The following is a 71,575-nucleotide window of genomic DNA, read 5'->3' as shown; positions in this document are numbered from 1 at the left end:
TAAATCAAGTAACTAGCAAATTTTCTTTAAATTTACCTTTTAATTCGAAAAAAAAATCTGGGTCCTAATAGAAACTTGTTGAGAGTAATTGAAAACGACTAAATCATTGATCAGTAACTGCAAAAAGCTTTTCAGCGGGTGGAAAGTGGTGTAGTGTTCTAGTGTTACCACTTGTGAAACATCACAAGGCTGGCAGTGAGAAAACGGGAATTATAAGTAGGGTGTGTATTTTCCGGTTTTAACCGAAAAACACCGATAATCATCCGTCGGTGACGAAAATATAAAATCGGTTAAAACCGAAAAACACCGGTGGTTGGATTTTTTCGTTCTGGTTAAAACCGAAAAACACCGGTGGTTGGATTTTTTCGTTCTGGTTAAAACCGAAAAATACCGGTCGTGGCATGATTCCTACCTAGCGAAACCTTTCCCCCGTAGAGGTTCGTCAAACGTGTTATCTCGTGGATCCTGCATCCTTCCAGTGTTCATACATGGCTTGCACATGGCGTCAGTCCGCCCTCCTTTCTGGGGGTCAAAAGCGTTTAGTGAACGCAGTGGAAGCTAACCTCTCACACGCCTTTCCCCTATTGTGTCTCCCATGGCCCCCTTTTGTGGAACAATTAACGCGGTGGAGGGTAGGCTCTCTCGTGCCCTTTCCCCATAGTGTCTGGCCAAGTGATGTCGGTGCAAGCCATGTATTCAGAGGTTGCTGTGGTTCCTGGAAGACACTGCCAACGTCCGTGTCATACAGGAGCGTGCGTTTTCATAATGGACCTCTTGGCGAATATGTGCTGCCACCTAGACACGCGACTGGAGTCGAGGCTAAGTGGCGAGAAAACAACGCACGCGCGAGGCCTCTCCCACCCGTTGCACACCCAAAACGTCAGCGACATCCTGTTCACCCATTGAGGCGCTGTGACCTAGATACGGCTCCCCAAACTCGCCTTTGTCCCCATCATGCGTAATCTTCCTCCCCGAAGTCGACACAACGAAGCCATCTTTCCTCTCTGCTCGGCCAGAAGGAAGAGAGAGAGGGTACTGGAAGCAGCTACTCTCGAACCGATGTTTGTGAAAAAGGTCCATTGTGGGTTGTGAACCGCAAGGAACCTGCTGCCATGACGGATGCAAGCCTCTCAAAGTATGCTTGCATCTACTATAATAACCAAGTGTGAGAAATAGATTCTTTTAAAAAAAGAAGTGTGTGAAATATGTGAATAAAATTGGAACTCTCTGTCTGTGGTCAATCGCATTCTTCTCCACCGATAGTCACCGATTTTAGCCTTGTCGTGAGACGTTCCACCGAAATACGCCGGTGTTTTGAAAATAAATAAACCCCGAAAAACATCCACCGATTTTTCTCACAAATAAACACCGGAAAGTACACACCCTAATTATAAGAGATCGAAAAACCGCGCGGGAGCGTTAACCAACAATAGTTTTTTTTCGGCTGCGCGATTAGTAAATTCAACGGTCCATCGTGGTTCTTACATGCTCGAAATCATCAAACAGTGACTCATTTGGTGGTTTTGATGACACTGCAAAAATTTCAAAATGAAAACATACATTTACTTCTTATTTTTCAAATAAGAATTGTATCGCAGTTAACTAACCAATTTATGACGACGATTAGTCCGCTATATTATGTCCCCTAGTCGTATAACTGAACTGAACCTACCGCATTAGTGTATGTTTTACTTTTTTTTAGCAAACCAGTAAAGCATAAAGGAACACACTCTTTTAGTTTTACGCCTTGATTCAGGTATGTTTGGCACATCGGTAGCTTAGCCACATACTGCTTTAGAAAAAAAGCTAGTTCAAATTCCAAGTTAACAGCTGCTTTCCGTATAAGTCTCGTAAAAATATGATGCTCCAGCGGAAATCAACCATCTGCGTTAAAAAAAACACTAAAATGAAAAGAAAAAAAAATTAAAGAACATTATTGGGGGACATTGTTTTTTTTTTTCTATCACGAAAAAAAAAATGGTGCACTATTTTCGCCTTTAGACGCAATTTATGTGGAGTTCACGGCCCGTTCTAAGCTCTGCCTACGCATTACTGTCTACTGGATTGGCTTGGCTGCTCGGTCGAACACACTCGGAAGCCTATTGTCCCCGTTTCGCGACATCCCGTGCGTCCAGTCTGGAAGCAACGTTACTAGAACCACTCAGTGGGGAAACTGCCTTAGAGCCTGCTCTAAAAAAAGTGGCACCGATCCGTACTCGAGAGCCGAGCTAATGTCGATCGCAACGCCGAAATTTCTCCCGCAGCGGCTACTCGGAGATTTCCACGGATGATTGTATTCGTTCAGGAGTATCACATTCGACAGCATCTGCTGTGACCCCTCTCTTTTGGCTTTTATCGGCAATTTTGGCGCCTAAACATATACGGTAGAAGGAGTTTCAGGGAAGCCAACCCCCGACTCCCAGGCGGACGCACCGCGAGTTACCAGCAAGGTTAGGACGCGCCGAGGTCGTGACGCGCTACCTGAAATCACCGGTGACACATATGATTGTATAAAAACTCATTACAATAGCTAATGTACTATCACGATCAATATGAGTGCGAACACCGCTCCGCGTGGCCCGCCTAAAGCCCCTTGATAAAAGCGTTTTTCACAAGTACCGCCAACCATTGTTGTGGAAGCGCGCGAGACACGTGCCATGAGCGGGTGCTCCGCCGCCATTCGCTTCCAAGGCCCGCTCATTTCAGAGCTGCGCCGCCATTTGCTTCCAAGGGCCGCTCGAGACATGGGCCTCGTGCACTCGCGCATTTGACGCTACTTGCAAGACAAACGCAAACACATCGAGGGGCTTTAGGCCCGCCGTTCTATCAGTGCCCCCTGTCGATTGCTCTTTGAAATACATGTGCACCTTGGTTTCGAGACATATCGTCTCTAGCAATTGCCGCATCATTCTGAGCTTCCGGATCGTCTGCTAGCGAAAAATGGTCGGCGAAACCGCAAAACTGTTCACCAATGACGAAGAAAATTTTTCGCTAGCAATGTGCGCCAGAAAAATAACTTTTAAAGATATCTTTAGGGTCATCCTTTTGATTAGGAAGTTTTAGTAGAATATTCCCCTGACTCCGATAACAACACCCGATACTTCGCCGACGCCTTCAAGCACGCATCATATTGTTATCTGAGGTTTCATAACAATCAACTAAGCTTGGTAAAAGCTTGGTCTCCTGGTCAAGTTGATAATTGACATTCATATTAAAAATATCGCAAGAAAGACTGGACAAAAAAGACGAAGAAGCGCTTGTCCTGTGTGCAGCTTCGTCTTTGTGTCCCGTCTTTTTTGCGCTATTTCTAAAATCAATAAAGAATGTTTACTATTTACTACACGTGAGTTTTGCGATAACAAAGGTCCACCAATACGCACAGGCAAGAAGTTAGCGCGGTGCGAGCGTGGGTGATATCCTTCATCATCGAAAACAGCGCCAAACAAACGACGATGACGTAGAAGAAAGAAACGGGATATCCTCATTGCTTTTTCGCGCTGTTTTACTATGATGAAGGACATCACCCACGCTCGCATCCCGCTAACTTCTTGCCTGTGCGTATTGGTGGACCTTTGCTATCGGAAAACTCACGCGAAGTAAATAATAGGCAGTCTTAGTTGACGGTACAAAAAGACAAAGTAGCATACAGGACAAGCGCCTCTTCGTCTTTTTGTTGCTTTTTTTTTTGCTATATTTTTCATATGAATGTCAATTACCAACTTGCAAAGCAGACCAAGCTTTTACCAAGCTTAGTTGATTGTTATAAAACCTCCGATAACACTATCATGCACGCTCGAAGGCGTTGGGGTAGTATCGGGTGTTGCTATCGGAGTCAGCCCAGGTAGCACACTCGCTTGGTTTAGCTGGGGCCAGGATTGGAACTTAGCTGTGATAGCTTGGCCACGACTGCCCAGACATTTACGTCTGTATGCCAGCCTGGCGTTTCACAGTCTTTCCTTGCCCCAGAAAGCCACGGAACTACCAGGGAACGTCTTTCCTGGTTGACCAATCAATTTCCTTGGTTATTGATGGCCAGGGTAAACAGGCCGCTGCCAGTATTTTATGTAGCCTGGCTGTCTATTGATTTTCCTTGGTCAGAGATGGCCAAGGTACCAATGCCTCTGCCAAGCTTTGAGGTTCCATGGCGGTTCATAGGAATTTCCTGGTCCACTCAATACAAGCAACAGCCAGTGTTCGGGCATGTTGGCAGATCGAAGATAGGGTGAGACAAGGAATGGCAGGGAATTGCCGCTATGCAATGTTCCTTGGCTCAAGCTCGTATTTCATTGGACCCAGAATTACCGTTGAAAGACACTGTTACTCTATAGTTCATTCAACTTTTTTACTTTTTAAAAAAAAATTCGTATGTGCGTTCTGTTAACATATTTTTGGTGCTTTGTGGCACGAGCCCTCGCACTAGAAAGCGACGTTTCAGTGCAAGAAGTCTGTTTTAGCTAGCGACATTAAAAAGAACATGTCTACCCCATTAAAAAAAAAAAAAAAACTATTTGAAAACAGTTTGGACATGAACAGGCCAAACCCGAAATGAACTGGTTGGAGTGGAATTGCACCGAACAAATTGGAAATCAAACTGTCGAAATTGGTCGAACTTGAACTCTATAACTTCCCCGCTTTTTACCGCGGCCTTTATCTACCCTGGCTTGCACAAGTGCCCGAGGCGGGGAGCCTCCCACGTGATGTTCGAAAAGCGCGGGAAAACTCCCGCACCCCCAGATGAATCAAGCGCCTGGAATGCGCCAGTGCCCCAGCACCGGAGATGATGCACTGTCTCCGCGCGCAGCGCGGATGTCTCGAAAGAGGAGACCTGCTCACGTGCCAGGAGAGGGAGCACGCGGGCCAATCAGCGCGGCCTTCGCGTCCGCTCGAAGCGCCAGTTTTCAGTCGGCGGCGGCGCGATTCCAAACCCCCCCCCCCCCCCCCCCAAAAAAAAAAAGAAAAAGAAAAAAAAAAGGGATCTGGCGTTGGTGGCGCGAATTTGAATCTTTCTTCGCGCTGGGCTGTTCTGCTTGGGGAAGTTACAAGTTGCTGTGTTTGTATAAGATAGTTTGCCGGTGCATTGAGTGTGGCCTCTGCCGATGGTTCCTGTGGCTGGTTTGCGTCCTCCGCCTGAGTTCGACTCGCTCGTGGGCGAAATGGCTGCATCCCAGAACGGCCTGTTCGGAATTCGCTCCGTCCTTATTGCAGCGCGGGCAATGGCTGTCACTGTCTCTGCGCCAGCGAGCCAGGTAAGCAGGCTCGACCATTTGGATTCACTTTCACAATCAGGTGCATGTGAAACTGAACTTTTTAGTACAACCGCCAGTATATACATTCAGCTTGAGAAATCCTCTGCCACAGTGGTTAGCCACTGTGGTGGAGGATCCTGCTGTTGTTACCCCCTTCCTGCCTTCCCAGTCTGTCGTCCGCTATGCAACTCGCAATTGCGAGTAAACATAGCGGACGACAGACTGGAGAGGCAGGAAGGGGGTAAAACAGCAGGATCGTTTCATTCCTAGGAGTTGCTTTGGGTAAAGGCTGAACCGCATGTAAGCGACTAAGCGAGCGACGAGAGTCGGCGACGAGCGGCGGAGATTTCCACGGTCGCTTGTCGCGCAGCTCGGTTTTTGGATTTCTAGAAATCGTCGCTCATCGCCTTGGTCGCTTGCTCCCGTCGTTTTAATACGGTTTGCCGCGTCGCGCGAGTGACCGAACGACAGTGAAGCGGATCGTCCTCGCTCGTCTCTTCGCTCGTCAAATCGCTTGCATGCGGTTTATACGCCGCGAGACTGGCACCACATGTACGATTGGCACACGCTTCCATATTCCCTCTCATTCTGTTTATGATGGTGCATATTTTTTTATTCGTGGCATTAGTTACATACCGTTTTAGAACAAACCGGTGCAAATAAATCTGCCATGCTTCTAATTACTGATGTTTATTCTTATTTCAGATGCCCCGGGGTACTATGTTAGCCACCACCGGAACCCCGACACTCCAGAAGATGTGGAGAATCTCGCCGATCGCCTGGGACACATGAACAATATCATGGCAATTTTTTTTGTATTGTACATATGTTTTTTTGTTTATTTTTGCGGGCTGCAGTATTTCTTTCTTTCTGAAAATAAATTGAATTTTATTAATTTACAACGTGTGTTTTCATTATAACCATTTAAACTGCTTTAACTGCATGGTGGATTTCTATTGTCTAGCCAAGCTTGGCTGACCACCCGGCCACTAACCTGGCCCATGCTGTATATACAATAAAGAGCCAAGCTTGGGGTACCACTGAGCTTCCCGCCTGGCCCATGCCATAATTCCAGCGGTGAGCTAGTCCATGGCTACACAGGGAACTGCCGGTGGTCGCCAGACTGGCATACCAGGATGGGGCTGCCTAGCGCCGTGGGGCAAAACAATCTAGGCCCAGTGAAACTTCCCCGGCTACCCAGTCTGGCTCAAGCTTGAGCCGGTCGTAATGTGCGGCTTGGGAGGGGAGTAATTTCCTAAAACTTCCTAATCAAAAAGATGACGCTAAGGATATTTATACAAGTTATTTTTTCTGGTGCACATTGCTAGCAAAAAATGCTCTTCGTCACTGGTGAACAGTTTCGCGGTTTCGCCGACCGTTTTTTGCTACCAGATGACCCAGAAGTGCAGATTGGTGCGGCGATCGCTAGAGACCATATGTCTCCAAACCAAGGTGCACGTGTATTTCAAAGAGCAATCGGCAGGGGCCACTGATAGTACCGCGGGCCATGCGGAGCGGTGTTCGCACTCATATTGATCGTGATAATACGTGTTACTAACCACAACAAAAAAATCGTTTTTTGTTTTGTTGTACTGCAAAACTTTAGTGTTTTCTTTTTTAGGCCTTTAATACACATTTTAGCTATTTAATAGGTTACATCGCACCATTATCAAGTCCCTGGTAAAATTTGTTGCTGTCTGTTCGACTAAAGTGTGCTGTACGTCGAACTGAAGTTTTGGGGTGGATTATATGGGACAAAACGGTGTAAGACGATACCCGTTTTTTTTCTTAGAGTGCTGTAACGCCGAATTAAAGCGGAGCTCTTGAGGAGCAGGAGAGGGCGTACGGTGGAAAGGGTAAGCCCCTCCTCCTTCTCCCCTATCTCCTCTTCTCCTGCATCCCTCCCATTTAGCGGAAAAAGTTATCTACATTTTTGCCGCTAAATTTAGCGGATAAAAATCCCCGCTTATATTATCAGGAACATTCCCCACTAGATTTAGCGCGTAAACTTTTTCGCTAACTTTTGCGGAAAAAAATCCTCGCTAAATTTAGCGGAAAAGCTTCCCCACTAAATTTAGCGGGGAAATGTTTCCGCTAGATGTAGCCGGGAAATTTTTTCGTCAAAGTTTGCGGGGAATTTTTTTGCTAAATTTAGCGGGGAAAATTTTCTGCTAATTTTAGCGGGAAAATTTTCCGCTAAATTTTGCTGGGAAGGTTTTTCCCTAAATTTAGCGGGGAAATTTTTCCGCTAAAATTTGGCGGGCGATTTTTCCTGCAAAGCTTAGCGGGGAAATGTTTCCGATGTGTTTTGTTTTCGGCTAAATTTAGCGAAACAAAATTTCCTCCTTCTCGTTCTCCCTCGTGGCCCTCGTGACGTCACGCGTGACGTCGTTAGGGGAAACGTCCCATAATGCAACGCGCCGTTACGCCGACGGCGGCAGCGACGACGACACCGCTCAAGCCGGAAACGGGCGCGTAAGAGCTGCGGTCTAAAACGGGAATGAGCCACTATCTTGGCATCTCGAGCCTAGAAGTTTCCGTACTCTGGGAAAATTCAGTAACTATAGCAGTAGCCATATAAAGCAACTTTCATGGTTGAACTCGTCGGTAAAGCGTGGCGCTATTATCTTATTTAGCTCGGTCTCGGTGGACGCCAGCGGCCCAGGTGTCAAGGGTGAGTTTTCGAATTCAGTATTTTAATAACGTTCTCTTGAAGTCTGACACCGCTTGCTAGTGGTGTGAGCAGACGTGCGGCAGCCTCCGGCATCGTCTTCTATTTTACCACCGTCTATCGCTTTCTGCAATCCCCAGACGCGGGCATCACATCTGCTTTCCGGCGTTCGTTTTTGCCTTTGTCCGTCTGCTATTCCATCCCCGTATAAGAACTACTGCAACGCTTGCAAAACGCGACGATGAAAGCGGCGTTAGAGCCTACCATCATGTACGAGCCGCGGTACAATACATGCGTCTGTCAGCGTCCGTTGATGTACGGTAAAAGTGACCGAAATGACTGAAAAACCTCGACAAAACAAATATGGAGTTATTCTTGCTCTTCTTTTCTTGTTATGTTTACGCAAGGCATCTGCGAGCAAGGTGGACGAGCGTCATGACGCACAATCGAAACGCGACCTAAAAATATCTATATTGGCGGGCGAGGTGCAATGTAAAACTAGAGAACTACTTTTCTTTAGAAGCGAAATGACAGAAAGAAACCTGCACGAACTTGACGCGAGCCGAACGCCTGATTCCCTAGAGCCAAATCGCTCGCGAATTGTTATTTTTGTATGTATCTTCTCGGCATTGAAACCATGGTTGCAATCACAACACTCGCACAATTCACAGAGCAGGGGGCCGCTTTTACAGGAACCAGCATCTTTATTCAGCATCAATACGCGCAAATACGCAATTCAAGCCGGATCAATCAACATAACTCAAGTGGGATGCTAGGATTAGGCCAGTCCCGCTACGAACATGACAACCAACACAGCGCATCCCAAGGCGCGTACTTGCGACAGTTGCTTGCTGCAAAATAGTTCGGTCGAGGAGATCTTCTTCTAAACACCTAGGTGAACGAAAAACGACTCGCACTCTTAAAAATAGACGAGCTCGACAAGTTGCGCTGGTTGATCACTCAGCAGACACCTGCAGCAATGTTTGCTATCACTTCAAAACCGAACCGGAAAAGCAATCCCAGAATATAAAAAAAGAAATAATAATAATAATGACGGTACTTAGAATATTTGATTCTCTCTCATAAAAATATTTTAGACTAAAATTTTATTACAGCACGGAGATAGAATTTTACACCCAACATTTCACACGTCAATCATCTCTCCAACCATAGCGAGCGCAGAAAATGTGCTTAATTTTGTATGCTGTGGGCAGGGCCTACAGCAGGGTGACCGCCACCTAAATAGCGTCTAAGGGCGTAAATAATGTCACGGATAAAAGCAAACTTGGTTAATAAAACTTATAATGAACGTTTAATGCGGTGAACTTGTATTGAAGAACATGAAGTAACAAATAACGTACATACTTTGACGACGACGGAAGGACGACTGACACAAGCAGCCATGCGAAGCTCCTTTTTAAGCTCCTGGGTATCTAGAAGTTTCCGAGCTCGAGCCAACAACACGATTCTAGAGTCATCTGGAACATTCCAGTCATGCGAACAAAAAAACATGAATATGCAAACCCCAGCCAGCGGCGTTGGAGTCGAGCATGCCACTGACTCAGCTATTCGTCCTCGGCATTACTCCCCTATTAAAAATGCGATACGTCCCGATGAAACACAATATGAGATCGGGAACATCAAACAAGAAAAGCCCTAACCAGAGAGTCACTTGAAACACATTTTTACAGTCGTACCGAGCATAGTTCAGTTGGAATCAGACAAGGCGAATCGTCTTCGGGTTGCAAAGGGCGCATTGACAATGTTCATGTCCTGTCGGGACAGGCCTGCAGTTTAGGTCCCTCAGGTAGCGAATTACCTTGCGGCCGAAGCACCACTTTAGCAGTTCCACGCTGCGCCGACGAATTGGTGTTCAGACGCACACTTGGTAGCCGGGATACAACTGGGCGTCTTGGAGACAAAAATTGTACCAACCATTACCAGCAAGTTGCACTGCTTGAATGGAAATGCGGCTGAACTGGCGGACTTTTTCGCTTTTTGAGTGATAAACCGAGCGTTGTCGTCCTGTTTGTCTTCGTGGTCAACATCATACTCGTCGTCGGTACTGTCCTCGGTGTTGTCATCAAGGTCGTCATCAAGGTAGTTGTCGGGGTTGTCGTTGAAGTCATCGCCCGGGTCGTCTTTGGGTCGCCGTCAATGTCGGCGTCTGCGTTGCCGTCATATTCATAGCTGGGATTGTCGTCCACGCAGTCGTTCGAGTCGTTGCCTGTGTAAAGGCCCGTTCACACAGTTGCGTTCGGAGCGACCACTACGCTTACAAACGAATGCAACCGGTTGGAACGACGAGTTACCATAGCAACGAAGCGCCAAACGGTCGTTTCGTTCGTGTTCGTTCGCAACGCAAGGAGTTGAGCCGGGCTAAACTTTTTCGTTACGTTCGGGAACGGCGGGAGCGACAGACCAATCACAGGTCGAGGAGCTCGGTCGCGCGCGTTGCATGCCGGTCATGCCAGGCTCCTTCTATTTGCAAACATGGCGTCGGTGGTGATCGTCGACATGAACGGCGTGGTGGACGCTGATCGTTCCCCGTAAAAGCGCTATCCTTGACTGTGAATTTTCGTCGTGTGTCGTTGTGATAACCCAGCAAGTACTAGAAGGGAAGATCCACCTACTCGTGCGGCGATCTCGTGGCGGCACTCTCAAGACAGCCGAAAACGCCCGTGCCGTCGTGTTTGTTTACTTCGACTACGGTGCTTTCTTAGCGTTTGTGTCCTCGAACATCATCCGGATTTCATTTTTGGCGCATTCCTTGCGTGTGCTCAAGTTCAAGGTATTACTGGTGCGTACCGTATAAAGGATGCGAATTTTCACGCGTTTTCATCGCCCGAAAAAGGTGATTAGTGTTAGCAATCCTGAACGTTCGCATCGTCAGTCAAATTATAGTTCTACGTTGCTATATCGTTGCTAAGATTACATCGTCTTTTATAATCGTAGAAAAGGCGTGTGGCGAGATTTGTACTGTTGGCAAAGTCGTGTATTAAAGTCGTGATCGTGCAAGACGGCGTAGTGCTTCTTTTTTCTTTTTTTTTAATGCACTACCCTGCAAGCGTATCCTGAAAAAAAGAGTAATAAAGCTTGAGGTCATAGAAGACGGTCTGTCTATTTTCTGTTATGCAAGTGAGTGGCAGCGCGCCCCTTCTTTTTAGAGGTACCGCTGAAACAGCTGACGGCAACGGAGAGGCGGTCGCCGTGCTGCCGACCCGCTGCGCTTGTTGCAGTGGTAGCAGGAGTGTACGCGCGGCGCAGAGCGGTCGTTCCGGTCCCAACGGACGCAGTCGCGGATAACGGGTTCGTTTTAGATGTCTGAACCAGCTTTTACAAAGCTATTGTAGGGCACAGCAGATCTTCGTCACGGTACGCCGTAGCCGAAACCTCGGGCTGCTCCCGTGAGGACCCCGCTACCCCGCGTCGGGCACGAAACCGTCCGCCATGTTTGCAAGCGTAGCTGGGTTTTATTGGCTGTTGATTCGTGTCGTTGCATGCGGTTGCATGTGTGTGTACACGTCGCGCACAGTTGTCATTGAAGTCGCAGCGGTTGAATTCGTTCGTAAGCATAGTGGTCGCTCCGAACGCAACTGTGTGAACGGGCCTATAGTCAATGTCGTCGTCAGGCGCGTCGTTAAGGTCGAAGACACTGTGTGTCATCGAAGTCATAGTCGGGTTGGTTGTTGACGTCGTAACCGGAGTTTGTGTTTGCAATCATCCGTTTCATCGTCGGCGCCGTCGAAGTCGTGATCATGTTATCTTCGATGTCGTAGCCATAGGCTTTGTCGAATTTATAGTCCGGGTCATTTTCGAGTCCTTACTACTGCTCGTCGTTGATGTCACGGTTCATACGCCCCGTTGTTCAATATTGCGTTAACCCGCGCCTCAAACAAAATGTCACGAATAAAAACATAAACCTAATTATTAAAACTTAAAATGAACGTTTAATGCCGCGAACTTGTGCCGAGAAACATCAAGTGACAAAGACCGCACTGTCTTTGACAGCGACGGAAGGACGACTGACTCAAGCAGCCATGCGAAGCTCTTCTTGTAAGGGTGGGGGTATCTAGGAGTTTCCGAGCTCGAACGAACAACAAGATCCTCGAGTCATCTGGAAACTTCCAGTCGTGCAAGCAGCCTGGGGCGTGCGAGTCGAGCACGCTGCTGCCTCAGATATTTGCAAACAGCAATATTGCTCCAAAATTATATTTTTTCAATAAAAAAAATGGTGTCCCATCAAGGTTCTTTAAAATAAACTTTTCTTTTTCTTCAATGTTTCTTTAAGTCCTTGTATTTAACATTTTATGTTTAAGCTTTGCTCATTAAAAAGCTCGGCGGAAGATCCCAAACACGAACGTGGGTTTCTATGCTAAATGGCGGGACGAAGAAACCGGGGCAAATCTGTCTGGGGCAATTGGCTAGGGCCACGCCGTTGACCAATCGAAGCAGACGGATTGGTGCGGGTCCCTTAGTCCCACCGTGTAACATAGGGCCCAGATCTTACCACAGCACCGTCCCCTTCCGCGCAATGAAATCCGTCTGCTGTATTCACCGTCATCATGGCAAACAAGTGTCTCTTGAATAGACCTATCCGAGAACCCAGACGCTGAAGCCAGCAATAGCTGACGCCACTCGCGGAATATCGTCTGCTAAAGCAAACGTGGCGACGCTAGCCAACGCCAGACGCACAGGCCTGAGGCAACTTTGAAAGTCGAAAGCGGTCGCTGACAAACCCTTCGCGGTTTCAACGAGGCTTGGTGCAAACCTCGTTAAAGAGTTTAGTAATTGTATAACAATACAATATTACTAATAAAAAGGTCATAATAATTCACTCTAAGTTCAGCCTTTCCTGATATTATAATACTTTTTTTTTCTCGAGCGGAGCAAAGCGAGAGGTTATTGCGTGTAGCGCAGTCTCTTTGAAAGCTTATCTTGAAACATTCAAAGATTCTCCGTCGACCTGCGACTCCGTCGTAGGTTATTAGAAGGCAATCGGTTTTTCTTCCACCAGAAAAATCAACCCTGGCTTAAAATTCCAAGAAAGCGTTTTTTCCCTCTCTATCTGCCCTGCCCGTGGTTTTGACAGCACTGCCAGTCACTAGAAATATAGATTACAGTCGCGTGTCTCGTTCCAACGAGCTAATTGGCTCATTGCGACCCTAGCCTTCATCGTTTGCCGAGTTACGGAGAGCCGGAGTATGGTGAGGGCGTTTCGATATATTTCAAACTCTGTTCTTGTTTGAAAATAATGATGTATTTTCAGGCTTTTCTTTATTACGCGTGAGCATTAGTAAACCACGAACAATTCGGAAATTCGACCCGGAGCAACACAGGCGCAGGCAAATATGCGCTGCTTCCGCGGAGCTCAATATTTTCTCGTCCTTCGTTAAAAACGAGGCACACTTCTGACCACTGCGAACAATCGGGGCTTCGCGATGACACTCGCCGTTAACGAGTTTCAAAGGCAGTGAGTGTCACCGCTCACCTTGCTTCCTTTATCATCGCCGCAGTGCGTTGGAAAAATGGCCGGAGGCCTTTGCGCTAACGAGGACACTTGTTTTTGAAAAGGCGGTGCGGGTGAGTGTTGTAGCGATATTTATATCGTTTCTTGTTGGTTAAGAAGCGCCTGTTTGAATGGGGAAGTGTGTAATCAGTCTCTCCAATATCATGCCGAATTTATTTCATGTCCGTCTGTGTTGGGAAAGGAATATGCATTTAGGGATATGTGTCCACATCTCTTTTTCTGTAGATCGCGCCATTTATTGACGAGACACAGACATCGACCTATAACGAAAACATAGAGCTCACAAAGACACTGAGCATGGCGCGAAATGCTAACTTAAATTGTGAAGATTGACCGTTTAGGTCAAACAGTTTTCTTAATTTTATTACTTGCTGTAATCGGAATTAATGTATGTTGAATGCACGTTTTACTATTTGCTTTCCAAAACAAAAGAAAAAAAGATAGATGCAGCTATGTTTTTGGATGTCTTGGAGAGAGCACCATGCCGACATATAAATTGAATGACAACCTCATTGCATACAATATTTATCTTTTAGGTATTATAGTTTTAAGGCAGAGATATTTGCACAAATGCGTGCTGCGCAGGTGAGTTGTACGGCCAGTTGGACAGTATAGGGGGCTAATCGTTACTGCTAGTCGAATAATAATTTAAAATAGGCTCGCTACCTTCCTAAGTTGCGAGAGTAAACATCTGGTTCCATCTAGAGGCTCGGTTAGCGTTTTCAAAAACATCTAAATAAGTGACTTTAAAAAAATTTGAAACGTGTGGGAAGCGCAGACGTGCACTAAATTTAGCACTTGCGCAACAGGCACGAAATGTGGGTTGCAAAACGCGGATATAAGACAAAAAAAAATTTTCTGCTGGCTTTTTTCTCACCTCTAGCCTTGGGCCTGCTGCAAGCATGATAACCTTAGAGGACCACCGCACTCTCTACGTGCACCAAACCTTTTCTTTAAATTTACTTACTCAGTGGTTTTGATAGAGCTCAGAAAATTTGTAATTGCCTGCACGTAGCAATCTAAACTTTTCGTGAAAGGTGTATTTCACAGGTCATTTTTTTCTTGTAAATTTACAACGCGTAGTTCTCTTTCTGTGGAAATTAAGGCCAAGAAACTTACCAAGGTCTACGGCGGGCAGCGGCGCAGACGACAGGGGTTCAGCGGCAGGGTGTGTTTGGCGTTCATATTGATAGATGACACTACCATCTTATTGCGACGGCTCGCGACCACCGTGGTTTATTAAACGGACGAAAAAAGCGGGCAACACACGAAAACGTCTCAAACTGAATTTGTTCATAGGTGACGTGACACGAAGTCATGTGACGTTTTTTACCCCGCTTAATTTGGAGACCGAACTGGTGTTGAGGTCACGTGACGACAATTTTTCGTTATATTTAGCAGGGAACTAAATTGCTGTTGAGGTCACGTGACGTCAAATTTCCCTCTAAATTTAGCGTGGTTACACCGACGCTGATGGCAACCCCGCGAAACCAGGAAAGGGCACCTAATGGCGCGTTCACACTGGAAGCGGATCCGCGTTCGCGAAGCGGATCCGCGCGTTCTCAACCGCAAAGCGGCTGAGATCGAGCGGTTGGGGCGCGTTTTTGCCAACCGCTTCGAGACCGATTTCTCCCAACCGCTTTCCCGCACCGCAAAGCGGCAACCAATCACAACGCGACACTGAGGCTGACGTCACGTCAGCATCTCGGGATCTCATTCCAACATGGCTCCCGTCGCGAGTACCGTCGCCAAATCGGCTAAGCCTAACGCAAAAAAAAAGTCGACGAATGTGAGGACTGATGTTCTTCTGGATGTAATCAAACAATACCCCGTCTTGTACGACAAGAGACATCCACAATTTAAGGATATCAAGTATAAAGATGAAGTGTGGACGATGCTCGGCGAGAGCCTGGGAGGGATACCTGGTACGTACCATTTTCATTTCACGTAAGCTACGCGCGTCAAAGTGAAGGACAACTTTTTCCGAATATATGATTCAACTGAACGACCCGATCGTACTCGCTTGTATACGCCGAGCGCGATCTGGGCTTCTGGGCCTGCTTGCTAGAATCAGCATGGCTGTTTGAAGAAAGCTTGCCAAGCGTTTGCGACTCGGCCTCACGTGCCACTCGGCTCGTGCGCTAGCTTTGGCGGTGCTTTCTTGAGACGCTGATTATAGCAACTGGGACGGCGTGCTTGAATCGGCGTCTCGGCCGAGTGAAGAAAGCCTGCTGAAGCCTGGGGCGCGCGAGCGCTTGAGACACGACTGGCCACTCCGCTCGTGAGCTAGCTCTGGCGGTGCTTTCTTGTGACGCGGATTACAAGTTGGTCCTGGTCGTGCCCCGAAAACCGCTCACGTTCCATTAGAAGTCTCAAATAAGTAAACACATGTTCTTGAATTGTGAATTCTGAACATCCCTTATTCTAGTGCGACGCTAATATGTCAGTATTCAGCTGTTCGAGGGCCTTCGCCCAGATATATTTTCTTATGAGAACGTGTTCGACCGGACATTTGCTTACTTCAGGCAATACTCGCGCTGCCAACCCAGGTTAACGCTTTCAGCCTGCAAAAATAAATAGAACATGGCCTCACCCATTATTCAATCATTTTTTTTACAGCCAGTCACGGTTTGCTGTTAGCAATTAATGAATGACCGTTTCATTTCTGCAGGTGTGGACCTCGTCAACAAGTTTAAAAACGCTAAAGACACGTACCAAAAACACAACAACAAGATAATATGCTCCATGAAAAGTAGAGCGGGAGCAGCCCAGGTGGGCAAAATAACATGGCCTCACTTTATGCAGATGATGGAGATCATGGAACCAGTCTCCCCCAATCCAATGTATGTAGCCATGCCTCTTTTGAAATCAATGTTAATTTTATAACTGAAGTTCTATATTATTACTCCCCATGCAATTTCAGACTTCACACAAACCTGCAGTTTGATGAAGAGGAAAGGTTAGTCACACAAATGTTTTAAATAGATAAAATTAAAAGGAAATTCAAGAAACACTTTTAACGAAGCGAGACATCTTGCATTGTCCCTTTGTTGAAAAAGTTTTTCTTGAATATTCATACCACAACAAGAAGTAACCAAAAAGATGAACGAAGTAGTCATGTTTCACATGTGTTTGTTGTCATTCAACGATTTATTATTGTGGTGCTCAAAACAGCAGTGGCGCCACCAACAGTGGTGCCAGCACCAGCGGTGCCACTAGCAGCGGTGAACATCTGGGGTGTGGAAGGTGGGTCCCAAGTGTTTCAGTGCTCTGCTGAAAGCTACAGTTGATATAGTTTGATGGCCGAATACCTTTTTTCTTCAAGAAATACTCGGCACGATGACAGCGAGATGGAGTCGTGAGTTGACATTAGGATCATTTTATTAAAGCCGCACGACCTTGCATCAAAGCTTCATTGCATTTACTCTTTGGCAGGCCTGCTGACAGCAATCTGCCAAACCTTGCGGAGCAAGACGGCCCAGTGTAAGCCTCACTTTTCTAATCTAAGTTTGTTCTGCCTGCCAAAGGTTTGGCCTAATCTTGAATTTCATAATTTTCATAGGAAGTTAAAACTAAAGTCACAAGCCATTACAGAACATTAACACAGGGGATATATACATATGGGAAATAAAACGAGCTGCTGTTCTGTCCTCTTCACTCAAACAAATGCAGGCAACAAGAGGAGCCAAGAGACCAGCAGCAACTGATCAACAAAGCAAGGTGAACGATCTCTAGTTATTATAAAACTGTCTTACACTATTTCGTTCCATCAGGCCACATTCAAGCGGATCCAACATGCAGGACCCTGTTGGCACCTGCGTAAATCTTTTGGAGGAGATACGGGAGAGGCGTGCGAGGAAGGCAGGTGGCCCCGAAGGTCCAGTTCATCACTTCTGTGCGTCCTTTGCCGGGCGATTAAGAACCCTTCACGAGACAAAACAAATTGAGATAATGCATGATATTGAGGACCTGATTTACAAAGCTCAGCGGGAGCACTTCTACGGCCCAGACTACTGAGTGCCAAACTAATAAAGTGTGAAAGAGAGACTTCTTGTTCTAAGTCAGTTGTCACAAGGCCCCATGACCATCTTGTTTTGCCAGGGGACAGCACCTCCAGTCACAAAATGGTGGGCAAGCTTGTCCCGCATCTCGTATGCCTCCCTGCAAATAAAACAACCTCAAATATCAAATCAAGGAAATGATTGGAGATGTTTCAAATAGACTGAAACAAGACGTAACGCTGACGCCATTCTGGCAAAATGGCGGCCCTTCCCGCGGGAGCCAATCAGCCGGCGGTGCAAGGCGTGAGCGCATGTGCAAGAACTCCCGGCTGCTTCCTAGCTGAGTGGGACGACGCGTAGCCTGAACAATGCTCTTCGCCTACAAGTGTTGCGTCAAAATGGTGGTCGTCTCCTCTTTGCTCCCTTCTTTCTCTCTCACTCCTTCGGCACTCTCCTCCTTTCCCTTCACTTTTCTCCTCTTCGGTACCTTCGTCGCCATACCCAATGGCCAGGCTCTCCCCATATACGGCTCTGGCTGTGGAGGAGTGTGTACTGCGGCGAAGCAAGACGCAAAATCGCGATGCCAACTTTATCAATGCTATTAATGCAAAGGTGCAGGCGAGGTGGACAAAATAAACTATAATAATCCATTCTCCAGGGATTATTATCGTTCATGAGTACTACACGCTTTTCGCTTCTCTGCAGTACACCAGTGCCTGGTGAAAAGCGCACTCAAAGAGACTAATCGACCCTCCAGCAGTACGGACGATGAACATGGTAATTCGTGCGAAACTTCCGAGTACTGTTAGTCTTTCGTAAGAAATGCAATGAAATAGTATGTCATTTGAGTCGACAAAGAAAACATTTTGAAAACTCGCATAGCATATTGTATCGCTTCGATTGAGCGGTGAGGCCCGAGTTATTTGACTTTCAGTAATATTAAGGTGAAATAAAGTTTAGGCGCAACGTGGCGCAGATTCCCCCAGTTTCGGCAAAATGTAGCAGGGTAAGCGGCGCAGTTTGGCACAAATGGTGCAGCAATCACATCGCTGATATTGATGTGGCCCATTTCCAATGACTCGCATCATTTTCTTAGCCACTGAAAACTGCTTCATTGCCTCTACTAGCCTGACACAAATAAACACAACTATAGTAACATACCGAGTAAAATTAAACATACTTGGCTGAATTGTAGCCTCTTCTGGGGATGCCTCTCAGTCCAGCGTTCTTGCTGGCTGCGTCCCTTCTCCACGTGCCCTCAGTTGTTCGACCTTCCCAGTCCTCCTGGTCGGCTGTGCCAGGAGGGCAGTAGGCGGCAGCCGATGCTTCAGACTCCTTTAGCAAAAAATTGTGAAGGACAACGCAGGCTGCAACAATCTTGTCAGTATTCACCTCGCTTGCCCTGAAGGGTCTTCTCAATATTCGCCACCTCTGGGCGAGAATTCCAAACGTGTTCTCTACGACTCTCCTGCCACGGCTCAAGCGGTAATTAAAAATCTTCCGTCGCCGCCTCAACTCCCTTTTCTTTCCTTGGTCACTTGCGTCACCTTCATCATCTGGAAGCTGGTCATCCACTCCATCGTCTTGTGGTTCTTCATTGGACGGTTCTGAGGCAGTAGCTTGAGTGTCTTCAGCTCTTGCAGTGAGGCCTGTAATGTTAGAGCCAATATCTTAGCAAAGGAGCTGTGAAGTCTTCAAGAAAGGGCACCTAAAATGTGGTAATGTGAAGTTGCATGAGCATGATACAAAGGAGGATAAAAGTGCAAATGAAAACTTTCTATAAGTTTTTTAATCTTTCCTAATAACCAAACTACGAAGCTGCTGAAGATCACTCCAGACAAAGAGTGCATGTTGTAACATTGTCATAATGAATAAAGGTCATGCAATTATAATGTCATTTAAATTCCCGATAATGAGATAATATCTGGTGGGTAGCTTGCTTGTGTGGCCAAATTACTACATTTGTGGAAATATAATAAAAGAAATTGTGCATAACACGGACGAGAACGAAAACACAGGGTTATAGGCTTTATGGGCTGGACTGCTTTCTGCAATCAAGCCAAAACATTTTTATATTGCTTGCACGTGATGTCCTCGCACTGCAGCAATAGTCATACCTACTTGTTCTGGCTGCGAGAAAAAAAATTGTGGTGCGAAAGCATAACCTGCACAGGGTACATGCACAATGGCAAGGTTTTTCACGATGCCCACTGATGTGACACGAGTGCAAGCCATGTATAGTCTATCTATCAGCACACTGTTTACGAACAAGCCCGCGTTTGCCCCCACCAGGTGTGCGCACTGCGCATGCGCAAAAACCAGAATCGCCCGAGACGAAGCACCAGCTGTTTACAGCACAGAGATAATGTCTTCATGCGAAGATACCATCTGCGAAGATTGCATTTGCATGGAGAATAGTGTTCTCGATCTGGCTATTCGCTATGTTATTTATGCTCAGTGCAATGATTGGCTGTATATGTGTTCTGTGGGAAAGTAGATGCAAAAGCCCTGTCCATAAATAGTGCGGCTATTACTCGAGTAAATACGGTCTATTAGTGATAAATGTCTTTTCTCAAACAATTGTATTCAACTACAATAAAAGGTGGCGGCATGGTGTTCATTATTTTATTCTTGAACGATATGCTACAAATACGACATGAAAAAAGCCAGGCATTACATACTTTTTCTTGGGTATGGCCTCATCAGGTAAGGTTTTAGCGGAAAGGCCTCGTCCCCCACCAGGTAGTAGGGTAGTTCCCCTTCCTCTCCAACAGCTGTTGGAAAAGGCAGTCCCTGCTCCCCAGAGACGATGAGCTGCTGGATCTTGCTGCGGGCAAAGATGCCCCCATCGCTTTCACTTCCGTGATGGCCAACTTCAACGTAGAGGAACCTGGGATAAGAATGGGATTTTTTTTTAACATTAGCAGTAACCAACTAAAATGCAAGAGCTAGACCTCATAATAATAATTGTGCTGTGTGTATGTACAGACAGCTGAAAGTTAGTCAGCTGCAGCGGGCATCTGGGCTGTAGATTATAAATTTAACCAGTGCAATACAAACCGCTAACCTGTGTTCGTTCAAGGGATGCTGGACCGAAATCTGGATTCCAGAAAACACGGTGGCAAAAGCGTGTAACGGGATGCTACAGACACCAAAATATCACTCGTACAGCAATATCTAAAACGGATGGCCGTATTCCCCCCCTCCCCCCCCCCCCGCCCCCCCCAAAAAAAAAAAGAAAAAAAAAAAAAAAGAAGCGCATTTGACAGAAATGTTTACGTCTTGATTATCCGAGAAGGAGAGGGAACGGCCTCGCATGTTCTCCGCCTCGCCACCTTGAGGGGGCAAAGCAAAGAGAGGAGGAAACGAGATATCTTCACATCACTCACCTCGTCGGCCTCGTTCAATCTCAATCTCTTTTTACGAAAATACGGCTGTCCATTCAAGATATCACCTTACGAGTAGTTTTGTAGGGATTGCAGCGTCCCGCCTACAGCTCCTGCATTGTTTTCTGAAATCCTAATTTCGGTTCACTATCCCTTTATTCAGCACCACACAGCAATGATATTTGGCTGCATGCAAGTACAATGCTAATATAGATCAAACCGGGCAGAGTTGGGGATTCAACCCATGATTTGCTGGGCTCCGCAGCTTGAGCTTTCACTCTATGTGCATCGGTACTCGCTTCAGAGACGCCAGCTGCTTCCTCCGCAACTATCGACTTGTAAAGGATTAGCATCGTTGAAGGTTTGCGGCGAGCGATCGACACAAAAGACGGTTCGCCACTCGGCTGACAGCGAGTGTGGCAGCAGGGGGGGACAGGTTTGGTTGACTTTCACATATACCCAGAGACAATGTCATCGTAGTTCCCGTAAGCGCGACATGCGACTGCAGAGCAGCAAATAATTAGTATTTTCTTTGCATTTACGCAGCGGAATAGCAGATTTTCGGGGCAAGTAGACACGTTTTTGGTTACTTGAGCTTTCATAAACATTATGAAAAATACAAGGTGCCCATTCTTTCAACATTAAAATTGTTGTACTACCCCTTTAACACTTTCGGCGAGCATAACATGTTACGCCTGCAACATGTCCTCTCTGTGCTCAGCGGCGTTCACGTGGTTATCGTAACATGCCTACGCAGCGTGCTTCTTGGGAGCCGTCCGGCCGTCTCCTCCGTTTCCTGCGTCACAACTAGGGTGACCACCCGTCCAGCGACTCGCGGGACTGTCCTGCATTGAGGGCTCGTGTCCCACGTCCCGCAAGAAATTCTGAAATCTTCAAAATGTCCCGCATTTCACATTGTCGTAACATTCACTGCGCAAATTGTGGCGCTTCCGAACAACGGGCAACGGGGAACCGCGGAGGTCGCTGATAAATGTGTGAATCTCGATGGTATGTCATTTTCTTGCCAAGCACTGCGGGAAGCAACCTTCGTTCTTGCAGGAGACCTGACGCACATGCGCCGTTGTGCCTCTCCCGTTGATGGCAAAATATTGCAAGCGAAAATTGCTCGCCAAAAGCGGAAAAATAAACTATTGTAATTAGTTGGAAATCATACTGTATCATGAGAAAAGGTTGTTGTGGAAAGCTCTTCTTTGTTTTTAGTGAAGACGGCCACAGAAGGCAAAAAACCTGCAACTCACAACGGTAAAAAATAAACAAAAAAACATAAGGTTTTATTTTTGTGTAGGAGCATATTAATATAAGAGTAAGTATCGACAGTAAACAATAAGCCGAAAAATAGTTACTGTTTTTTATTTTCTTTTGATGCATTGCTGTCTGGTGCAGTCAATCTTTATGTTTTCAACTTAGATACGATTACAAATAAACAAAAGTATATCACTGCGAGTGAAACTTATCTTAGTTTAATTGCCGCAATTGCCGCGTACAATTTTCAGGTGCATAATACGCTTTCAGACAGCACAGGACTTCGGGGTGTGCGCGTTGGTGAATTTCCCTTAATACTTATTTCTTGGGTCGTGAACATACCGTCCTTTTCTTACTCTCCCCCCTTCCCCCCCCCCCCTCCCCCGGTCAGGGTGTCCCGGATTCCGCCGGCAGGAAAGTGGTCACCCTAGTCACAACTGTCGTCGTCATCTCACTCTCACCGTTTGTGAATATTATGTCTGAGAGCTTGTTCACATCACGTGCAAAGACTGATGCCAAAGTTGTGACCCCTTCGTTCAATGTAGTAGACACCAAAAATTGGTGGAGTGTGGTGCAGATAACGCTTTCGCCTGGCGTACGCTCGCCCCACCGGGGGCCGCCCGTCATTGCGTAGAGGATCATGTGACATTTCGTACCTCGTCTTTGGCGGCCCGAGGCCAACGTTCTGACGAAGCCAAAGTTTCGGTTTTGATTTCTGCTCATGTATAGAATAAGATTGTACAATATATATCTCATTTTTCACAAAGGAAATAACGTAGTGCCCTTTATTAGTGCTGTTTAATGTGAAATAACTCAATATCCCGAAATGCTTCGAATTGAGCGGAGTTGCCCTTTAAAGGGACACTGACGGGGTATTTATGGTTTCCAAGGTTTTTATTTGTACATGACATACAAGAGCCCAACAACCCAGAACACAATTTGCGGCTCAAAATTCGGTTTCTTTCCGCCCGAAAACCGCTAATCAAGAACTGACCGGTTCGAGTCGCACCCACTTTCTTCTTTATGGTCATGTGCTGTTTTCTATGGTTTATGATACCCAATTTTTGTGGCTTCTAAAAAGCCGCAAATATGGTGACTGAAGAAAACAAGTTGCACAGGCACGTGACTTCTGCCAACTCTGTCCTCCTCTATATTTCTTCTTCCTCCCTAGTCCGGTTTCGGTTTTGAGCAGTTGTGTTTCTTTTTTCAACCTGATATTTTTTTATATCTACTTTCCTGATAATTTGCCTTAAAGTAGGGGACTTGTCGCCTTTATTCTGTATATGCATATCTTTTGCCTTGTACATTAACTTAACGTTTAGTAATAAAAAATCGAAACTTGCCGGTACTTAGCATCACTAATTGCCAACAAGGACTTGCTGAAAGATCCCTTGTAGTTCCGATGCAGGCTGCCAGAGAGTGAAGGGCACTCGATAGTGATGTGCTTGCCGTCTATGGCTCCCACACAGTTTGGAACGTTCCACCTTTCTTCGAATTCAGTGGCGATCTATTGAAAAAGGAAAAAATAAAGATTCAACATTACTTCTTATTCTCCTTGAAAGCTTCAGCCTGCTAGGATGCACAGAAGAATTGGTCAGCACGAGACATGAGAAATAGTCTATGTACCTCATAAATTTTTCATTGGCAGAAAATATTTGAGTGTTGCAGCACTCAAAACTGTACAGCTTGTCGTTCACATTTGATAACCCTATGCAGAGAGCAAGTTGTCTGCTTCTTGTGCAGAAGTTGTGGTGATGTCAGAACAAAACCGAGCTCTAATTGGCTTTGACTGAATTTCGAAAAGATAGTAGGAGACCTGAATGTAGATGCCTCGAGGTCTACTCCCTATTTTTTTTTCAATTTTCAACCAGCTAATAAAAGCTCGGCGTTCTGACATCAACGCAGCCCCTGTGCAAGAAGCAGGCAGGTGAACTTGCTCTCCGCATTATTACGCCATCACAAGTAGGAACCATAAAGCCGCAGTCGCACTGCTCATACATCATGCAAAACATACGTTATTCGCTGCAGAGGCGATGAGCGAATAATCTGTGGACACGCCTCAAGCACCTTAGAAGCATGTTTGTTTCATACATGGAGGTAGGAGGCTTCTGGAGTCGACATGACGCTACAGAGGTACACGCCCCCAACAATGACCAAAACCAAGAGACGCTATCGGACGAAAAGGAGAGCCGACTTGGTGCCAACAGCTGCTTTAATCCCCCTCCAAGGACCCTCCCAAGCGTGACCAAAGCAGCTGTTGGCACCAAGTCAGCCTTTTAATTTCAGCTGCCTCCCGTGCTTTTACCCACTTCCGGAAGCTCATGCTGGGGTCTTTAACGAGCATAACACAGTAGTCATACACGGCCAGACGCCGGTATGATGCTCATCCAATCTGATCGAAATGGGTAGGCGTGGTGATTGATTACAGGATCCCTGTATCATACAGCACAAGGTTTCGCTCCACGTGCTCTGAGCTGCGGTGCACTAACACACACGGCCACTGATTTGTGTCACACCAGCAATTTTCCCACCACAGAACAACGAAAATTACACTGCAATTGGGCAAAGTTACACCAGGTGAACATTTTTCTAGAGCTTTGCATGATCGCTATTTATATTACCCGTGCACAAACAAGAGAGGAGGTGAGCAGTGCTGATATAAAAAAAAGTTACTTTTTTCCACTGTTCGGGCTGTTTTGGGCATGCCACATAGACAGGCCCAAGCACCTCCCAGAGGGCGCTGCATACTTCGGGTATTATCTCGCAGCATGTTGACCTTGACGTCAAGAAGTTGTAGGATACGCTTCTCAACGTCTTCCCAGCGGCAAGAAACCTTAATAAAAAGAAGAAAAAAAAAGAGCAGTAATAAAGAAATGAGATTTCTGCCAAGTATACATTGGGCAGAATTTAATTAGTACATTCATATTGAAAGCAGTAGTACACTTAACATCACCACAAATCAGAATATTCCCCGACTGCTGGGAATGCGTTGTCACAGAGGCAAAAGAACGCGTCTATAAACAGGCGCAGGCTAAACCATAATAGCAACATGAAGCAATTACCATTTTTTTTTAATTTCCAATTTTTTGCGTCAACGATGTGTGCTCTCCTGCATCTGTATTATTGGCTGTCCCATCATCAACGAGATAGAGAGAACTCACGACGGCTAGAAATGACACGTACTTCGGTACAACCCAGTAATTACGAAAGTACAGCCTCCAGATTTTTCAACAATATCGCGCGAACGCTGACCGGCCGGTCGAGGCGTACACGGACGCCTAGCCTCGCTGATTTCCTATTTCGTGTTGATCTACCAGCCCGTCGGCGTTCGTGCGACATCGTTAAAAACTTTGGAGGCTGTACATGCGTCTGCATTCTTTGCATGACTACACATTTTTCCTTATATCCCGCATTCAATCTAATGCTACCTACTTCGCTGGCAATTACCTGATCGTGAGGGCGAGGCGCACGTCCGGAGGAATGGCCTTGCGGAAGTTCGTGTCCTCTTTCCTGATTCTGTCGCCGATCAAGCCGAGGATTGTATCGAAGGCGCTGGGAGGCATCCTCAGGAAGCTAGTAAAATAACGTCATATGCATGATCGATCTGGGATGTTGTCTTTATGCGAGTAGGCAATGCTAAAGCGAACGAATTACTTACTCCCGGTAGTACTCAAGGTCCCGCTCGCGAAGAAGGGGAACGAGGTTCGCCCCCTGTCCATTCTCGTCACGGTCACGGAGGCAAGGACGGACCCACCATCTACGAGGACGACGCCGCTCGCTTTTTTCAGCGGACGCCAAAACTAGCGTCACCAAAGCAACTGCAACAGCTTCTTCGTCACTGCCGTCGCTCGTGGAGTCGTCCATGCTTCTTTCCAAGCCGCAAGCCGAGAGGATTCGGCTTGAGTTTGGATTGTAGAGCAGAGTGGATTTTGGATTGTAAAACATGGTTGCCAAACGAAAGTCTCGAAAGATGGCGAAGCAATCGGTAACCGCCGAGAAACCGCCGATCGCGTTCTGGTGTATGTGAACGGAGCCGTTCGCCAACCGCATCCGCAAACGCTTCGCGAACGCGGATCCGCATCCAGTGTGAATGCGCCGTAAGAGCTGCGTTCTAAAACAAATGCTGAGGCTGAGTTTGCAATTCACGCCGATGAAGTGAGTATAGCATTTCATGTGATACTTTTAATATACAAATTCATAAGGTAAATTAGACTAGTTAGCGTGAAATTTTGGGTAATAGCTACTCTATAAAAGTGAACACTAGTAAAAATGAACTACAATTTTTAACAAATAACAGATATTTAGCTTTGATTTTTGTCTGTGAAATTGGAGCTTCAAAACGCCCAAAGAAGTCAAGGGAGCGCCAAACACCACGTTATTTGGCCAGAAACTGGCTACCTTGGCTTTAAATCTTCGAAGCGCCAAATTTAGGCTTCACTGCTAGTAGTAATTTCGCTGTCATCTGGCATAATTTGTCTATAAACATAGGCGTACCAATGGGGGGGGGGGGGGGGCGGGGGGGGGCAAGGGGGTACTTGCCCCCCAGTTCTCAGAGTGGGGAGGGGGGAGGCATGTGTTTCCCCCCCCCCCCCCCCCTGAAACAGCCGCCACTGGGCAGGGCAAACATTGGCCGGCGGCGCTCAAGGAATACCAAGAGCACCGCCCCAAGGGCCCTGGAGGGGGGGGGGGGGGGAGGACTGGTTTGCCAAACTAAAAAACACGTTGGTACGACCACTGGGTATGAATAACCAAACACACGCTAGAGCTAGGCCCCACTTCTGGTACGGATTTCATCTGGAAACTTTGGGCCTAAATTGCCAAACAGATACCAGATTTAGGTTTCACTTTTGGTTTTTTAGTTTATTTTTGGCAACGCCTTGGCTTAAATCTGGCACTTCTGCAATGATATGGCGAGCCAGAACAAAAATCATTGGAACGCGAAAGAAATTAATACCCTGGCACTAACGCCTTGGAACAAAACTGTAAAATGCCCAAGTTAAGCTCCTAGGACTACCAAGGTTGTGCAAAGTTAGACGTCTTTCTGACGTGTGTCCAAGGTTTGTTTCTTAAAAAAATCTCGGGATGGTTTTAATGAGAACATGTCGTGAAATATCTATATAAACTATCTCATTGCGAAGCCAGCTCGTGCAATGTAGCACGCAAATTTACGTCGTTCTCTTCTTTGGCAGCGAATGCTAAGCTGCTTTTCTATAGACGCTTTACACACGCGCCAGATTGAGCCGCCATAGCTGCCCTTCTCTTGTCTTACCGAGATGCCGAGCCACTGAAGCGGGCCTCGACGGGTCTTCAGAAGGGCCTATGCTGGGCACAAGAACACAGTAGCATCTAAAATCGCAATAACCTGTCCTACTGTGGTAATGATGAAGTGAAGCGAACGGAATAAGAGGGAACAAAAACTGAAGGTCAGTTATGGCGGCGCCCATGCACAGCTGCTGTAAAGCGTCTATTGTCCTTTATCGCTCTGCCATTTTACATACTGCAACCTTGTTTTGGGGTTCATCCAGAATTACGAATGCGGAACAAAAATTATCCTGCAAGTTTTCAGTTGCATCTGTGATGTTGGTTATAATTTTCACACTGCTAAAATATTTATATAAAAAAACTCAGATAAATATTGTTTTCTTTTTTTCATATATACGAATCCGCTGTGTAGTGTTCTAGGAGGGAACACATGAAGAGTACTTAATTTCTGGGAAACGTAACGTCGCTGAAGATACGTTTAATGTCTATGTAGGTCATTCGGAGGAGTGAAGAATTGTCACTAAGCGAATATGGCTTGCAAATGCTTAAATTGATTAATCATCCACGTTTGTAAGATAGCACCTTTGTCAATAATACGTACTCTAAGAAGCTTTTCGCCACTCCAGGTGGCGGGGCGGTATAGTTACAAGTAAAGTCCCTTGATAAAAGCGTTTAAAAGCGATAAAAGCGCATACAAATCGAGGGACTTTAGTTACAAGATGGCGCAAGAAACGAGGATGGATCGTCCATACGCCTGCTCGCTCACTGCTGGTTCGTGTGGTTAAATTAATTTACTTGACTACAAATGCAAAACGGTCAGGGGCCTGAGGGTATCACAAATAACGGTCATTTTTACGTGCGGAAAAAAAAACACGCATTTTTTTTTCTTTTTTAAGTTGCGGAAACAACACAGAATTTGTGAGGCTTCCGGATTGCGAGCGCGTTTTGGCGCCGGTCACGTCATTGTATGTGGCAAAAAAAGTGTGTGAGTGGTGAAAATATTGTGGTGTTTGCACTGTGCCTGGCCACAAGTGCTTTAAATATTGAGCCACACGGGGTGAACGCCAAGCTCCGGTAGAGCAGCTTTTGCAGTATTGATATCACGATGTCAACTGCCCACTGCTTACTACACACCGTCGCGGTTTTAGTGCATTGCAACGTGTGATAAACCTTCCGCATGGTTACTAATAGACAGTCTTAGCATAGCGAAACCGCAGGTGTGGCATTGCGACCAGGAGTACATGCGGCTCCTTTGAAGAATGATTTCCAGCGCGCGCCAGGAGCGTTGACATGCCTGCTGTCCTGTGAAAACGCTATAAACAAAATGCATGTTTAGGAATTTTATTTATTGCTTTATCAAAAGCAATATACAAATATACAGCATACTATATCTGTGCACGTGTTATTAGCATCGATGTGACCCGCCTCGACAAAACTGTTTATTTCAACCACTCCTCACGATGGCTGCACAAACGCGCTTAAAGCTTCTGCATGTATTTCTTTATTTACTTTTGTAACTAATTGACAGCAGGTACGCGTAGCCGGTCTTTTGGAAGTGTGCGGAACAAACTGTCATGATCCTTGTCACAGCCTTTCAGCGTATAAAATGCGAAGCCATTCCCGGTGTCTATCGCTTGATGCACCATTGAGCGAGCGGTCCTCTCCTACGCTCCCTGGATAGAATAGGATTTTAGTAGATCGTACGCAAGATCTTTGCACTCCTCGTGCAAGCATTCGCCGTCACGTTGAGCAAAAAAATTGTGAATGCGAGCGCAGGTCCGGAAATCCGCGGCGTATGCGATCTACCTAAAAGCCCCTAATAAAATTAAACATCCCGGGCCCTTCGTGCAATCCTGTTTCAAGGCAATCCACAAAAATTCCTGTATTAAAGCACTCGTTTTTTTTTTTAACTTTATGATGCGCGAACACACTTGCCAGAACAGCAGCACAAAAACGAACAGTCCCTGCCACCGTATTCGCAACCCTCCCTGGTCCACTGGTTCTTCCCCCGTCCGCGAGAGGGCGAGTTGCTGGCTGGAGTTGCCAATAAACATTGACGTTTTGCGTTTACATCTGTGTGCTTTCTAATTTGTTCTTGGTGTCTTTTTTTATGTGTAGCATAGTAATTGCAAGCAATTTCAATTTGTTTTTCCATAAAAAAATGCATATTAGTCGTTTTCTTTTTTTTTTTTTTAGTAGTTCGTCACTTATGTCAATATTGTCCGCATCGTGTACATTCTGCAGCCTGCCAGCTGACTATTTCAGGGGTCCGAGGATTAAGCAAGCTACACACTGCAACTTTTATTTTCGAAGTCACTCGGTAATATATGAAAATAAAGTTATTTTTATTTACGCAATACAACTGAGGGGCTACGTACAACAGTGGTACAAGTTCAAAAATATTGATCTGATAAAATTGAAAATAAAGGTTTCTCTCTGGCTGGAAAAATAAGAATATGTGCTCAATGTCACTCATTCTTTTTTCGCACCTTTTCTGATTTACCATGATATTTGCTGCAAACTTTGAATGTGCAGAAGAATGCGAAAAATTTGGTTATATAAAGGTGAACGTACAAAGCAAACTTGTACCATTATTGCCTGTCACCACTGATTTTGTAACATAATACTTTTTTATTGCGTTATATGCACACGGTAGGATTTCCTTTACTCAGACTTCGCGAGAGTCTTTATCTCCTGTTTAGTCTACGTCAAAATCATTTTCGTTGTCAGTGACGCCGTTGATATGCTGGAGGTACTCTTCCAATTCTGGCCGCTTTCCAGCAGAGACATAACGAAGCAGCTTCCTCCCATCCTTCGCTTTGGCCGATGACACTCCGATTTTCGGGGAGAGAGGGGAAGACTTCCTTCTTCAGCAAACAGCTCACTCAACGTCGTTCTACAATAAGCAGAATGAGCGAAGGCTGAAATCAACGAATAGTTCCGGTGAAGTTTTGCGTAACTTTGTTGGTACTCAATCATGCAAACTTCCGAAATTTTCATTTCTCGATAGCGATCGATGGACATTCTTCTCAATAATGATGGGTTTCTTCCCTGCGTTAACCATTTTGAATGGTGGTTCTCTTGACATTTGAATTGCGGACACGCAGTTCTCTGGGCTCTCTACAGCTTCCATTCGCTTGAAAACTTTCGCATACGAGCCAGAGTTTCGGTCAGAAGTTGAAAATGAATGCCCGCGAACGGGGAGCACCTGAATGACAATGACGTGCACAGATGCTGCCAAGATGGCACAAAATGAAAAGAAAAATACTGTGTAGTTTTGATTTTGTCCACCGCAAGCGTTAGAATGCAGGACTATTTACTTGTGCCTCTCATTGCCCAAACATCGATCAATTGCATGCTTCAAAAAAACACACACGCTGTTGACTCCTTTCTTTGCCACTCCTTTCATATCAAAGAACATGTAGGAGAAGTCTATTCTATGCACACGAGCGTTGCAAAGATACAACCATCTAGGCGGCAGCAAAACTGATCCGCGGCTGGTAGTTCTGGGAGCGGTAGATTTTGGCTGGTAGTCAAATTCAAGAATAAGTGCAGTATCGCCATCGATAAGGCTTTGCTTGAGTTCTTTGTGTTTATATGCCTCCCTCAGATGCAACTTGCATTCCACTGAGCCGTCACCACCCTGAATTTGTTGTTCGAAGCAGAAGTCGCATACGTCACTGCGAAATGGTCGAAGGGTGAAGGGAGCCGTTTGATTAAATTAGTCACAGAAGCTAGAGCGTGCGAGAGAGAGTTCTTTGCCCGTGACGCTCTGGAAATAATCATCGAAAAGAGAATACAGTACCGCCAGATTGAGGTCGCTGTTTTTGAAGTAGAACAAGTCGGAGTCACGACAACTCTTGTGCGATCGTTTGTGTTGAAGGTTTTTGCAAAAAGTCAAGATGAGGTCTTTCACGTCCTCGGTCAACTTGATCAACCGCGTGGCATGTTTTCCCCGGCCGTCGTTGAGCTCTCGACCTTGCAGCAGGTTCTCTTGTACTCTCTGCGGCCTTCCGTTTGTGATCTTGTAAAGCTTAAGGAAGAATTGCTTGCACACACGTTCCCACTTAGGTTTGCCAGATCAGACTTTATAAGTCCAAGTGCACGTCTTCGTTTGAACAGAATTCGTTATTCTAATTGCAGGAACATAACTTTTCATTCTACCCTCAAGGTGGATGTTTAGCTTGTGGAAATCGCCGAGATTCCGAAATGTATTGAACTTTTTTTTTCTGCATTCTGCGGGACACTTTCTGATGACACTCTTTTTTACAGCACGATGTCGTCGTCTTAAATATCTTTTTTTTATTTGGACAGACCTTTCTGCGGCGCTCGTGTACTCGTCCCCCTAAAAATAAAGAGACAGATATGTTACTCGTGCAACTGCAGTATACTCGAATAGTAGACATAGCTTACTCGATTTCGCTTCTTTTTGCTCACGTTTCGTTTCCACTTGCCGCTTCTTCGACGGCGCTTGCGACCCCTTTCGTCTGGTTGTGATCATTCTGGGTTATCGCTGTCGACGTACTCGTCGCTGTCCAACTGCATTGTTAATTTAGCGAAAACCAACAAAGGGTCGGATGTTCAACACCGTCGGGAAACGAACGTCTGGGAAGGTTTCGCGTAAATCTCTTCTTTGTGCTTGAACGTCGGCTAAGTTTCATTGAAATGTTTCTGAAATCGCTGCTTAAAGATAAAGTTGAGTGTAAATGTTGACCGCGTTCGATCACGCCGCCGCATTTCACACTCTACTAAAGTTGCACGGAAATGTACGCCGCGTTTTACGTCCGCTTCTGCGTGAGCATCTCCTAACACCACATTCAAACGTCTGCTAAAGTTGAACGCACACGTAAGCCGCGTTTAGACGCCAACGCCGCATTTCAACGTCTTCTAAAGTTGCAGATAAACGCAAGCCTCGTTTACACGTCTGCTTCAGCCTGAGCATGTGCAAACGCCGCATTTAATCGTTTTTCAAAGCCTCGCACGAACGTCTGCTAAGGTGGTGTGCAACGACTGCGAAAGGTACGTTCGAACGTCTGCTAAAAACGCGTTTCCGGGAAATCTTTTGGAGATGGCGCAATCTAACGGCAAAAGAAGAAAGTTACTTTTATCGACACGTGGTGGCTTACTTTCAGTTCTTGAGGCGAATTAGCCTTCTCAATTAACAAAAATTAGATTAAAATTAACTCGGAAGACTTCTACACCTAAGTAAAAAAACATAAAGTGGTACAAGTCGACTTGTACCACTATTGCGCGTGGCCCCTCAGTTTATATCAAGGAGGAACTACATCAGTCAAGAAGTCGCCGGCTACATTTTACAATTAATGGCTTAGTTCACTTGCTTCAAAAATTTACCAGTAGTTGCCAGAATTTATAATTACCTCGTGTTAGTAGTTTTAAAATTTACTTTGGCACATGAGCTCGCTTTAGTGTAATATAGATACCACAGGAATATTTTGGGCTTGAAGAAATACATTCGACCAGGTTATGCAGGCAATTTTTTTCAAATCGTGAATGAAAATTTGTAAGCCAACATTTTCTGAGAATCTTAAAGAACTTATATATATACATATAGTAGAAAAAGTACACTCATTTTGAAAAGGTACTTTCAATATCTTAAAACATTTAAAGACGTCTCGCTAGTGTATATTGTTTTATGTTTTTTTACATTGTGCTCGAGTAAATAATAAGCTCGACCTAAAACAACGTTGCTGTATTACATTACGCAGTTAGGTAAACAACTGAGAAATGTCACCAAATAGTGCCAGCGTTTTAATATCACGTTGTGCCCAAAATGTAAACTTATATTTATTATAAATCTTTATGGAACTAAACTTTACGAAATAAAACCAACCGACATTAAGAGGTTTAAATGATGTTGAAGTTTTGTAATTTATGACAAAATACAAGTACCATAATAGAAAAACCCAGGGACAAGGAGCTGAAAAGGACAAGAATAACACCGTCTCAGAACCAGCACAACAATGATTTCATTTGACAGTCTTCCTTCTTCTCTTCACACTTCACGAGCACAACCCCTGGTCATCAGCAGGCATCACATTTAAAGGTCTCACACAAAAGACACGTGCACGACTGCACGTGTCTTTAATACAAGTACGTCCCATCACGCATGTATATCCATATACATATATTCCTTGTAAACATATATTCCGCTATAAATAAAATTCAAACCTTTCAAATGAGCCTATAAGTAGGTAATCATATTTGAAGGAATGCTACACATTGCTACTATTTTGTTATAGTTTTATCTGCACAATCACATTATATAGGCAAAGCGACAAATCTTGAATGATTTTTACGTTTTCTGAATTTTATATATCCCAGTTTTTAAAGGGGTACTCCTGACGTTTTTTCAACTACAAAAAAAACAAATTTGAATTCCAGGATTTTCGTCTTCACACTATGCTAATTATTGACCCCGACATTTGAAATAGCTATTGAGAAAAAAGTAAATGGAAATGATGCCAAAACCAACATTCCAATTGCCGCGAGCTCGCCTGTGGTGTTGCGTCACAATTGGTAAAAACTTTCAAATCGCTCACGTCCCTTATGAACATCTTATATCTGGGCCATATCTGGCCATATCAAACATTATATGATTATATACGGCCTATATACAGCCTTACCTGGCGTATATACAGACTTATCTGGCGTATATACAGCCTGATATGGCGTATATACAGACTTATCTGGCGTATATACAGACTTATCTGGCATATATACAGCCTGATATGGCGTATATACAGACTTATCTGGAGTATATACAGACTTATCTGGCGGCCGGTTTTCAATATATTGAAAAGTTAAAAAAGTAAAAAAAATTTTCTTTGTTAGCAAACTCTGAATGACTCATTGTTCTCGAGCTGAATATTAGCACAAGTAATCCCAAACTTCAGCTTTGACAAGGTTAAGTTTGAGATTATTTGTGCTAGTTTTCATTAGGATTTCAATGTAGCTTAATTATTTCAAGGTGTTAACATTACGCCCGAATAGACAATTTGCTATATCCCCAAGCGCCTCGGCCCATACTCGAGGAATCATGGGAACGGTGTTTCTTCAGCTGTCTAGTGATCGAAAATTTCGAGCAATTCTATGGTTACACAGATTTTAGTGTAATTCAGAGTCACCCTGAACATGTGCCGTACAGAATCCAAGTACCTGCCATACCACTTTTAAAATGTCCCGCCAATGTCAGTACAGTGCATTCCGTCCAACCTTCAACCTGGATGAGCCGCAGACATATCTCTTACATTATTATCATTCTCGTACAGCTTCAAAGATGCTGATATTAAGTTAGAAACGCTAAAAATGTCATAAACAGCTCCGCTGAATCCGAGCTAAATCCCGGTTTTGTTTGTTGTGATTTCTCGGCTTTTAAGTAATTTCTGCTAAAACGATAATCACGAGAATGATCATATGGTAAGAGATTTCGGCGGCTCCGCCTGGCTGAACGTTGGACAGAATGCACAGTATCATAAACGCTGCCATTGATGAGGAAATTTAAAAGTGATATGACAGGTACTTGAGCCCTATGGAACGCTTGTTCAGGGTGACTACGAATTACACTCGAAACTGTGTAACCATGGAATTGGTCAAAACTAGCGATCACTAGGGAGCTGAAGGATCGCCGTTTCCATAACTCCTCGAGTGCGGGCCGGGGCACTTGGAAGGATCATAGACAACAAAAAGATATAAAGTGCTGATTTCAGGCTTGTGTCCTTTTGAAATGCCTGGCCAGATCTGGAATTTCCTTACTTAGCCAGATCTGGGATTTCCATACATAACCAGGAGTATCAGGCTATATCTGGCATTATGCGGCTATATCTGGCAGATATACTATATCAGGTTATGTGTGGCCAATTTTTGATATGGCCATATCTGAAAACTTCAGATCTGGCCAGATATAAATTTTTTGTAAGGGGTAGTCTTAAGCAAAGTAGGTCGAGCGTTTATTTTTTTTTCGCGTTCTTTCATGAATGAGTTTTCAATCATTCTTTTCACACTATCAAACGTGTAAGAATTAGTGGTTTTCTACCCACATTGTATCATTTCTGTCGCCACAATTCAGTGTTGAAAGTAGGGACTCTCGGTTTGAAAACAATAATGAGGACGAAGTCCAAATATTTAATGACTTTGCGATTTTTTTTGTCACACAATACTTAAGGGTTAGCCGTCTTTGTCGATGTTTTGAGTCAATTTTGAGTAAAATCAGCGATCATAAAAAAATTGCTGGAGTATCACTTTAAAATGAAGTCAATAAAACTACTGCAAGGGGGACAACCTCGCTCTATGTCGTTTACAAATTCAGTCACAAAATAGCCGTTTTCAGAAAAGTAAATGCTGTAATAAAATTTACATTTCATAACACTATACTCCTAGAAATTGAGTAAAGTGGACGGGAGAAAAGATAAAAACAAACGCAAATAAATGTATAAACAACGCAAGGACCTTTTATCGAGCCGCGTAAAGTAAAATGAAGACGCCACGGCAGCCGTTTAAAAATGCCTCAGACTTTTTATTATAAATATAGACACAGACTCTAAACTCTTTAAACAAGAGGGACTGCGCCCTTGACTTTGATCTTATTAAACAGTACTATTAAAGCGCCCCTTTTTGCCTAAGCGGGGCTGAGCACTAGAGAAAGCGCAAATACCAGGGTAGGGTTCTTCACAAAACTTCGAAAGCAATGTCCTGTACACTTCTTTCTTTTGGATCCTCACTGCACTTGATCGCACTCTATATAGATTACTATGCGTGCAAAATGGCCGAACATGCATTCGGCTGCTTACGTCATTTCTTGTTTTCCTCCGATTTCGGAGGCTTATCTGACCCCCCTCCCCCCCTCCCATTATTAAGTTTATGCCCTTTGCACCTTAGTGATTTCAAATAATTTACAAGGGAAAATGCATCCCACTCCGCTCATTTTTCTTAGCGCACCCGCAGATCCAGATCCTCGCCTAAAGGTGATGGCGTCTCACTTTCGGTAAAATGCCTGCACATCGTTGTCGCGCAGTCGCTGTTGAGCAGTCGTGCGGTGCCGAATTAGAACGCTGTCGCCGGTGCATCAAGACACCGGGTTTGCCGAGAAAGCCACGAAGGCTGTCCCGAGTAGTGCCCGAAAGGCCCACGACCGTAGATTGCGTCAACCACCCCTCTTAATTGAAAGGGAAAATCATCAACTCTACGGCAGACTTGGAAGCAATCCGTTACAAGTAACAGGATTACTTGTAATTAATTACTTTTTGAGTAATTTTGTAATTAATCCGTTACTTTTCTAGAAATGTAATTTCTAGCGTAATTCCATTACTTTTTTAGTAACGGATTACCACAAGTTACTCGTTACATTCTTTTTTGTTATTTCGATTTTTTTTAATATAAAGCATAATTGTAACAATATGATTTTTGAGTAGCGCCACCGAGTTGGGGCGGAAAGAGGAGGAGGAGGGAGGGGGGGCACATAGAACTGAACCCAAAAGCGTGTGACCGGATCTCGGTAAAGAAAGAAAGAAGGTGGAAAGTGGGAAACAGAGGGGGGAGGTGACTCTGCTATCCCCTTAGCACGATAACAAGAGGAGGGCCCCGACAAAAGTAGACAAGGAAAGAAAACGGGAGTTTTCCCTCAGCTAGAGAGGTTTCTTAAGACAACCGAAGGGTCGCTTACACGATGCCAAAACGCCGCGTTTCGGTCGCTTTTTCTCAAAAAGAGAAGCCTTTTCTGACCCTTGGGCACTTGATTCGGAGTGGGGCGAAAGAAGAATACAAGAGTAATGGCCCATAAAAATGTCACATGACACGGATCTCCCAAACTGGAATTGTTTGAAGGGTCTGCTGCGTCTGCTATTTCTTTTTGCTAAGATCATTATCGGGAAGTTTGTGCGATCCAGTCCCTGCCCGCGCTCCGATTGCAGAAGCGGAAGGACGTGAATAAAGACATAAGCAACACCCTGTGAATAAGCTCGAAGTTGAACTAATAGCTTTCTTTCGCCTCTTTTCGTTGAAATAAAAACAGTAGCCACTACAACTTTGTGTGCACGGGGGACGGTGGGGAGTCGGTCTCCTCTCATATTTTTGCTTCTTTGCGTCTTGTGCGGGGGAGGAGTCGAAGTCGCCGTGAGTTCCAAGTACGGGGCTTTACGGGACAAAAGGCTAGATGCCGTCCAGTTTCAAGAACGATTTTAGAACTCCAGAGCCTTCTGACGTTTTTAGGTGACAATTTTCTGATATTTTATGTTACACGGCAAAGAAAGCATGTCGTTTTCTTCCCGTGATGGCGACGCGAGGTTCCCAGCTTTCTTGTCAAGTAGAGACAAACACCAGAGCCCTAGCTCGGCCTACAAGCGAACCTAGTGTCGTCTTGGGGAACGATACTCACAATAGTCACCACATCCGCTGATGAGTTTTCTGCGAATTTTTTCTGTTTCTCTTCCTTAGTTTTTTTTTTTTTTTGCAAGAACCTCGCGTTTTCGTCGTCTTAGTAGGGTGTAGCCCTTGTCAAATCCTGTCTTTCTCTGAACTCTCTTTTTCTCTTGCTACTTATGTAGGAATGTTTTATCTATATGAACTGTTTTTTTCTGCTGTTAAATATTTTCTGCTGAGGTCCCGCCTCTAGCTCGCTGATCCACGGCTACAAAATACGCGAGACAACCTAGCAGTGAGCATTCAGCATATCTCTTGCACTGTCGCCATGGCCCTCTTTGATCCAATGTTTAAACTGAAAGGCACCAAGGGAACTGCGAATTTAGAGTTTCAGTGCCTACAGTGCCTCCCCGAAAGAAAGTTTCTTTCATCTGCGAAGTGCACGAATTCGAACCGACTGTAACACTCAAAGGTAAGCGCTTTTTATTATTATTATTTTTTTTTTTTTTTTTTTGTGGAAGCCAGTGATTTAGAAAATAAGATTTTTGTGTAGTTCATAATGTGCCGTTTGCATCCCAAATTTACACTCGCAACATTGCCTTTGGTTATGTTTTTCAGCCCGAGTGTATCCGCTGACGTATGGCGTAAAGTACGTTTCGAACAGTTTATAAATATATTGATATTTATTTGAGGTCAGGGGAGCCTCGGCGAGTTGCTGATGGAGTTTACGCAAATTTTATTTTCGCTTATCGGCAACTCATAATGTTGCTTCCAAGCATACCATTGTGACTTGAGCGATATGGGTGTGCGATTCGGTAAAATATGTGATCTTCTAAAACGTACCATACTTGGTGTCCACTTTAAGTGTGAGCGTGGCGGAAGCTGTAAAAGCGATCTCCGGGCTTTCAGTGTCACTGCCAAGCACGCGCGCTCGTGCAGACCAATCAGGTTGTTCAGGGCCGTTCATTATTCCTCTCTTTCTCCCGAAAGAGAGGAAAGATGAACGACCTCACCTTCCAACGCCAACTGCTCTTGATGTGCAATAAATACTAAACACAAAACTGAAACGACTTTGTAGATTATTTGCTGCTAGTAATATTTGTCTACATATAGCTAATAAATTACCTTATTACCGCATACAGGGATACTAAGTGAAAAATCGCGTTTTTGCATGCAGGTTTTAAAGTAACTGAAAAGTAATCGGGTAAAGTAACGAAGTAATTAATCGATTACATTTTAAAGCCAGTAATTTGTAATGGTAATCCGTTACTTAGATGGCCAAGTAATTGTAATTGTAATCAATTACTTTTGACAAGTAACGGGCACAAGTCTGCTCTACGGTACATCGAGCCATTCGAACTAAGGAAAACCTTTCCGCGCAAAAACCATTGGCTTAAAAAAAAAAAATTAGTAAAGTATTTGCTAATACATACTCTACGTAGTTTGGGTTCAAAGTGAAAAAAAAGATAACGAGGAACATAACAAAATATGAGAGCTCTCCGCGGTTTTTAAAATACTTTTTTTAAAATTATACGTCAACAAAGTTTTGTTTTAAAGCGTCTTTCTGTGCCCTCAGCCCAGGGCTATGAACCTCAGGGATATTCTCCGAATTAAGGTGATATTCAGGCCTATGTGGGAAAAAAGGGATATCTTGCTACTTTCAGCGAAAATTTGGGCAGCGTATATATCTGGAAATTTATAGGTAAATTATAATTTTGATTTCGAGATAACACCGAATTTCATTGACCTTAGCTACATTTGAGTTATTCTCTCCACCCGTCTGGTGGTTTGTTGTGCCACCATTTGGCACAACTTTTTTTTTTTTTTTTGGCAAAATTCAGCTTTCATCTCCGCCGTGAAAACTGGAGGAAGCGAAGTGCCACCTCGAAGCTTCTGAGAGCGCCACTGTGTCTCCTCGGAAAAGAAAGCTTGAGTACGACAAAAATATGCTGCGATGTCTGGAGATACAGACACCCTGTCCAAGATGCAGATTTACCGTGGCTAATAATATTTCGTGAAGTGCCGTGCACAAAATGGTGCATACTGTGTGTCGTGTTCCATGTGTTGGAGTTTGAGAACTCTAGCTTGTGCTACACCTTTTCTTTTAGACTGACCGTAATAAAACGCGCTAAATAAGTTATTAGAGCAGTACCATGTTCCAATGATATGCAAACACCTAAGGCGAAAGTAGGGCTTCCTTCGTCAGTTTAAATCTCCCGGTAACACTCCCCCTCGCCAAATTTGCTTTGACCATTCTTTTTGGCCCGACAAACTAGTTTGGGCGAAACGTAGACGAGGCGTAAATGTTACATTATACCTCCCTCATCGCGAAATTGGAAGTGATGCAGAAAACAACGAATAATTAGTATTACATACTTATTTAAACAAGCAAGGCAAATTTCATCAGAAATAGGGAAATTTCAGGCGTCCGCAAGGGAAATTTTCACTTCGCGTGTTGGCAGCCCTGCCTCAGCCATTTGTGGGTAAAACTCAAGTATTCATCAGTTCAATATTGCCGCAGAAAAGTTACATGCATTTTACGTGCCAAAATTAATTTCGTATTTTTTGTATTTGGCCACATATTTCTATTAATATAAGGCTTATTCACATCGTGCTCTCGCTTCCTTTATAGTACTTACCGTAAGACGAATTTGTAAGTTTAAAAATATAAAAATGATTACGTACATATTCGATACTTAGTCGCCTTATTTAGGACCTTCAGGACTTCGCTACTTCGTCGCGAAGAGCCCGACCATGAGAAATCACCTTTTTGTTTTTCTCTTTGTGCAATTGCAATGCTTAGAGATTGATGTATTGTGCGGCTGTTGACTTACTATAATCAAAACAATTTGGTGCTTTCACGGGTCAAAGCAACGAAGGGATCCGGCACGCCGCAGCGAAAGCCACCTGAGGATTTGTTTTAAATGCAGTCAAAATCTTGGTTGCACGTAATACTCGAGTCAATATGCCCAGCTGCACGTTTGTTTTTGGCAAGTAAATTAAGACAAATATTAATAAGTAGCGGAGTGAATGCTTACATTCAAGTTTGTTTAGATTGAAGACATACCAAAAAAAGTAGCACAATATGCATGGTTTTTCAGGGTAATGTCTATTTAGACTACCGTCTGTTTTGTTTAAAGGACATACATGGGAAACGTATTTTTTTTTCTCATTTTTTCACGAAAAATAAACACGCCAACAAGCCTAATGTCTCCATTTCGTGACATCCGGTGAGTCCAGTCTGGCGTCTAACACCGCCTGCCAGTCGTGCGAGCAGACGAGCGGCAGCCTCCGACATCGTCTGCCATTTCACCAGCGTCTGTCGTCGTCTGCAATGCACGTGAGAAGCGGACACGAAAGCTGCGTGACGGCGTCCGTTTTCTCCTACGTTTGACTGCTTTTTCGCCCCCGTTTAAAACATTCTGTAGACGACACCATGAAAGCGACGTTCTAGCGTTCATCATGCAGAAGCCACGGTCAATACTGGCGGCTGTCAGCGTCTATCAATGTGCGATAATATGCGACCAAGAACTAAAAAAGTCAACAAAATGAATATGCAGTCCTTTCAGCTTTACTGCCCTTGTTATTTTTAAAGCGATAGCATTACGGGCGATACTTTGCAGAGAATTCTATCTCTTCCCGTGTCGTTGCCGTTACAGAAAACCCTTCTTTTCGCTTTTAGCGCGAGGCCCAAGAAATCAGGTTTTCCCGACTTCCCTGGCGCGACGAAAGGATTCTTCCGTGTCGTCTGCTTGAAAGACTTGTTTTCAAACATTACTAAGTTATGCGAACTCCCACTTTATCTGTATCCAGTTCCTACGGGTAGTGTTTGAGGGTTTTAAAAACCTCCACTGCGCTTAACCACTTACTTCACGGAACATCGAGCACCGATGACGCCATCAGTAGCATCCACGACGACAACTACGACAGCTATGAGAAATAACCACGTCGCAGTTCTGTTCTCAGGTACTTGACGGCACCATTCCACCCGCATGGCACGACCAAGCTACAGCAATCGCTTTCGTTTTTTCGCATATTGATGTCGAAAAATACGACTTTTTTCACATGGCATCTACGAGCAAGGTGAGTGAGCATCATGACGCACAAATAAAATGCGCCGTAAAAACATTCGCTTTGGTGACCCAGGTGCACTGAAAACTTGGGAACTCGATTTTCGAAGCTAAATGACGGGAACACAGACACATCTGATGCCCGCCGAACGTCCCAGTGCCTTCAGCCAAATGGCTCGCAAATACTTATAGGTGTAGGTGACTTTTGGGTGACAAACCATGGTTCCAATCAAAGCGGTTGTACAATTTACAAAACAGCCGGGTCGTTTTTACAGGAACCATCATCTGCATTCAGCGCCAACACACGCAAAGAAACAAATAAAGCTAGACCAAGCAACATATTTGACGTGAGACACAAGGCTTAGGCGGGTCCCGCTTCGTACACAAGCACCCGCACAGAGCTTCCGAAGGTGAGTACTTGCGACAGTTGCTTGCTGCAAACTAGGGCAGTTGAAGAGATCTTCATCTAAACACCTTGATGAACGCAGAACAACTCCCACTCGCAAAATTAAACGAGTCAACGAGCTACACTCTTTGATCACCCAGCAAACGCAGGCAGCCATGTATGTTATCATTTGGAGCAGAAGGGGAAAGGCAATCACAGTATATTTTTGAAAGCAATTTTCACTCTATCTAGAATATTTGTTTCTCAAACAAGAAAATATTGTCAATATATATATCCGATTGCCGCACGGAGAAAATATTTTACAACAAACATTCCGCACGTCAATCATCTCCACAACCAATGAGAGCTTAGAAAAGAGGCTTAGTTTGCGAAGCACCGGGTGTGGTCTAGGACAAATGTACCCCCACCGAAATTGCAACTAACGGCGTAAATATTACACAACTTCTTTTTTGTGTGTGTGAAAAAATTTACAAAAACAATTTGTCTCATTTAGGCCCTTCCAACTGTTTCTTATTTAACTTTTTTTAAAGAGTTTTAGCCTACTCGCCTGGCCCTAGCTTACCTCCTGCAACAGCGACAAAGAGTCAGATCCAAGCAGCTCAGAATCTTCACCGACTTGTTAGGCACAGTGCAAGAATGCAAACAAGCTTCCAGCTCAGGCAAGAAGGTTAAGAGCATTAAGAACTTGACCTTCCTGTGAGCTCCGCCAGCAAGGCACCGCCATCAAGCCACCCAAGACACACATGCAGCACCTCCTGTAGAGCTGCCGTTAATACAATGAAACCAGGATCATGTTTCGGCGCAGGCAAGCCTACTCCTTGGATGACCGGATCCGCATACCAAAACCGCGAAACAGAAAAGACGCCTTGCGCAGACTCATGGACTATGAAGCCAAGCTGGACGCCTTGACGTAAATCCAACTGAACCTCACCGGGGGTGCTATCCTGGTCAAAAACGCAAACGAGAAAACTCCTCCCTCCTGTGTACCGCGCGCTCCCATTGACCACAGCGCGCGTGATAATTTCACGCGGTTGTCGTGGGAACGTCCGCGAAACACGAAAGCAACCGTTTACCGTAACTGTCGTTTTCCGAGTTCGGATCGTGACGACAAACATACGTATGGCCAGTGTGACCTTCGTAGCACATAAAGGAAGTCGCGTAACTAGATTAAATGCGGCATTCCCCGACACACCTTATTTTTTTTGCGAGTGTAGGAGCTACGAGAACGTGCTCCGGGCATTCAACGTCCCTGTCGAGCTGGTGCGCTTGCGTAGTGCGAGCCAACGTTTGTGGAAGCATCGTTATGAGTGATGTGCTCGTGCCTGTAGCTTCTGTTACAATTGCACGAAGTGGAACAAGCTTTGGGCAGGATTCAGGAGCGTAAAATATGGCGGCGATGCTTGTCGCGCAACAATGGCCGGAGCAAGGCGTACGACGACGGGTTTTCTGCGAACACGCGGACGCCTTTGCAATACACGACGACTGGGTCTGAGGACAATACCGCTTGTCGAAAAGCACAGTGCGACGGCAGTGCGAACAGCTGCACGACGAGAGGTGGCGGCCATGATGACCGCCGAACAGCAGCTACAAATCGAATAGCGCTAAGATGTTTTGCAATCTGAAGCTAATAAGGGCATGGTCGCCACCGATGATCACATCGCTGATGCCCAGTTCATGGTCACCAGAGCCGTGGCGGCCGTCGCAAGTGCCGTGGTCAGCCGGCTGGAAAGATACGGCTGGGTCAACTAAACTCCGGACGGCGAGGCAGCCGAAGCATGTGCGAAAGAAGGCTTTCGTCGCCACCACGGCAAGCACACCGACGTCGTGGGGTGCGTTGACTGAACCAATGTTCTAACTAAACCTTTGTGACCATCATTGGTCTAAAGGAGACCATCATAGTTTTGAAGGCCTTCTACATTTTGCCGCAAATACCACCTTGCTATTAACATCATGGGGTAGGTTGACGTTAAAATTTCTCTGTTTATACCGCTTCAAAGATAGTGCACGCTTAGTATTTATGTCTGCAGTTGAACATTTGTTGCGGTTTGCAGCTACCGTCATTCACGCAATAAAGTCCGAATGCTTTTTTTTATCGCATTTCATTGTATCGATTAGATATATTGCCTTTTCACGCCAAGCTTCTGAAGTTGCATGCCAGCCATCGGTCAGTCCTAAAAAAAACTGTTCAATGCTTTGCAGATAACTGTACGAACGTGCGGGTACTAAAATAGGTCGTTAGTTGTTTAGACGACACGAGTCTAGTCTGCCAGAGTATGGTAACGTTTTTACCCACTATAGGCGAGAAATGTAGCCAGTACATTCCTCAAGATGGTTGTCATCTTCGTGACCAAGAAAAATTATAATTATAAAATAGATCATGGTCCTACTTTCAGCGCATGTATGTTTAATGTAATGGTTATTAAATCAGTTCAGATGATTATAGTTCCAAAGGTCATTGAAATTAAAGTGTAGTGTGAACTGGATTTTTTACAATTGCCTGTGATGAAGAGCAAGTACGCTGTGTTGACTTATCACCATCAAGCATAAACGACAAGCGGAAGCAGAGGAGATGTGGGAAGGAAAAGCGATCATATGTACTAAAGAAAGAACAACTACGTAACTTCAATTATGCCTGCAACAATCTTTTATTTTGATACGAGCTCAGTGGCTATACAGATGCTTATGGTTGGCTGTGAATGTTGGATGCTCCCCCATATGGTATCAACTAATGACATGGCCTAGGGAGGGGCGTATCAGGGGGCTTGGCCCTCCACCCCCTCTCCCCAAATTCGGCCGACCCTGTTATATACATACTAAATTCGACCTCCCGCCTAACCCGCACCTCAAGTCATACACATCCCAGTTACGTCAAGGCTCAGCCCCCCTCTCCCTTCACCCCCGCAAAAGTTCCTGGCAACAACACTGGTATCAAGAGCTCTCAATATATCGTCGACATTATCGAATAAACAATTTTTTTTTTTACTTAGGACACCATCTGGGCAGTATTACAGTAGCTTTACATGCATGTAGCAGCTAAAGCGCGCGCTCAGCCAAAGCGCGCTTAAGCTGCTACCAGCGGCGAGCTTCCTCGCGCCGCACGCGTCGAGCGAGCAAAGATGCCGCTGATATGCAGCGCAGCGCCGATGTAGCGCTGTTTTAGAAAAATCGTTTTTTTTTTTTTTAGAAAAATTGTTTTTGTAGCGCTGTTCATGTGCCGTCATCTACTTATCGTCTGCCATGAGAAGCAGTTTTGACGGTGCGATACGAAGCTGGTGAATGCTCCCGTCAGCACGCGCTTAGAGCGAGGTCAGCGCTATCCTTGGAGCTTGCCGCTGCATGTGTGAAACGATTTTACTCTTGAAAGAATTGGCATCTTCTACTTTTGACATCGTTTATCATATCACGAAGGACAAAAAACACACCCCCTTCCTTCAAAATGTTCCGATTCCGCCGCGTAACCGCGAGGCGAAAATTATAATATTCCCCGACGTGCAGTCGCGAGCGGCGGCCATGACAACCAAGCGGCATGACGTCAATGGGGGTCTTGTAGAAAGATATCAAGTTGTGCGAATACCTGCTCGATAAAAGGTAACTTTTCTATAAATCTTGTCGTTCCAACATATATATAAATGCGTCAAAAACCTGGTATCATCGACAAAACTTTTATTTTACGGAGTTGTAGTGGCGCCATCTATCCTAGGTCCACAAATCTGTCAGCTCTATCTGCTACCGCAAACAGCCGCCAAAAGCCGGAGGGGGACGGGGACAGAACCGGACGGGGATGGCCGGATCAGGATGAGACATCCCTCCTTTCACCGTAAGGTTCACGCTGCGCCAGCACGTGGTCACGCGGTCGTGAGCGGATCAGTTCTCGCTGCTCATTGGTGGCTCTAGAGAGACAGAGAGCTTCACCGGAACCCCACGCGACCCCCATTCACGTCACAGCGCACGTGACTTGGAAGTTGGCGAAGGATTTAAGGGCCAAAAACCTCAATCTTTGTCCATTTTTAAAATAAAAACTAGGACATGCAGGCAAAAACGGGTTTTTGTTCTTACTTCTGAAAGGTCGAGACACCAACTCCGAAATTATTAACGTAAAGCGCTGAAATTATTCCACAGCTCCTTTAAGAGGCGGAATGCCGAAGCTTGGAAAGCGCCGAGCGAGGGGCGCATAGACATCGGGGCAGGACACACAACCTCGCCCCTATTCTTACTTCCAGGCGGCGCAGCTTGTACCGCGAGCCACGCGCTCCTCTGTTCGTATTTCATTTTTCTTTGATAATACCTATATTCTGTTTCACCTTTATGACGTACCGGAGGAAAAGCTACAAGCGTGAGCTCCTTGCTCCATGGGCACATCTCGGCGGCACAAGCTCTCGTGCGTCAAGAGCAGCTCCCAACGGAGCTCGCACTTCTAGCCTTCTCCGCTCTACAACACAAGGTGAAACGGATTATAGGTAGGAACGTGTAAGCAGAGCCGTATATGTAGAGAGTTTGGCCATTCGTTGGGAAGTATAGGAGACAAATGAAGCGGCGCCATTGGCCGAAAGCGGGCTGGGCGTGTTCCAGGGCGTCTTCAGAAATTCGAATGTGACCAACCAGAAGCCGGAAATAATACCCTGGCGGTGGTCGCGAGAAACAAACCTGATAACTGCATTGGAGTAACTCTCGATGGCTGAAAATATGGTACACGTGATGTTTCAATCACACTCATCTAAAATGATGGTGGAAGAGTGCGACTAGCGGAAAGATCGACATAATCCTTACGCCAAACGCCGAGCGCCGGGAATCTGCCGTCAGAGCGGTCACACTCTGTCCGCGCAAAACAGAGTTGAGCGGCGCATTCATTTCTTACATCTTTCTGCATGATCATGGTGAAAAAACACGTGCACCCTATTTTCAACCACAAAGAGTTACTACACTTCACTCTTACGCACTTATTAAAACCATATACGAACAGAGACCTTCGATGATCGATCGGCTCAGAACTGCTTCTCGCTACCACCGCTAGGGAAATCTTTTCTGCTTCTGGTTGGTCAAGAGAGCATGCCAAGCACTCTTTCCGAGTCTGCCGCACGCCCTGGCCCTGCCCGCGCCTCCCATTGACCAAACTCTCTACATATACGGCTCTGAGTGTAAGAACTTGGAAGCCGTTTTTTTTTTTTTCTTTTTGCACGAGATCTCGTGCAAATAATGAAGACAAAAAGACTACCAGAGAGTATGCGGTCGCGCCCATTTCTTCAGCGACAAAAGGAAAGAGGATGGCTTAGGTGGACTACCTTTGTAATCACTGCAATGAGCAGGAGGAGCGAAGCATCATTAAAACGGCCTGAAGAAGCTTTCCTGTATCATTCCCAGCGTGTTCACAACCGGTGCACCCAGCGTCGATCTCACGACCTGTCAATTTTTATCACAGAACCGTCGTCAGCGCGCTATCCTTTCGGAGTCTCCTTCACTGGTAAACAGGACATCTCATTTGAAGCGTCTGCTAACGGCGGCTCCGCACAGACTGATCGGTGAAGTGGCATGATTTGACATAATATTTATTTTGCTGTAATGTCATCCGTGTCGTGCGGAAACAAAGAAATCATCGACGCAAAGGAGGCAGGAGCACCACATCGTTACCGTGGTTTTTGACATGGTTTGTTTTGAAAGACACAAGCGAAAGACTTCGACTAAACGAGTTGACATATTTTAGCTTAATATACGTGAAAGGACGACGTACAACCTCGTTTTTCTTCACGGAAGATTTACCTTTTTGCGCTACCCTTGTGCTAAGCTGCAATGAAAATGAAGTTTGGGGTAAGGTAGAAAGTGGAGACGATGCAGGAAAGAAGGAAGCTGCCGATACGTGGAAAGCGCGAAGTATACGTCGGTCTTTAAATCATAATCTTTGAAATAATATTTCGTATTTTATAAAATGATTATGTTATTTTTCTCTGTTTCCATCGATTCTCCGGAAGTTCTTCCGTTATTCACTCGTTCTAACGCCGGAAAAAAAGAAAGAAGAGCGAGAAAAAAAAAAAAAAGACAGCGGCATATGCGGAGATTTCTGCGCTCCAGCTGGGTGGCACGTCATCGCAACGTAGGGCGATCGTCAAATTCTAGCTTGCCGCGTGCGTGAATCCGAACGTTGGGGCGGAGCCTAGAACAAGCATCCCTCTAGTTCGAGGCTCCGCCCCAACGTTCTGGTTCTGCCCCGTTCTACTTTCAACCATGCAGGATAGCACCCCAACCCGCTTCTTTCCTTCGTGTCGTGCCATGTTCGTCAGGGTCAACCAAGACAACCAGCGCCATCTCCTAACACCTTCCCCTATTTGTGGAAAATTGACATTTTCTTAACTAAAATGAACCGAAGGTTCCGGACGGCAAAGGTTCTACTAAGGTGCCTTTTTACACGAGGGTACCGCAAACTATTGTCCGAAACGGGGAAGAGAAATTTCTCTTAGCCCACGCCCTCACTCTATTTCTCTCTTCCGCTTCCTTTCTATGTCTCTCTCTCTCTCTCTCTTAACTCTGATTGTTTTCTCGTCATTGTGACCCTAACTTCACCATGAGCCCACGCGAATCCTTCTTTAGCTGGTTGCCTGCTTCGAGACGACGCTATTAAGGAACCTTGATAGCCGGTGCTCGGCTAAAAACGGCGTGCCCATAAGTTTTTTTGTTTTTTTTTAACGTGACACTTTATTTGGGTAGTTTTACCGGATTTTATGAAGACGAAATTTGTAAAGGCATGACCTATGACGTCAGATGACGTCGCATGACACGACATTACGTGACCATACACCAATTCAGTTTCCCCACTTGATTTAGCGGGAAGATTGACGTCACGTGACCTCAACATAATCAGTTTCCTTGCTAAAGGAAAATGACATCCATGACCTTCGGTCACGTGACCTATAAACAAAATCAGTTTCCCCGCTAGATATAGCGGGAAAATTGACGTCCCGCGACCATACCTCGGCAAACCTCACTCATGAGGGCCCTCACTCACCCTCAATCACCCTCATCTTCACAGGTAAGGTGAGGGTGAGTGAGTTTCTGAACCAGGAAAATTCATGAGTGTGAGGGTGAGTGAGGGCCGTGAGGGCCGTGAGGGCCGTGAGGGCTGTGAGGGCCGTGAGGGCGGTGAGGGCCGTGAGGGCTGTGAGGGCGGTGAGAGCCGTGAGGGCCGTGAGGGTGGTGAGGGCCGTGAGGGCGGTGAGGGCCGTGAGGGCGGTGAGAGCCGTGAGGGCCGTGAGGGCCGTGAGGGTGGTGAGGGCCGTGAGGGCCATGCAACTCGGAGCAATTCGAATGCGTTTGAAGCGGCTGCATCCAATCAGGGACGCAAAATTTTCACGTGATACCTCGTGCCGGTGATGATGACACCGAAAGACTTGGTTTTGGTTTGAAATCGATCGTTTTTTTGGAAATAAACTGTTTCAGAAAGGTGCATTAGTATTCTTAACGAGATTTAAATGCATAAAAACACGTTTATAAACGTTTATAACGCGTAATTGTGTCTAAATAGTGCAAGAAAAATAAAATTTTATGATGACGATAACAAATTGCAGCAATTCGTTGCTGCGTGTGATCGCGGGCGGCCCGTGTTGCTGGTGTTGCGACGTAAAGTTTCTGGGCGAAATTGCCCCATCTGAAGCTGGCCTGAGTGGCGTGAGGGCCATCAGTGCGTGAGGGGCGTGAGGGGTGTGAGGGCCGCAAGGGCGGTGAGGCGCGTGAGAGCGGTGAGTGGCGTGAGGGCAGTGAGTGGCGTGAGGGCCGTGAGGGCGGTGAGGGCCGTGAGGGCGGTGAGGGCGGTGAGTGGCGTGAGGGCTATGAGTGCGTGAGGGCGGTGAGGGCGGTGAGGGCCGTGAGGGCCGTGAGGGCGAACTGCTGGCGGCGCAGCGGCAGGGGGAGATTCGGGTGTGTGCTGGCCTAACTTTAGGCCTAACATTAAGCCTATCGTTACGCTTTGACAAGGAGGTTAGAAGTACTAGGAGAGGGCACGTTGCAATATTGGTGAAGCCTAGTCATAAAAAGTTTAAACGATGTTGTGGCCAACGTGACTGTATATCTCTCTGGCTATTGGTGCGCGTGACATGTCACGTGTGCGATGGATGGTTGATTGTAGGAGGACTCTTGCAGGCTTGCGCGCGCTCTGTCCGGTAGGTTTTATCAGATCGAAGGCTAGCCTGTGGTGTATTCTAGTACCCCATAGCAAGACGAAGGCTAGCTACGGTCACGTGATGTGGTCACATTGGCGTGGTAAGAGAGGAGAGTAAGGAGGAAAATGAGAAAAAGGCGAGGCGTCAAGGGAGCATGGCTTATAGATGCACACGGCTGTCGTCATGCCCTCTCCTACGCTTCTATCCTCCTTGCGTTTTGAGGTCTACCGTCGTCAACCGGTAAGCGCAGCTGTTTGACTTAAAGGAGCCATGAAACGATTTTGAAATCGAATTACATCCACCGCACGTCGTAAAAGGTGTGAACAGAAACACAAAAACGCCAAAATAAGGAGCTAAAAAAATTTTTCGCTATAGAACTTTTAAAAGAAAACCGGACTCTTTTGGACCTTCTTTCCTTCGAAAGCTCTCTTAACTTTTCACAGCGATGCATCCGCAGAACCGCAGCACGTCAGCCGAATCCACGTCGCCTATTGGGTAAGGGCCTACCTCACCAGCACCGCGATCATAAAAAATAAATAGCCGGCGAATGTTTCCTAAAAGTTTTGTTAAATAATATTCAGATCCACATTCTGTAGCATAACTACAGATGTGACGAAAACTGCCGAATTTGATAACGCTCAGAGCCAAGCGCCACCTATCGTGTGGTAAACAAAGCAAGCGAAAGACCCTATACGAGCCTGCGCAGTCAATCCCCGAGCGTCATCTGCTAAACGGGTTTGCTCCTGGTAGCGCTTTCTTCGCGGAGCACTTTCGTTTTCTGGCTGCTCGAGTAGTGTTTACGTTGTTTGTGATCGATCGCTCGGAGGCTATGGCGAAAAGCTGCAGTGTCCCGAAGTGCACGAATTACAGTTTCTGCAGTCCGGTGGTTAAAAAGAAATAGTTGCAGTTTCACAGCTTGCCACTCGATAACCCACGTTGTCACAGAATTCGACTATTTTTCTCTATTTTGGAGTTTTCCTGAGGGAGCGCATCCGGTTATCGGTCGCCCCTTGCCTAGCGGGTTGAGCGGGAGAGCTGGGGCCATCGGCTTGTGCTGTTTCGCGGTCCCCGCTAATTAGGAACTGCGGGAGAGGTCCCCTCTCGAGGAGACTGCTGCGGAATGTTTTGTCCCCAACTCGGGCGGTTTCTTCTTTTGTTGTTGTTGTTGTTTTGACTAGGAAAGAAATGGGAAAGTGAGGACCTCGGCTTGGTTTCGAGCCGGCTCAAGTCAGTGTATGCCGAGACTGGACCAGTGGGTGGACGCGACGCGAAAGTTAGGAGCGACAGCAGGTGCGGCGGGAGGCGGAACGCGGGAAGAGCTCGAAGCAGCTCCGCAGCCCCCCCCCCCCCCTCCCCCCCCCCCTCCCCCCAAGTGCGTGTGCTCGTGGATGAGTGTGGTGTCGAAGAGCGTCGCACGGAGCGTCCAAATACACACAGACTTCCCCGTTTCGACCAGCGTCGAAACGGGCCCGCAGCATATCTAATTGAATTTCGCTCAGCTGCGATGTATCCATGGCTATCGCGGCGATGAGAGGTGCCGATTCAGGAAATACGTAGGAGACCATCAGCGCCATGAGCGCAGTAAAACTTACCGGCACACCCCCAACTCGCCGCCGCCATTCTCCTACTGCCGAGAGAACTTCCGGTTCCTGTGCCAGAGTACGTCACGACCGTCAAAATTACGCCGGTGCTTGTTTTCCGGACAATTGGTGAGAAAGGACAAAGTCGATATTTCATTAATCTTTTTGTACAAGTTAATTAACCGAAACGAAAACGGATGCCTGTTCGGCATTCAGTGAACATTGAGGGTTTAATGTAAAAGTTATCTGGCAAAAGTAAAAATGTCATTTCATGGTCCCTTTAAGGGACCATGAAATGAGGCCTCACGTTAGGCCTAACGTTAGGCTTTGAGATCTAACGTCGCCTACCGGTACCCGCAGGTAGGGCGGTGATGATGATGAGAGTACACATGAATTCAGCATACGCCACGTCGAGCTTCGCACTCCCGCCACTGCCTTACCCAGTGGCGCAGCAGACACCAGCAAGCTTTACAGCAAGCCAGGGCGGTCTGCGCGGCGCACCGCCGCACTCGCTGCCGGAGCTGCGCCCGCTTCTGCTTCTCTCAGCGCCGAAAATACTTTCGCGTTTAAAAACTCATAAAAAGTGCTTGAGGGTCCTCGGATTTTTTTTTTTTTTTTTCGGTTTTGTTTTGCGACGCGAATTTGGTTGCAACGTGATGCCGACCTGTTGTGCTGTCGGTTGTGCAAATAGCATTGCCAAAGGCACAAGCTTTTTCTTGTCGCGCGGTGAAGGGCATATGTTTTTTTTTTTCGAAAATAAGCTCATCTTCATATAAATTGAAACTGAGATAAATGGGGATGTCGGCTTACCAGATTAGCTTTGAGGCCTGCACAGCGGTTGTCAGTGGTTCTTCTCGCAGAATCTCAATAATATTACTTTGATACCTTTTGGGAACAATGCACTTACACATTTACTGCGAGTTTCAGATTCAAAAATTAATTAGTTTCGGTTTCGGATTTTGGCTGATCTTAGAAAAAAGAAATGAATTTAATTTTTAACCTTAAACAGAACTGATGGACCAGCCGTCTTGTTTGCCGAACAAACGTACCTGCATTTATTGAACGAGTGGTGCATATAGGGTGCCTCAATGTCCTTCTGTTTAGGGTGATGCCAGTCTTTGTAGTAGCCGATGCCGACAGCACGCACTCGCGGGTAAAATACGAAGAAATCTACGAAAACAAAATGTCGCCATAGCACATTCAGCGCCACAAACACGTGCAGGGACACTCTCCTTCACGCGCTTTTGAACAAAAAAGGGAAAATGAAAGTCTGAGACAAAATGGCCACATGTCTCCACCGGAAGCAAAGCGGACATGAAGGCACCCTAGGTGCATATAGCAGTAGAATTTGTAAACCTTATAGACTATGCTCCGTCAACCCTAAAGTTGAGAGTGCGTTCGATGCTTCCAGCGCGAGTGCGCGAGGTTCCAACATTGAAATGCACTTCCGAAGAGCGAGCGCCCGCGCTTAGAAGGCACGTCTCGAAGTGAGGCGTCCGGGAGAGCTTCGTTTGTATCTTCGGCCGTCTCCTCAGCTTAACGCTAGAGGGGGCTTTACTTAAGGCTGAATGGAGTGTATTATGGATCTGCGCGCGCTTATGCATGGTTGCAGGTAGCGTTCCAGGTTTTCAGAATGTATCAGCTAAATAGAACGTCTGGTTCAAGTCAACAATCGCAAGCTCAAAAATTCACAAAAAAAAAAAAAAAAAAAAAAACTCTACAGTTTACATTTGTCGTGGTATCCTTTATCTTCCGAAAACGAGCGATTTCAATTTTACAAATAACCTTCATTTTTCTTTATTTTTCTACGCTCAGGCAATAGTGCTCTTCCTGATCTGCCGGTTCTCAGTACGTGTGACAAGAAACGTGTATAAGCGGTAAATTTCAGCAGGGCATGTAAATGTTTCAAAATTATGGGTACAGCATTGACATTCCTTGAAATCATCTGCGTTTCAGCGGGATTGCCAACATATTTTGTCTTCCAACCCTAGCAACTCCCACTCTGCTCGGAATTATATTTGCCGGTCGAAACACCGTCCAGCTTTTACGAACTTGTGAACTCGGATATTGGTGCAAAAACGATACGTTTTTTTTTTCCGTTATATGAAACTGTCGTCGAATTTTGAGAACAAAATATTCCAAGCCGCCGGATAGGGTGCAACACGATTACAGGCCGGCCCGCTTAGCAGCCACCCTCTCCTTAAGGGGTATTCGCACGAGGGAGAAATCCCAGCGATTTCTCCCCGGCACGCGCGCATCACGAGGCGAAAACGCGAGATTTTCGCACATCGCAAAGCCTTACGTTTTCGTCGCGGGATGCGGGTGCCGCGGAGAAATCCCCGGGATTTCTCCCTTGCGTGAATACCTCTTTAAGGGCTGCGGGAAGGCTGCAGAGAGCAAAAAGCGAGAAAGATTCCCCTCGATGGAGAGGAGGAAACGGCGCGGGAGTGAAGCTTTGCACTATCTTTCAGTATATATGGGCCCTAGGATATATACTCCTATATGACACTTTCTCTCGCTTTCTCCCGTATTTTGAGCATTCATCAGAATTGCTTCTACATGAGATAAGTCTCGTAAAGCACAAATTTGTTTTTTTTTGTGTGTGTGTCGGGGGGGGGGGGGGGGGGGGTCAGGTTACTTTTAATATACAGTAACACTCTTTATTTTAGCGGCCCCGATTTTTCACGAAATCGGAAGCGGAGCCATAGTCGCGACCATTAAGTATTGCGAATCCTGAAGATCGGGATTCGCCTCCTTAGATAATAGAAATATCCGCGCCTCCTGAAGTTCGCAAATTTTCCAGGTCGCGGAATTCGCGAAATTAGGGGCTCGCAAACATTAGAGATTTCACAGTACGTCTCATATCCAGGAACATAAGTTCATATCTTTAGAGTTTACAGTTTTTATACGGTGGTTTACATCAAGCACTGCTGCTGTTTCTTTAAACAGTCAAAAAGCATAACCGTGTCGCGTAATGTAGCGCGCCGAGCGTCGTTAGTTGGTCAAATCAAAAGTCAAATTTGGGGGTTTTACGTGCCAAACCAACGACGGGCATTTGGCACGCCCCAGCGAAAGACTGAGGATTAATTTGGACCGCCTGGGCCCGTTTGCTCGAAGCCGGTTAACTTTAACCGCGGTTAAGAGTTCACCGCCCTTCCCTACTAGGTACCTACAAGTACCTAGCCAAGTTGACGAGGGCTGGATGAGCGATAGCTCCGTGTTTTATTATGGTAGCTCGTGTCACCTACTGATTGTAGCGAATATAAGTGACTTCCGTGGAAAAAGTTCCCAAAAAGGGGGGACCCAAAAACGCGCGCTACCGGGTTTTCGCGACGCAGAGCAGCATACATTTGAGCTTAACAAACATTTTTTCTTCCTTGTGGTACAGATATTGGGTAAGGTAAAACTAAATTAACCCTTGTTCGGAAAATTTCTAAATACTTGGCTGTCTGAATTCAATACAAGACCGTTTCAAATTTCCTTCCTAGTTTGAGAGAGGACGACGAAGTTCAGTCCTAGAAATGATAAGGAAGAAGTGAGCAGTGAAAAGCAGGCGGTACACCGGCAGCATGGTTGGTTGGCCAGCATGTAAGAACTGTATATAACACCACCATAAATTAAAAAACCTGTTCATTTGGCTCCAGTGAAAAAAAACCTATTAGTAAATTACCCAAGCATCGAGGAGAACGCTGGTAGTGTAATTCTACGGTCCGCGCGCGCTGGCCTTCCTCTTATAAAAGATTCGAAGTAAATAATCATAAAAAAGCTTTGACGAACGCGCGTGCACGGCAAAATTTTTTTTAGGCTTTTTGCTTCAGAACAGTTATTACTGCAGACGCCAGCAGGTGCAGCGCGTGTAACAACACTCGTAGCATGCACCTCGGTGCTTCTGAAATTTAGCAAGAGGTCTATGGGAACGCTGTCTGCTTTTGTGTGCTATCAATACCCGGCCGTAGGGTGCCTGAATGTCATTCTGTTTAGGATGATGCCACCTTTGTAGTACCCGATGCCGACAGCACGCGCTCACGGGTAAAATACAAGAGAAATCTACGAAAACGAAATGTCGACATAGCACAGTCAGTGCCACAAACGCGTGCAGGGACACGCTTTTGCACGCGCTTCTGAACAAAAAATAAAACTAAACGTGTGGGACGAAATGGCGAGATGCCACCACCCTTAGCAAAGCGCACATGAAGGCACCCACCCTACCCGGCCGATTCAGTCAAGGCAATCCACTTTCCAAAGACGTTGCCATGCCGACAACTATCGCGTTCATTTAGGCTTATGAATGGCCAGAGTCGAAAGTCTATCTAAAAAATGCGGCGAGGTCATTGCTCATGTTTTGCGTTTTAATTGACGTAAGGCAACGCGAAAACCTCCTGCACCATTCATTGCTGACTAACGCGCCCGCTACTGCAGCTACTACGACGTATTAGTTCCAAAGCGAGCGGCGCTCACTCACCGGGGCACCGCCATGTTTCCCCGCCGTCCTTACTCTGCCGGTCACGTGACCCAAAATTCCCCCTCGTAGTGAAATTCGGTTAACCGCGGTTAGTTAACCAGCTTCGAGCAAACGGGCCCTGGGGATCTTTTGACGTACAACCGAAAGCTCGGTTACACGGCGTTTTCTCCGCAATAAGCCTCCGTCAGATTGCGGGCACCTCGGCCGGGATTCGAACCCCCCACATGGGGATCCGTAGGCCAGCGCTCTCGCCTCGGAGCCACCGAGGCGGCTGTCGTTTGTTTGTGACGTCACTCTTCGTCGCGTTTGGCTGGAGCGGATTTCTAGTATAAGCAGTATTCAACGTGGAGTAGAGCCGGAGAAGCTCAGAGTCGCTGACAGGCACTGCAACCGGTCATTCCCGTCTTCTGTTTTTCATTTCCTATTTAGTTTGCTCTCGTCCATGCTTGGAAAATATGCTCTGTTCGCCTTATGTTTCTCTCCTGTTTTCTGAGTTTTGAATATCCTTGGTGTCTGAGTGTCCATGGGCTCTAGAGAAAACGCTCGCACTCCAGAACCCAGAGATCCTTTGTTTAAAACCTCAGCTCGTTTAGATTTGGATGAGCATCGTACCGTTGTGTGGTCGTGAATCACTGATGCGTGATGAGCGTCAAAGCACCCAACTAAGCAGTGCTACTGCACTGGCTAACTTTTTTTTTTTACCTACATTGGAGACACGTGCCAGATGCGCATTGAGGCTGATTATAGTTAGTGACAAGTGAACAACGAAGTGGAAGGTTATCCCACCCCTTTCCACTTCAGCGGAGCGAACGGTGGAGAGGTCGCCTCCTCTCCAGCGTTCGCACTACTAAAGTGGAAAGAGGTGGGAGGAGCTTCCACTTCGTTGCTCACCTGTCACCGACTATAGCTTCCCGCTGTCTAAATAGACAGACACACATACGTGCACGCGCATGCGCACAAACACACGCAAACATACAAACACACACACAAAGTTGCATTTTTAACCTCCATAAGGTTGTTTTTACTTCTTATTCTTTTCACTATTCCATCTGTCACATAAAAAAGAAGACAAAAGGCTCTGGGAGGAGAAAGACGTTACTTTGTGCAAATGTGCGCGTCGCTCTGAATTGTGCTGGAAAATGCAAAAATTGCACTCGGCTCCTTAGTTGAAACGTCTTTTAATTTTTACGGTAATCGTTTGCCCGCGCAATAAAAAAAAAAGAAGAAGAAGAAGAAGAAACGCCGTTGCCTGCCGCATCCTCGGATGAGCCCGAAACGGCTGTTTCTCGCTCATACCTTACACGCGGTACATTTCGTCCGTTTCCACGCCCATTTTCTTTCGTGGAAGCCTCTCGAATGCCAGCGCTTTGCTTTTATGGGAGTATCTCTATGAAAGCGTCCGTGGATTCCGCGCCGCCGTTACCACGAGGAGAACGGAGAAACGAGCCCCTCGGCGTTTCCGTGTAGCTTATAAAGGAAGTTGAATGTGGCGGTTTAGCGCGTAACTGGAGCCAGACGGGGTCTCCGTTTATGAGACTAAGCAAGAAAGAGTATGTTTTGGAGCGAAGATATTGGCAATAATTTTCCTACTCGGCAAGCATTTTTTGTTTTGTTTCTTCAATCCATACATTTGCTGATGTTTCCAGATAATCGGTTGTGTGTTGTGTTTTTTCTATTTTTCGCTCGTATTTACTGCAACAAAGGTTCTACGATTATAATTTGAAGTAATGCTCGTTTTGTACTGAAATATGAGAGACTTGCTTTATAATGACCTTCCAACGAGTTTCCATTATCTAAAGCAATTTTATAGTGAATGTTCTGTTTCACTTTTGTAAATTCTCAATATCCGCTTCTTTTGGATCCTCTTTAACGCGAGTTGAGACTAGCGTTCATGAGGTTGTGGAGTGGTTGGTTTATATTGAGAAATTTTAAAGCCCATGCACCGGTTCCAACAAAGTTTTCAAATAAAATCCACGAATATTCAACTGACGCGCTCAAAAGTAGACAGCATGGCGGCAGAAATAGAGCAAACAGGATGGAAAGGAAAGATAAAATCGCGTGTGTGGTGCCAATCACCTAGGGCGACGTCGTCGTCCGTTATCAGGAGGTACCAGAGGCATGCGATGGGGGAACTAACATTCTAAAAAAAAGGGTGTCATGGGGTACACCCATAGGGGTGTAAGTGCTTGTCACATATACTACACCTTTTGGGGAACACTTGTACACCCCAAATATGGGAGTACGTGTACACCCATTGGTGTGGTGCACATATACACCTTTTTCTACAGAAACCTCACACGAAGGGAATACAGGTGCACCCCATTCAATGGTGTACGGCTACACCTCTTTCTACACCCAATGAAATGAAAGGGAGCACAGATGCACCCCGTTCGAGGTGTACCATTACACCGACTTAAAAACTCGCCTCACTCAAAGGGAACACAGATGCACCCCGCTCAAAAGTGTACCATTACTCTCCTTTCTACAGCTACTGCTCTCACAGGGAACACAGGAGCACCCCGTTAAATGGTGCACTGTTACACCTCTTTCTACACCTACTGAATTCGAAGAGAACACAGATGCACCCGATTCAAAGGTGCATGGTTACACCACTGTATGCACCGACTTCATAATTAACTTCATAAACCTATTTAAGTCATCAAGGAAACCTTTAAAAATGTACGCGCCCGGTAATTGCCAAAAGGCAGGTAAACAAACACATGGGATTGTTTTCAAATCTCATAGAAGTTTATTAGACAGCTTATTCCGTGAACAAGTACAAACTTGCAAGCAATCCCTGATATGTGAAGAGGTTCGAAGAAGCTGTTACACAACTGAGAAGATTACTAAGCAAACAAAAAGCAGAAATGAGTCATAGGTAGTGCCTATTCTCCAAACAGCCGGCAGAATTATCTCCACGACATTCCACTGGCAGTCGCCATTCATTCATCGAACGACGTTTCATCGACAGCTGTACCCGCGAAGTGACGTGCACGGGGGGACAGGTCGGTTAAGATTTCCGTAATGAGCCGCCGCAGACTGTCGCCACGAAGCGGCGTGAACGGTTGGGCTGAGTTAGAGTTCCTCGATATGCTCCTCCGAAGGGGGAGCAGAGTTGCGCATTTGTTTTCCCCGCGCCGCCACGTCGCTATTCGCCGAGATCCATCACGTGAGGAGCAAAGCATGCGGCGCCGTGCAAGAAAGCCACCTTCACGGTCGCTCCGCCGACGTTTCTCGCGCCCCGACGTATGTTCCCCTGCTTTGCGCCTCCTTTTCCTCCTCTCCTATTTTCCGTGCGCGGCGGCCCACGCGGCGCCGCTATTCGCCAAATTTAGTCACGTGAGGAGCAAAGCATCCAGGGCGTGCGGGAAAGCCGGCGCTACGGCTACCCGCCGAGGCTGAATGCGCAATTCTGCTACCGTTGGCAGCTTTATACAGGAACTCTAGGCTGAGTCAGTGAGCACGCGCCTCAGAGATACACGCGCGACAGAATGTCCCTGCAGCGTGCATTTCGCGTAACGAGTGACGATGAAACGTTAGTGTCAAGGAAACATGTCTACAGAACGTGCATCAACGAAAACGTGTTTTCACAAAACGCCAGGAGAATAAGAAAGTCAGTATTTTACCTGCAGTTGTCACATGACTGTAGTCAGCTAATGGCAGGCGACTGCAGATTGATTTTCGGGGAAATTATTCTCTAGGCTGCTAGAAAATAGGCACTGCCTAATTCTAGAGGTAATCCGGAACGGAACGGTCAATTGTTGCAGAGGAGTCGGTGGCAGAGCACTTACGATGAAAATGCCGTTGTCGAAACATGTAATCCGAAATATATGTCGACACGGGCACTGCAGCACAACACAAACACAAAAACGAAAGGGAAGTGGTCCGTGAAGTTTCAACACGATGTGGCAGAAGCAGTAATTTGCCGAACCGAATACTGAACGCATCACATGAATTCGTTGGGCTTTTTTGAAGAAATCGCTCGTTGCCGATATACGCGTAGGACTTTTCAAACACTGGAAATCTTGGTACACTCGAAAACGTTGTCGCGAACGAAATCTACGGCAGCCCCGCTGGTCGCAGCACAGCACACACGAAACTAGGCCGAGAAGCAGACATTCCGAGGTCGGGAATAGCTACTACGTCACCTGTGAAACCTTTCCCACATGACTACGCTCCTGCCGTGACTCGCGCCCAGACAGCGGAGTCGTGAGATAAAAAGGCCTCCGGTTCATCGGTCCAGCAACAGCGCACCTTCTTTCGTGCTTTCAGCTTAGGGAGAGAAAGAAAAAGGAAATAGCAGCTCCTTCAAGGCCAAACTGGGGGCATCCTCGCAAAGGCTTATCTTCAGGGGCAACCCAACAATGAACACAACGAGAGGATTTGTCACTTATATCCTCTTCAAAGTTCGACACAAAGTTATTAGTGCAGTGGATGCTATCCATGGCCTTGGCCTTCAGGCAGGTTGCCGTGCTTTGCCTTATCTCTAGCTTGGAGACTGTAGTCACGTGATCCTACTCGGAGACCCGATTGGCCTAAAACAAGCATAGCGTCCACTCTACTGTCAATACCGAGTGTACAGGATAGCTCCATGCTTCCTAAGAAACTACCAACCCAAAAAGTGACCCTCAAGAGGGAATCCAAGCTCAAGCTGATCGGTGCGCGTGGCTAGCGTGGGGGTGCACTGATACACCTAGATGTCTTTGAGGGAGAGGAGGATGCTCATTGTCGGTGTACAAGTACACTGGCTGGGTAACGCAGGGTGCATCTTTCAGGAAAAGGGCGCATGTGCGCCCGATGCAACCGACGACACCCTTTTTTTCTTAGAGTGAAGGACGCCAAATGAAAATGAAGGAAGGCAGCCTATTTGTCGCAGGGAGAGGATGATACGGACGGTTGTGTCTGTTTATTTGTACTAAATAATAGGTGAATTCTTAAAGTCTAGATAGACAGCTAATTACACCAAACGTCATTTACCAGAATGGAATAGGCCCATTGGCAGTCAGCGAATTTGTATGAATACTGCACACATTTTGTTTTTGTTCGGTGCTTAAGTTTTTACGCGAAACGTTCGACCGATGTTGATTGAACACAAAGACGTCATTATAGTGCGATATCTCGTTCTTGACGCACTTATCATACCGCATGTTCGAGCTGGAACGCGAAAGAATCGCGCTGTCAACTCTTTTCGACAATCTCTTAAATGCTGATGTCTAACCACACTTCCAGGCCAAACGTGACACTCTCCAATAGACCACCCTTTTCAAGAGCCCATCAAAGCTCAATGGCGCTGGTCGTTTCTTGGGCACGAAGTGAGTGGTTAAATCCGAGTGCTTGTCGAAATCGGACGCTGCACTCGCTTTGAAAACGAGCTTAGTCGAGTTCACGCCGAATGCTGACGCGACCCTCCTGTCCAATAGATGCTCGGAGAACTCAATCACATAATGGCGGACTCGTATATTCGCAGCAGCCGCTATAAGATGGCGCCCACTTTTGACAAGGTTCAGAGCAGTTTATACTGAGAGCGTTTGGCCTTCTGAAGGAGATTTTGACAGCCTGGCAGCCACATCAGCGCAGTCTGACAACCAGGGATGACTATTTCCGTCCGCCATTGTGTGGCTCTGACTCATGGGAACTCTATGCGATTGCTCAGGAATAAATAAGAGAAAGAAGTAACGTCATTTTGTGTTATCGTGAAACCCGCTGGTTCTAGTGGGCGAAGAGCTCCGCCCATTAGCCAAACTCTTTCAGTATAAACGGCTCTGACAAGGTCTATTGTAGGGAGGAATAAACAAAGATATAAAGAGAGACAAGGTTTTTCGCTTCTCAACAGCGTTCCTTCTTAGGACAGCCTCGAATGGATTTTACTCTCCGTCTTTCCGAAAACGCCGCAGGGTGCAAATAGGGTGCCTTCATATGTGCGCTTTGCTTCGAGTGCTGACATCTGACCAAATTTTTTCCTGACGCTTTTGTTTCTTCTTTTTTTTTTTTGCTCCTGAGCGCGACGAAGCGCGTCTCCCGGTATGACAGGGCTACGGCACCATATTGTGACCTGCTATATCTTTGTATTTTTTATCCAGAGTGCATGCTGTCGACATCGGATACTACAAAACAAATGTCACAACCCGAAGCAAAGCGCGCATGAAGGCACCCTAGGCGCAAACACTTCTGGGCATCCGCATTGTGAAGCCGAAAGACGCCACCACCATCCGAACTGTTGACCTGAGTCTCTCTTCATAGCGCTACCAAGGGACCAATGGCTTTCCGGTCCTGCAAAATAAGGCCTCCCGGATAAGGCGACGTGCCTCCCCATTCACCCAGACCTGATTGAAGCCTAGCTTCTGCTGCTGCACGCAAACCACAAAAGAAAAGCTACTGCCCACTCTGACACCGGTTAGCCTTTTCGTCTGCGTGCACTTTTTGCCTAATTTTTTTTTATATATATTTCCTTTTTTCGGTTTAGTTTTGCGGTATCCAGAACTGCTGTCCGATCATTTCCATTCTTGGGTGCCCCAGGGAGGTGCTCTTGTTCTTTTGTTGAACTTGGTGTCCCTGCGTCCTTGTTTCTAACTCCGCTCACGCCTAAGCTGACAGGGTGGTGGGAGTTCTAAGGTCGTCGGGCCAATCAGCCGTCTCGCTTTCATCGATCACCTCGTCCCACTCTCGGTGCGGGGCTATAGAAGAGTGCGTCGTGATCACGTGATGAAGAATAGACGTACGGTTGGCCGAACGAAAATGTCCCTTCCAGCGCACTGTCAGCTCAGGGATGAAGAAAGCGTTGGAATTGGGCTTTCAGCCGAGCGCCTTCGGGTATTGTGTTCGGCCATCGACGAATCGCAGCGGCTAAAAGAAGTTTCTTTTTTTTTTTTTTTTTTTTGTAGACGCCGTAGGGAGGCTGGGAAAATGAATCTTTCTCCAGGTAGTGGAGTGCGACTTGTGCCTTCCGGTTATCAGAAAGTACACACTGACATTTTCTACACCCTCAAGAGTCTTAAAAAGAGTGCTCCAAATACTTTTCACGCTTGGCTACTCTGTTTCAAAACCCTTATTTTGAGCATTACACGCTCTTTATTGCCACAATACAGTGCTGTTGCATAAAAAAGCAAATAGCTTTAGGCTGCGGAAAGGGTGCTGAGGAGATACAATGCTGAGAAGCCATCATTCAGCCTCTTTAAACAGCATAGCAAAAGTAATTGGCCGTGGGATCGACCGAGAGGTGTCGCTTAAGGTCCCTCTAGACCTGTCCAGCGGCAGCCTCGAACAAAGCGATTTACAGCGCGCGTTCCTGGTTTTGAGAGTGTACGTCAGTGTTGCCCGACTGCGCTGGGCTGTGGGTTTTCTTGTCACTAGGCTGTGGCAGCCTGCGTAGGCGCAATTCCGGACGCTGGTGGTGGCTAAATTGCCTCGTTTTATTTTTTGTTTTGTGTTATACGGCGAAGCAAATTTCTCGAGGTTTTTAAGAAAGCATTGCATTATTTTGGGGAACAAAAACAAACAAATGAAAGCTATTTTTCGTGAGTCCGTGCAGGACAGAACAAATGCAACCGAAATGTTTCTTTCACTTTATGTTGATTTTTTACGGCCCCATACACTCAACTGCGTCAATCTACAAAGTTCTTAACTACCGAAAATATTTGAACACACCACAGGAAAGCCGAACTGCATGGGTATTCCCCGCTCATACCATGAAATGCAAAAAGTCTCATCAATCGAACAACATACAGGGTCTGTCCCAAAAGTTCCCGGAATTGTTTTTTTTTTTTTTATAAATCATCTATTCAATATCAGTTTACAATCTTTTCAGAACTGTTCAAAGTAATCTCCCCCTGCTTCGATGCACTGTTGCCAACGCTGAACCCAATCACTGAAGGCGCCCTGGAAGCCGTCAACAGGAACCTCCTTCAGTGAGGTCGTCGCAGCTGCTTTTACCGTCTCCAGCGTCCCATGCCGAGTTCCTTTCAAGGTTCTTTTGATTCTTGGGAATAAAAAGAAGTCCGGTGGTGCCAGATCGGGGCTGTACGGTGGCTGGGGCAGCGTTGGCACACACATTTTGGCCAGCAACTCGGAGACAATGAGCGCGGTGTGGCTTGACGCATTGTCATGGTGCAAGATCCAGTTGTCGCAAATTTCTTTTCGGACTCGTCGAACCCTGTTTCGCAACCGTTTGAGCACTTCACAATAAAACTCCTTGTTGACTGTTTGTCCCTGTGGCACGAATTCACTGTGAACCACACCTTTTCTGTCAAAAAACACAATGAGCATTGCCTTGATTCGCGATTTGCTCATCCTTGCTTTTTTCGGGCGAGGAGACTCCGTGGTGTGCCACTGGCTGCTCTGACGCTTTCATTCGGGATCGTCGAAAATCCACGTCTCATCCCCTGTGATCACTCTGTCCAAAAATTCTGGGTCTGTTTCGGAGCGTTCGTGCAATTCCTGACACTTCAACAAACGCTCTTCCTTCATCTCACTCGTCAGGACCTTTGGCACCATTTTCGCGCAGACTTTCCTCATTTGGAGATCCTCTGTTAAAATGCGATGAACGATTGTTTTGGGTATTCCACACTCGTCTGCGACCATTCGAACGCTTAATCGCCGGTCCTTGTCCAAAACGCGACGCACTTTTTGCACCGAGTCATCCGTTTGTGATGTCGACGGGCGTCCCGAGCGGTCGTCGTCGTTGACGGACTCCCGACCTTCCCGGAACCTCTTGTGCCACATGAAAGTTTGGCTTTTTTGCATCGCGTCGTCGCCGTAGGGTTTCCGAAGCATTTCGAGCGTCTCCGCCCCGTTTTTACCTAGTTGCACACAAAACTTGATTGCATAACGTTGCTCCAAAAACTGGTCCATTTTTTTTCTTGACGAGGGTGCTGTAGATGCCTCTGCGCGGAGCGTGACCTGCCTCAGCAACTGATAGCAGACAACTGAGACCGGTCTCGTTTCGAAGCTTATATCCCCCACTAACTTCTCCACCTGAAGCCCCACCCCGCCAGGCGGCGTTGCCGACCACAAAAAATCATTCCGGAAAGTTTTGGGACAGACCCTGTATATAGTACGTAACTCACGGTGCTGCGTTATCCAAACAGGATTTGAGAAAGGTCTCCAGTAACACAGCATATCCAATATACAATGTTGACGGTAGTCACTTTACAAGAATCGGACGTAACCCGGATTGTCCTGGGGTACGTTTTGAAGAGTGGTGCTTTTTCTTACACAGCGCCAAAGCAAATGAATGAATGTGTCTATTCAGACCCCATACCCCGAATCCTATTAACTATTTCTCGCCAAGATCGGGAACATAGCCGGGAAGACTTTTCGGAAATTATTTCAACGGAGATAATCCTCAAAGATTGTCGAACGGCCCGCGTCGCGGGCTGCATGACGTTCGCTCTCTCCGTATAGACCATTGCAAAAAGAGCTCTCTGGCCGCCGCCATTTTGCGAAACGAGCGACCCCTATCAGCCAAAATTTTCTGCCACCAACCTGAACTGTGAAAACCCGGTCAGCGTGACTCCCCACCTGCATTGTACATTCGGAGTTCGCCAGCTCTTCTTAGAAGTTTTTACTTTATTTTCCTTTTTAGGATGCTTACCCTTTGTGCGTTATCTTCCACTGTGAGAACAAGGGAATACCAAGTCTCGTAGCCTGCTGGGCCTTCACAGGAAACGAACGAAGAGAGCGAACGCCAAGGAGCCCGCCACGTAGACAGATCGACGTTCTTGGAGGATAATTTCCGTTGAGATAACCTTCAGAAAACCTTAACGGCTATGTTCCGGGTCTTCGCAAAAAATAGTTGATAGGGTCGGGTCCGGGGTGTGGGGACTTAATAGATACGTTCGTTCATTTGCTTTGAAACTGTGCAAAAAATCAGCTCTCTTCTACGTGTGCCCCAAGACACGCCGGATTCCGTCCGATCGTCGTGAAGTCACTATCGTCGACACTGTATATTGGATATGCCGTGCTATTTGAGAACTTTCTCAAAGCCTGTTTGGATAACGCGGCACCGTGGGGTACGTACAATATATGTTGTTCGATTGATATGACTCGTTAAATTTCATATTGTGAGCGGGGAATATCCGTGCAGTTCGGCTATCCTATGTGGTCAAATATTTCGACGGTTAAGACCTGTGTAGATTGACACGGCTGAGTGTATGGTGCCGTAAAAAGATCAACATATTATAAAACAAACATTCCAATTGCATTTGTTTTGTCGCCCATGGACTCACCAAAACAGCTTTCGTTTTTGTGTTTTTGTCCCCAAAAATAGTAAATTGCATTCTTAAAACCCCCAAGAACTTCTATTCGCCATAAATACAATATAAAATATATAACGCGACAATTCAGCCTCCACCAGCCTCCGAAAGTGCGCTTACGCAGGCTGCCGCAGCCCACTGAGGAGAAAACCCACAGCCCAACGCAGTAGGGCAACACTGACGTTCCCTCTCAAAACAAGGGACGCGCGCTGTAAATCGCTTCGTTCGAGACTGCCGCTGGAAAGGTCTATACTTCCTGCGAAGGCTGAGCAGGCTACGAGCCTTGGTATTCTCTGGTTCTAACAGTGCAAGATAACAGGAAAAGGGTAAGCATCCTGAGCAGGCAAATAAAGTAAAAAACTTGAAGAAAACCCGGCGAACTCCGAATGCACAATGCGGGTGGGGAGTCGCGCTGGTCGGGTTTCCACAGCTCAGGCGGCTGGCAGAAATTACTGGCTGATAGGGATCGCTCCAGTCGCAAAACGGCCGCGGCCAGAGAGCTCTTTTTGCTAAGGTCTATATACTGTAAGGTAGCGCAATTCCTTCTCTTCCCGCATTTTTCTCCTTTCCATCAAGGGCAATCTTCCTTTCCCCTCTTCCGCGCCACGACCCATGCCGCCATGTTTGTGTGAGGACAGCAAAGCGTGCGTAGGCGCGCGCCTGCGTGCCGGGCCTTACTTGTTTGCCATTGCATACGATATGGCGTACTACAGAGTTTGTTTAAAGCGCAGCTCTTAGGCGCCCGTTTCCGGCTTGAGCCGCGACGCTGTCGGCGTAAACCTGAGGTCACGTGACCGCGGTGACGTCTCGTGACCCCTTTGACGTCACGTAACCCCCGTGAAATCACGTGACCCCCATAAGGTCACTTGATCTCCGCGATATCACGTGACCCCGGTGACGTCACGTTACCCCCGTGAGGTCACGTGACGTCACGAGGGTCACGTGACCTCACGGCAATGCCGACGGCGACGCCGCCGCCGCTCGGAGGGAGGAGTAGCAGGCAGGATAAGGAGGTGACGAGGAGGGAGGAGGGCTATACACTCCCCTAAGTACCCTTCCCTCCTCCTTCTCAAGAGCTACGCACTAATTCGGTGTTACAGGCAGTTGTAAGCGGTTTTAATTTCCTTTTTCGTACGAAGACATTTTTTTTTAATAAATTAGCGTTTTCGCACCTTTATTAGAGTTGTATGTTACGCGAAGGCGTGCCCGATCGGCAAATGTTATAACGCAGGCAGAGTTGGAATCACTCGTGTGAAAAGGCGAGCTTAGTCCAATTCCTCTAAACGCAGATGATTCAAAAACAAATTCGAATGTAGACTGGAGTAATTTTTAACTTCGGCATGCACTGCCAAATTTTAATTGCGTTTACCCGTTCATTGCAACAAGAGCTGAAAGCAGGCAGGCGTTAGAACACACCTAGTCCTGCGTGTAAATAGGGTTCTGTAGGCAAGGACTGCGTCTTTGCTTGCAAGGAGATTGTGCCGTCGATTTGAGCAAGGAGTGAGCACGCACGCGCAAGGCTTCTGATCGTTAGAGTAGCTCTACTAAAACTTTCTAGTGTCTTGAACGCAGTCCATTGGAAGACTCGACATCACTCGAGTTAGACAAATACCACAACGCTTGCCGAACTAAGACCTTTCGGTAATTTTTAGCATTATCGACCTTTTCGCAAAACTAGGAGCTAGGCTTACTTTGTAAATATTTTATAAACGTCGAACGCTACCTGGAACTCTACATGTGCACATGGAGGATTATGCGACGTCGGCTATGTACGCGCCTCGTGCATTTAACTACCTATCAAATACACTCATTTATTTCCCATCGATTGAAAACAAAATTATAGCGCTTGCTCGGTTGCATCGCCAGCGCATTCCTCATTATCCCACTTATTAGTGAGGCCTTCTTTTATCTTTACTGTGTCCCGAAATTTAATGTGTTTTGAATGACGCTCTTACGAATATGTCATACAGTTCACTTGCAAAGCGAATAAGTCTTGCCGCAGACCCGCGGGTGCACGTTACTGCGCGAGTTACAGATGTGGACAGAGAGATCCTACAGCAAAGGCTTCAAAAGACAACAGCTATTTCTTTATTCTCAATAAATGACATTTTATTAACTACAGAGGAGAAATCACACACAAAGATGAAGACAACAAAACTTGTTTTGCTATAAGGCAAAATATTCCACATTTGTCACCATCTGGACTAGCCACCTTTTCAAGAAACACTCCTGTTCAACTGCAAAGACATCGGTGACAAAATCGCTACTGGACCTTTCTCTCCTTTCACTGCAGCATTATGCTCGCGGTAAGATAGAACCCCCTTTACTTTAGTGGCAGCCCAGTCTCTCACGCATCCTTCTCAACTCGGCCGACTAAAGGCAAGTGAGCTAAGAGCGAGCGAGCCAGTTTTTATTATCAAATACGCGCGATAAAACATGTCAAAGCTCTTGATGCCGGTAATTTAGTTCCATGTCTATCTCGCCAAACGCGGAAATAATTTGCACAACAAAAGCGCCATCTGCTCGACTGTTGGTGACTCTCCTTTCGCTTACACAGTATGCCCTGCGGTAACACTACAATTCTCTATTTTAGTGTCATTCCAATCTCTCACAAATCGTTCTCAACTCGGCCGACTCAATGCAGGCGAGCTAAAAGCAGCCAAGTCAGTTTCTAATATCAAATACACGCAAAAGACGTCAAATATCTTTGCGCCGATGATTTGGTTCCGTGTTTGTCTCGCCTTGGGCGATCTTCATCGGCGAGACCGATAGAGACAGGTAATACGGTCTATAGTAGTACAATGACTTACCTCTCAAAGTCTTCCTCGGAGGCAGTCGAAACTTTTCCGACGAATCCGGTGGAGTGGTTGTCTTCGTCGCTGAAGATTTTATGTTTCAGTCAGGACGGCAAAATGCTTCTTCCCTTTCGCAACGCTGTTTGTATAACCCACAGCGCAGCATGCTGGCATCGTATTGCCGCCAAGGTAACAATAAAAAAAAAACAGGTTGGAAGCCATTGAGCTTTTGCCACACCTCGCACAAAGATGGAGTGGGTTAATGGCATACCACCAAATCGCGCGGGATCATGGGAAAGTAACGGTCACGTGTCGCGCCCGATACAATTGACGCGAGGGGAAAGATAAGCTTTGAGAGGGAAAGGGCAAGAGCGAGGAAAAAAATCTCTTCCGCATTTCAGATAATGGTTTGCGCTACCTTTCGCTATATAGCAGACATGTATAAATTACTCGAAAAAGGTAGTTAAGTCAAGTTACTGAGTATCGACGCCAAAAGTAATTGGAGTACCGTAGAAAATACGCATTAGTAATAGTATGCTTGGGAGAAGAGCGTGTTGGTTTAAGTTATGGATGAAGAAAGAATAAAACAATTAAAACAGGGACAGCAGAACCACATCTTGCAAATACCAACAGACGAGTAAACTTTCAGCAGCGAGCAGCCAACTATACCCAGGAGGCGAAGGGGAGAGAAGGGGGAAGAAGGAAAGATAAGAAACGCGAAGTGCAAGTCAGTGTGGTGGGCTTATCTCAGATATTAAAAATTCAACCTCAGTTTTCGTCAGCAGGAGGGAAGGATTTGACACGTTGTTTTTTGCTGCGGTCATGGCGAATGATTCTATGATTTCCCTGCCGAATCTGCTGTCATGCCCCCCAAGATTTTTGTTTCATCAAAGAGGGGATGACAACGCAAACACGAACGGGCATGTATGACTATGGGATGATAAGAATCTGGAGAGGCCTTATTAACTTCGTTGTTATGTTTGCGGAGTCTGTGATTGGTGCATCTGCCGGTCTTTCCTATGTATTGATGGCCGCAGCTCAAGGGGATGGAGTAAACTTTCTTCTCTTTGCATGGAATTAATTTCTTTTCGTGTTTAACAGTGCAGCCAATCGGAATCCGGTTGTTGTTCACTTGTTGACAAAGTTCTTTAAGATGCATGCGGAACGAGAAGACAACATTCGTGTCGAACTTTGAGGCAATGGATTTTATCCGGTGGGCTGAATTGTGTACGTAAGAAATGACGGCGAATCGGGCTTTCTTTTTGGTGGCTGGTGACTGGTGATCAGGCCCGCGAATCTACCGCCAAAAAAAAGGAGTTTGCATCGGTTCATGCCTGTCCCCTGTTCTCAGCGAATTATTCCTTTTATTCGTTGACAGAGCTATAAAAGCACAACTGGAGATCTCCGCGCCTGGCTGCCATGTTTTCAGATATGTAGACGATTACGTAATCAATCATCCTGCTCGAACTTCTCCAGATAGCATTACAGCTGTTTTTTCCGCTTGTTCGTCAGGCCTTACATTCACGAAGGAAGGACCATCGAATGAAGGTCTTCAGTACCTAGATTTGCGGCTTCATGTCAGTGCCACTGGACTCTGCTGGGCCTTTTAACAAAGGTATGCTAAACCTGTCCTACAGTTTTCTAGTGCCCATTCGAAGTCGGTAAAACACGGTATCATCAAATCGTTGTTTTCTTCATCCTTCACAAAGTCTTGCTGTCATTTTTCAGAAGATAGCTTCAAATTGCAGCACACGAGGCTCGTCAGGGCAGGGTTTCCCGGAGACCTTCTGCGATCAGTAATGGAGAGGATGATTCGCGGGCCTGATCGCCAGTCACCAGCCACAAAAAAGAAAGCCCAATTCACCGTCGTTCCTTCCGTACACAATTCAGCCCACCGGATAAAATCGATTGACTCAAAGTTTGACACGAATGTTGTCTTCTCGTGCCGCATGCATCTTAAACAACTCTGGCAACAAGTGAACAACAACCGGATTCCGATTGGCTGCACTGTTAAACACAAAAAGAAATTCATTCCATGCAAAGAGAAGAAAGTTTACTCCATCCCCTTGAGCTGCGGCCATCAATACATAGGACAGACCGGCAGATGCACCAATCTAAGACTCCACGAACATCAA

The 71,575-nt window shown here is 46.1% G+C and overlaps 2 protein-coding genes and 1 long non-coding RNA gene across 3 annotated transcripts; 2 read left to right on the top strand and 1 right to left on the bottom strand.

Moving 5' to 3' along the window:
- Positions 1-15,111: 15,111 nt before the first annotated feature.
- LOC120846533 lies at positions 15,112-16,498 on the top strand. Its single transcript, XM_040218330.3, has 3 exons — positions 15,112-15,372; positions 16,119-16,290; positions 16,371-16,498. The coding sequence occupies exons 1-3, from the start codon at positions 15,171-15,173 to the stop codon at positions 16,426-16,428; spliced, it is 432 nt and encodes a 143-aa protein (XP_040074264.1). The 5' UTR covers positions 15,112-15,170; the 3' UTR covers positions 16,429-16,498.
- Positions 16,499-16,894: 396 nt separating this feature from the next.
- Positions 16,895-17,344, top strand: LOC120846534. Its single transcript, XR_005717055.2, has 3 exons — positions 16,895-16,930; positions 17,120-17,167; positions 17,221-17,344. It is a non-coding gene; the product is annotated as an uncharacterized LOC120846534 (long non-coding RNA).
- A 2,777-nt stretch (positions 17,345-20,121) lies between these two features.
- On the bottom strand, positions 20,122-25,839 carry LOC120846530 (protein ALP1-like). The gene is made up of 5 exons (XM_040503828.2): positions 25,756-25,839; positions 25,545-25,670; positions 24,771-24,930; positions 23,441-23,604; positions 20,122-20,338 (listed from the first exon to the last, which is right to left on the bottom strand). Exons 2-5 carry the CDS (start codon positions 25,658-25,660, stop codon positions 20,122-20,124), a joined length of 657 nt encoding a protein of 218 aa, XP_040359762.1. The 5' UTR covers positions 25,661-25,670; positions 25,756-25,839.
- Positions 25,840-71,575: the final 45,736 nt, after the last annotated feature.

Source organism: Ixodes scapularis, unplaced genomic scaffold, assembly GCF_016920785.2.
Source record: "Ixodes scapularis isolate PalLabHiFi unplaced genomic scaffold, ASM1692078v2 PGA_scaffold7__128_contigs__length_106722199, whole genome shotgun sequence".
Classification (NCBI taxonomy): domain Eukaryota; kingdom Metazoa; phylum Arthropoda; class Arachnida; order Ixodida; family Ixodidae; genus Ixodes; species Ixodes scapularis.
The sequence above is the reverse complement of the archived record's forward strand: the minus strand, read 5'-3'. Positions and strand labels throughout refer to the sequence as shown.

Coding starts and splice junctions, on each gene's coding strand:
- LOC120846533 (XM_040218330.3), top strand. CDS start 15,171: ATGGCTCCCGTCGCGAGTACCGTCGCCAAATCGGCTAAGCCTAACGCA. Junction 15,373..16,118: donor GAGCCTGGGAGGGATACCTG/GTACGTACCATT, acceptor TCATTTCTGCAG/GTGTGGACCTCGTCAACAAG. Junction 16,291..16,370: donor CCAGTCTCCCCCAATCCAAT/GTATGTAGCCAT, acceptor ATGCAATTTCAG/ACTTCACACAAACCTGCAGT.
- LOC120846530 (XM_040503828.2), bottom strand. CDS start 25,660: ATGCCTCCCAGCGCCTTCGATACAATCCTCGGCTTGATCGGCGACAGA. Junction 24,931..25,544: donor CGCCTCGCCCTCACGATCAG/GTAATTGCCAGC, acceptor CTTTTTATTAAG/GTTTCTTGCCGCTGGGAAGA. Junction 20,339..23,440: donor ATTAGTGATGCTAAGTACCG/GCAAGTTTCGAT, acceptor TTCTTATCCCAG/GTTCCTCTACGTTGAAGTTG.